Raw genomic sequence first — 72,089 nt, forward strand, 5'->3', positions numbered from 1 at the left:
TATCGTTGAGACACCACAATAATAAATTTTGATAGATAAAAGTTGATAGATAAAAGTAGTTCTTGCAGTAGTTTTCCCGTTCAGTGGTAAAAATGCGTTCCCATACTCCGAAATTTAGCAAGACTTGCACTTCTCTTTAAACAAAAAATAGCGCCGAATAACACCCTCTTCTCCTGTTTTCTGCCATACAATTTTGGCCTAGTAGGAGCTCGCAGCAAGCATGTTCATTGGCATCTAATATGATAGCTGATACGTTGATTTTGACATTTATGCTGGAGTTTTTGCAATTTCCGTAATTTTTCCGTTTCCGTATCTTTTAAGAAATTTGTATTGGGAAGCAATTTTTGACAATTTGTTCTAACATTACCATTAAAAAAGTACGGGAACGCAATGAAAAATAGCATTGTAACAAAGCTATTTAATATTGTTACGGAATTAGATTTAACTAATCTCCGTGTAGACGTTTTTTTATTTCCCAGTACGATTTGTACCAAATAAAACAGGGTTCGTTTTAGATTACGTTTCTACAATGCTTTATTTACTTTATTACACTTATTCAAAACCGACTTTAATTACTAAGCACACAGCAAGTCTCTGGTTAGCACGCAGCAATTCTTTAACCGATCTGTTCAGTTCAACGCTTAAAACACAACTACTCCTCCATTGCCATTTCCCCGGTAATTTATATCCCAAAGTCTCCCTGTTCGAGAAATATCTAGAGCATATGGCAACTGTTGTGTTACCCCCTTCACACCGTGACCGCCCTGGCTATTCTGGTATGGGTCGTGGTTTCTCAACCCTATGTCACCTGAGGGCACAACAAGTAAACTCAACGGATACATACAGGGACTAACAACACTGACAATGGGATTAAGTAACCAACACTTGATTCGGGGACTCCGGGATACCGGCCCCCTTCATTACCCTCCCATCCGTACGCTCCTGGGTCACCAGGAACCCCATTTGAAACACCACCAACAATTATAACCTTTTACATTCCCAACATATCCCCCTTATCCTTCTTCCCCTTCCCTCCAAATAATCTTAGCACAACATATTCATTTAACAACTTAACATTTATTACATATTATATAAAACACATAATTAAAATTATGATAAAAAAACTAATTAATATTTTAAATCTTTTTTTCTCTTCTCTTTTCAGCTTCTATAAAATTATTCCTTAAATACAATAAAAAAATTTTAACTTGTAAAAAAAACTAATAAATATAATAAAAAAAAAACTATTAAATTAACCCTTGTTACGTTTTACTTAAAATGGAAAACAAAAAAAATAGAAAAAATTATCAAAAGTGAAAATACTATTAGGATCTAGCCTCAGGGTATTATCTTTGGTACAACTATTGTCCTTAAAGATTAGAAACCCCTACCTAGATTGAGCTCTTTCTAGCAGGAATCCCTACCGGACTAATACCTTGGTGGTTTGCCAAGAATAGATCCCTAACAATTTAAAAAAAATATATATTCAAATATTGTATTAGAAATAGATCTAAAAAAACTTATTACTAAAACTAACTACGACACACACAGACAAACACAAAATTGAAATTTTGGCAGCTCCTTAGCGTATGCTATAACTTATCTTGATTTTTGCTCTGTTTCCACACGAGTTCCACAGAGTTGGATGTCAAGTGGGAATTGGATGGCGATTTGAGTCTTCACTAACGAAGTCCCACAAAAATTCCAGAACTACTGTACAGGCTGATCCGGTGTCGGTGGCTAAATGGCAAATGCGCCTTACGTAAATATTACGACACGTCGCCGACCACTTTTGCAAAACACCACGTACGATTTTCAAAATAGCCAAGTTAATTGGAAATCAAAGAGCACGATAATAAAGAAAACCATTACTACCACTTTTTTGTTAAAACACACACACGCACAAACTTACATTTGACCAGTATTGTACCAAATTTCAGCAAAAAGAATTTTTGAATTTCAGCAGTTTTTTATTAAAACTTATTTATCGGCAATTATTGTTCAAGGAGACAAAGCAATTAACTTAATTTTTTTATCACTTATATCCTTTCTTTTATAATCCGAAAAAACTTCGGTTATAAATTTTCAAATTATAAAGTCTGAACTTTGAGCTTTATTTTACTTAAAAAAAATACACTGTGTGTGAGACACTCTTTATCGCTGAAACACTTTTGATCATTCTAATACCATTCACATCAGAAATAAACGTCATGGCTCTCATAATATGTTCATCCACCAATCATTTCATTAGCCTACAGTTGTTCTCCGGTACCCTTAAACTTGTCTCTCTACTACCAACAAAATACCCATGCTTGAACAACGGTCAGGTTCATTGTACGTCTGGCCTTGAAAAATATTCATTTTACGCTCCTTTAACGAGCGTAAAACTCTCTTACTGTACACTCTTAAATACAACCCTGAACATACGATTACACTTTTCCAGCCCTGACTTGTCAACCAAACGAGTTCCACAAAACAGCTGATCTCATACCTTCACTTGGCACTGAAGGTATCAACACGTTTTGGAAATTTCTTCCCCATAAAAAAAAACAAAAACCCAATCAATTCAACAAAATCCTCTGGAGTCAACCAAAAAAATAGAATTGCTCACACTCCGACAAAATACAATTGTCACGGGCCATGAATAAAACGGCCCCTTAGTCAAAAGCCGGTGCATTAAACGCAAAAAAACAAGTCCATGTAATTAAACCACCATTAGCATGGCCATCTACAAAATACCAAGAGGCATCGCTTAAAATTAAATATTTTGGGAACAATTTGTCGACATCGACTGCTTTAACCAACCATATTGGGCCACTTCATACCAAAACGTTCGGTCGGAGTGCTAAAGCATGGGCACATTTTGGAGAAATTTTGCCATAATATGGCTTTTTACCCAACAAAATTTAGCTGCCCTACCAAGAGGCCCAGTTGCTACACATGAAAACGTCTGCCGCGATGCTAACCTTGGAGGCAATTGGGCAGCCACCCAAACAATCGAAGTCTTAATAGCCCTCACAGGTAACACAATCAAGCCCTTAATCGTCTAAATACCTTTTGTCATACAAATTACAGGCGCCCTTTTTAACTCCAGGCTAGCACCACTCTTTGGGGACGCTACAATGAATACGTCATCTCATGGAGTAGATCTTACGTTCCTACACTATTCTAAAAAAATATGAACAGTGGCAGGCCCAACATCTGCCCAGAGTATAATTCAAATAGTGTTCATCCCAAAACATCGCAATCTGGAAAGACCACCAACCACGAACAAACCTGGATTGGAGGCAAAATCAAGTGGGACATTTCCTAACGCGGCCTTGTCCAATAATATTTCTTACCGTAGATCCCAGTATCCTACACACATAGACTCTACCTATCCATGCAATTGTTTTTTTGGTATCACGGGGCAATTATATTTGCATTGCATCCTGCCCCCAATCACATAGCCGGTACCAATGCCATCTACTTTCCATCCTAGAAACTAACATTAAAGTCATAATTGCCCGATATATGCCAAATAGTTCTGGCCCTTTCTTTTGCCAGAGTCCACCGTGTCTGTATAAGACGCATGTTCCATGTACCCGAATACCAAACCTGTTATCTTCCCTGTTAGGATGTCTTTCTGCGCAACACCATTACGTGGATGTGTATTACAAGTTAGTATTAGTTCAAAGATTATACCACATCGAAACATTGGCTACTGACCAACATGAATATACCGACGAACTAAGTCGAACTGGGCGTCCGTCCGTCAAAATCAGCGCCATGTAAGTTGTTGATATTGGTCAAAAGTGCAAACAAAAATTACTATCCCTGTGGGTCTCTCCTTGGTCATTACATGGTATGCTAACTTCCGAAACGTCAGTTGCTTCGCCTGTGTAGCATCCCAAATTATTGCTGTTGCGCACTTGCAACTCAGAATACACTCGAAATAGGCATCAAGAAGAAAACTGTAGACTTTGCACCGGTGTACATTCTAAAATACTTTTATTAAGCACGAACCATAACTGAAACAAAGCATATTTTTGTCTTGCGGAAGTCAGCCTATAGCTGCATTTCCTCAATAGCAAAAAAAAACATCAACCAGGTGAATTTCGACTTTGGACAACATTTGGTTGTTTAGCCATAGACGTTCATCTTTAATGTAGTCCGGATTTTGGCCAAATTATTGATCCAGTTGCTAACGCCTTCTGCTGTCTATAGCTTTGATTCCGGTAACTATGTCATGCCTTCATTTCCATTGTTTGATTCAAATAGAGGTTGTAACACAAACAAGGTTAATTCTTAGGTGGTGACTTTCGAACCTATTTGAACCCGCTCGGAATATAACCAGCGCATATTTGTTCAATATGGTGAGGCTTCTTAAACTCTTCCTCCACTCCTTTACCGGCCACTCGAATGTCCAAATGTTCCATTCCCCACTGTGGCGACTTGGTAACGGAACTAGGCTGGTGCCTGTGTCTTTCCGTTTCCGCCCTCGTCCTACCCACCTATGAGCCACGTCCCTCAACAAAACTCTGGCGTTTCAAGGTTCACCGCTGAAACACCAGTGTGAGGGATCGATTTGTTGGTTCGTCAAATCGTTAGTATCAATAAAATACATGTTCTCTTTATACTCAATTCCTAAATTTTACACCTTGTACTGTTCCAAACCGTATTTTTTTTACATTTTAACACCAATCCATGACGGATTTTCCTCGATATAGGATTGACTAATAAAATTAGTTCCATTATTTTTTCTTTTATTATTATTTTTTTTTTTTTTAGACATTCCCCGTCTCTAGACCAGGAACATATAAAAAACGATAGCCCGATAGGGCAACAGCGGATTTCGCAAACAATTTCATTAACGTATCTTCAACTGGAAGTAACACTATCATTTAATAACAATTTTCTTTATTTTCCTTCTATCGTCATAAAGTCCCGACGTCTTCACTGTACTCTACACCGGTAGATTTACAAATCTATTAACTAATATCACAGTTAATTAATTCACTAAACTAAATCTAATCCTTAGTAAGGATATTCATATTATCAATGATTACGGTATTTGCAAGAACGTCCAAGGTCATCATGAGAATAATATGGCTATTTTGAGCTTATTAAAATAATAAGTTCCAAAATAACCTCTATCTTCCCTATCTAGAAATTGAGTAACAACTTTGATCTCTGTCATTTACTTGTTTTTAACGCGCCCAACGTAGGCTACACCCACCATTTATTTCTCATTTGAGTGGACATTTGTATCATGTACGACCGAGTTAGCCGGGCAATAAACTAAAGACTTAAGACCGCAACTTGTTCGTATATTACTTTGCTACTTCGAGTAAAGAAAAGATGGTAAATATCACAGATGTTCTTACCCTATATACGTAAACCTATATCACAGATGAGACATATAACATTGGACGCATATTATAAGGCAAATAATTCATATATAAAATAAATCAAGACCGAGACACTACCTTACTCTAATATTGCACCTAGTAAAAAACATATTGCACTATTGAGTAAGAACTCGATTACATGCCTTATTACGCCTTTATTGTTTTATGTCTTTTGAGTGATATACTCCAAGAGGGTCACCTTTCAAGGACTCTAGACGGTACATATTATTGCCAAGAACCTCTGCGACTCTACACTTAGTAAATTTCTTACAGAACTTAGCATTTCGATTATCTTGGAACTTACTAAGCACAAAATTCCTTTTGTAGACTTCTTGGCCAGGTGTGAAACGTACTACTCTGGCTCTTCTGTTGTACCTGAGAGCACTTCTCTCATACGCACTATGCAAATTATTCTTTACTAAGTCTCTAATAATACTGATTCTATCGTTTTTATCTAGTAGCATCAGTTCCCCATCGCTCAATGCCTTTAGCTTTCTAGCCAGCTTGTAGTCCTGTCCACAAGTGAACATATTATGTCCAAATAGGGCAAAAAATGGTGTCACCCCAATAGCTGTATGGACTGAAGTCCTCAATGCCTTTTCAATTTTGGACAAATTTATATCCCAGTTCGTATGGTCATTGTCCAAATAGGACCTGATGGCATTAAGGACACTCTGATTCACCCTTTCGGCAGCGTTTGATTGGGGCGAGTAAAAAGCTGTCTTTAAGTGGTCTATCTTATAAGCATTCATCATCTTCTGAAAATCTTTGGACACAAACTGCTTGCCGTTGTCCGTATGTACAGTTTCGGTGACCCCAAACTGCTGGAAAACATGTTCTACCAAAAACTTAATGACATTGTTGCTGGTTGCTTCCTTCATAGGCTTCAAAAATACTAATTTGGTAAGATGGTCTACCACAACCAAAACGTAGGCATTACCTTTACCCGATCGTGGATATTTACCCAAAAAATCTACGTAAAGTTTTTGAAATGGGCGGTCGGTAATAACTTCGTTTCCTATCTCCGGCATAAGGTGCTGATTAGAACTCTTACACTCTTTACAGGTGTTACAGTTTCGGATAAAATTACGGACCTGAACAGCCATATTTGGCCAATAATATTTGAGGCGTAAGTGTCCTAAGGTTTTTCTAATACCTCCGTGTGATTTATCCTCAGGTTCGTGAGCCATTTGTATGAGTGTGTTCGTCAAGCTGTCTGGAATCCATAGCTTCCATTCGAACTCTTCCAATTCCATATCAGCACAGGACGTAGTGCGTTTAAAAACCATGCCGTTTTCGATTTTAACGTCTGGAAATTTGTCTCGATTGTTTTCTATAGTTTTTATCAGATCTAAATATTCATCAGATTCAAATTCTATAGTCTCAAATCCCACTATATCTTCTGGCATTAAGATTTCCTCTACGGCTCTGGAAAAGGTGTCCGCGACGATGTTTTCAGACCCCTTTTTGTGTTCTATTTGAAAGTCAAACATTTGTAGCTGGAGTGCCCACCTCGCCAGTCTGCCATTGAGGTCCCGAAGAGACATCAGCCACTTCAGGCTCGCGTGGTCGGTGATGATTGTAAATGGCATCAGCTCCACGTACGGCCTGAAGCGCTTTACTGCCATTATCGCCGCCAAGCATTCTTTCTCAGTAACGTTATAGTTCATCTGAGCACTATTTAGCTTCTGAGAGAAGAATGCTATAGGCCTTTCGTTCCCCTCACTGTCCTTTTGGAACAACACGGCTCCTATGCCCACATTGGACGCATCACACTGGATGTAAAATCGTTTTTTGAAGTCCGGGTGAACTAATACTGGGGCATGTGTTAGGGCATGTTTGATTTTGTTGAATGCTTCTTGAGCCTCGTTATTTATAACAAACTTCCTGTCCTTTTTAATGAGATTTGTAAGCGGTGCCGTCAATTCGGAGAAGTTTTTGATGAATCGCCGGTACCAACCGGCAACTCCTATGAAACTTCGTACTTCCCTTACGTTCTTAGGCAGTGGAATCTTACGGATGGCTTCAACCTTTGCAGGATCTGGCCTCATTATTCCGCCTCCAACTATGAAACCTAAATAATGGAGTTCTTTGTGGCAAAACTTTGACTTTTTCAAGCCTATAGTTAGATTAGCCTGCTTCAAGCATTCGGCTACCTTTGCTAAGAGCTTCATGTGGGACTCGAAATCGGAAGAAATGACCAGTAAGTCGTCTAAATAGACAAAGACATTTGTCTTGAGTTCCTCTGGTATTACCCTATCCATGAGCCTACAAAGCCTTTGTGCCGCATTGCACAGCCCGAACGGCATCACCACGTACTGGTAAAGAGGCCGTCCAGGTACTGTGAATGCGGTGTAGGGTCTGGATTTCGGGTCTAATTCTATTTGCCAGAATGCGAACTTGAGGTCCACACTACTAATGAAGTAGGTGTCCTCAAGTCGGCTCAAGATACCCTCAATATTCTGGATGGGGTATGCGTCTTTTATGGTCCTCTCATTCAATTTCCTCGCATCCAGGCATAGACGATTTTTTCCCGGTTTCCTAACTAAAGTCGATCTATTGCTCCATGGGCTTGAACACTCCTCGATTACCCCTAACCTCAACATTTCATCTACTTCGGCATATATAAGCTCTTGAACTGCTGGGGACACGGGGTAGTACCGCTCCTTCACCGGCTGGGCACCATCCACCAGCTCTATGGTGTGTTTCTCTAAGTTAGTTCTACCTAACCCATGCTCTTCATAAGACTTAAATAACCCTTTCACCTGTTTTAGTTTCTGGCGCATTCCATCTGATAGCTCATGTTCTGAATTTTCGGTTAACAATGGTGGGAATTCTTCTAGTACCTCCTGACTTATCTCATCTATTCCAAATATTCTGGGAGCCAGCTGAAAAGCTTTGAAAAAGTCAACTCCTAAATAAGCCGTTTGGACCAAATCGGGGCACAGATAGAAAACCATATCTTTCTCCATGTCTTCATATTTTATGAAAACTTTTATTTTCCCAACAACCGAAAAGTGGTTTCCTCCAGCTGTCCCTATAGAGGTACAGAAAGGTTCCACTTTCGTCTGTAACTGGTTCACTACATGGTCACAATCCTTTCCCAATATACTGACCGAAGCTCCCGAATCTAGAAGGCCTTTCAAATTTATACCACCTATCAAGAAATTAACATACGCTCTATTATCTAAGGAATCTAACATTACAGTGGAACAACTTAAAACTGAACGCTTAACTAGATTACACAATTGCTTCTTATTTCTGAACTTATTTCTAACTTTCCTAATTCTATTTAATTTACCATTATTCCTACAAACAATTGTACCTTCATCTATCTTATTGACTATCTCTCCTAATTTTTCTTGAACTTTCCCCATACTATTGGCTTTTTCTTTATTCACTTTATCTTCCTTTTCATGCCTATACTCAACCTTCTCACCGATCGGAATATCCTCATTTTCTATACCACTATTTTCACTCCTAAAAATCCTGCTCCTAACTCTCTTATAGTTCTCCAGCCTTTCCTCATAACTTAATTTATTAACTGGTATTACCCTCCTAACAACCTGTTTACTTGTTTCCTTATTTCTTTTCAGTATCTTCACCTCACTTCCTGAGTCGATGGAACCTGATCCTGAAACATCGGTTACTGTTCGGGAGGTGGAGCAGAGCGTGCCTCTCCCGATTTCGACACACTCTTCCGGCCATTTCCCAGGCACTTCTGGCATGTGGGACAAGTCACTCCTGGACAGCCGCATCGGTAGCAGAACAAGGCCCGTTGTGGAACTGGGCATTCAATAAATGTGTGCCCGGAAGCTTGACAGTTTCAACATGTAAGTACTATTTGCTTCCTTTCATTATACCTTTTCTGATGCACTTCTTCTACTACCAATAGGTCTTCATCTATGGGATCATCAGGAGGAGGTTCTAGATAAGCCTCATGGACTGGATACTGACGACGAGTTGGCTGTGGAGGTCTAGCTGGCGGAAGTGAGTATTTTTCCTTCTTTAAGTAGTTTCTCTCCAGTTCTTTACACTCATCTCTTAACTGGTCAATGGTATATATCTTCATGGAATAAATTATGTGGGACAGGTCTGGCCTTAAATTCCTCTTAACTATTCTGATCATTTCTGGTTCGGGAAGTGGGGTTCTTAACTTGGCTCTTAGTTTTTTCATTGAGTGAAAATACTCATCTATAGATTCCCCATTTCGCTGTTTCCTCTCTTCCAGATCACGAAGGTATTCATATTCACTTCGGCTGGATCTATATTGCTGGATTAGAGCTTCTTTAAGATCTGTCCAATGATTAATTTGATGGGTTCCAATTAACACCCAAAACCACTCTTTGGCATCTCCCTTCAGAAGAAGTTGAAAGTCCCTAATGACCTCACTCCATGGACACCCATACATACGCTGAAGATGCTCAATTCTAAATACAAAATCTTCTACATCTAAACCATCTGATTTCCCATCGAAACATAGATTCCATTTGTCTACCACGATACGGTGGCTATTGGTATAATCGGGGAGAAAATTTGGTACTGGATGGGTATTTTCCTGAGTGGGTATACCAAAGTCCAACTTCTTCTGAGCTTTATTCTCAGACTTCGACTTGGATTTGGTTGGGGCTCCGTTAATGTTGTCTTTATCCCCCACTAAACCATCTAGTCTAGGGGAACCTAAACTAGAATTCTCCAAATCTGATTCCGGTTGTCTATTTCCAATATTTAGCCTGTTCAATTCCCTCATGATCTTTTCAAATCCTACCTGAATACTCTTTTCGATTTTCTTTTCCATCTTTTCTTCCAACTGAGACCTATATTCATTATTAGCATCTTTTATTAAGGCAGTTACCATTGAAGCATACTTCTCTGGACTACTTTTCTGTCGTTGTGATGCTGTGGAAAAAGATGGTGGTGGATGTGAAAAATCAAACTTTGGGCTATTTACGGATGATCGATTTTCCTCTGCAGAATGTCCTGATGCTGCATTAAAAGGACCGGACAAACTTGGTTTTTGAGCTAAGTTTTTTCCTGCCCCAGACGTGCCTGGGGGAGACCGGTCAAGTTGCATCTTGTTGGTAAAGAGAAATAACAATTCTAATTGACCTGATTCAAAATGGTTTTCAAAACTGTATAGCCAAATGAATGGATAATGTATATCGATTTAAAATGATCAAAAGCAATTTAATTTGGTGTAATATAGGAGAAATTGGTATGATTGGATACACAATATAGCCAAATGTATACACACTCTACACAATAAACATTGAGGAAGGTTTCAAAGAATAAGTTTTCTGAGGATATATCGTTTTGTTGGTGGCTAAGCGTTGGTTATTCATTCCCATTCTATACTACATACATACACAAATATCAACGAACATCCAAAACTAAAAACTATTTGGGCTTCATTTTACTGTTTCATGGACAGAAATCGAGCAACAGTCTCATTATGTATAAATGGGTCTCGATTTCTCTCACTGGATCATAATTTATAGTAGCTTTTGTAATTAACATGAACAAAACAATTATAAGATACCTTATAAGATCAGGTTTCATGTTATCTCGTCATAATTCTGATCATAATGACGGTTATTACAAAAACTTCTAATTTTCTATTATATTGCCAAAATCACATACTGATTAAGGCTCTGGATATATTTTTTTTTGGGCGCCATTACTGTTGTGTTACCCCCTTCACACCGTGACCGCCCTGGCTATTCTGGTATGGGTCGTGGTTTCTCAACCCTATGTCACCTGAGGGCACAACAAGTAAACTCAACGGATACATACAGGGACTAACAACACTGACAATGGGATTAAGTAACCAACACTTGATTCGGGGACTCCGGGATACCGGCCCCCTTCATTACCCTCCCATCCGTACGCTCCTGGGTCACCAGGAACCCCATTTGAAACACCACCAACAATTATAACCTTTTACATTCCCAACATATCCCCCTTATCCTTCTTCCCCTTCCCTCCAAATAATCTTAGCACAACATATTCATTTAACAACTTAACATTTATTACATATTATATAAAACACATAATTAAAATTATGATAAAAAAACTAATTAATATTTTAAATCTTTTTTTCTCTTCTCTTTTCAGCTTCTATAAAATTATTCCTTAAATACAATAAAAAAATTTTAACTTGTAAAAAAAACTAATAAATATAATAAAAAAAACTATTAAATTAACCCTTGTTACGTTTTACTTAAAATGGAAAACAAAAAAAAAATAGAAAAAATTATCAAAAGTGAAAATGCTATTAGGATCTAGCCTCAGGGTATTATCTTTGGTACAACTATTGTCCTTAAAGATCAGAAACCCCTACCTAGATTGAGCTCTTTCTAGCAGGAATCCCTACCGGACTAATACCTTGGTGGTTTGCCAAGAATAGATCCCTAACAATTTAAAAAAAATATATATTCAAATATTGTATTAGAAATAGATCTAAAAAAACTTATTACTAAAACTAACTACGACACACACAGACAAACACAAAATTGAAATTTTGGCAGCTCCTTAGCGTATGCTATAACTTAGCTTGATTTTTGCTCTGTTTCCACACGAGTTCCACAGAGTTGGATGTCAAGTGGGAATTGGATGGCGATTTGAGTCTTCACTAACGAAGTCCTACAAAAATTCCAGAACTACTGTACAGGCTGATCCGGTGTCGGTGGCTAAATGGCAAATGCGCCTTACGTAAATATTACGACACGTCGCCGACCACTTTTGCAAAACACCACGTACGATTTTCAAAATAGCCAAGTTAATTGGAAATCAAAGAGCACTATAATAAAGAAAACCATTACTACCACTTTTTTGTTAAAACACACACACTCACAAACTTACATTTGACCAGTATTGTACCAAATTTCAGCAAAAAGAATTTTTGAATTTCAGCAGTTTTTTATTAAAACTTATTTATCGGCAATTATTGTTCAAGGAGACAAAGCAATTAACTTAATTTTTTTATCACTTATATCCTTTCTTTTATAATCCGAAAAAACTTCGGTTATAAATTTTCAAATTATAAAGTCTGAACTTTGAGCTTTATTTTACTTAAAAAAAATACACTGTGTGTGAGACACTCTTTATCGCTGAAACACTTTTGATCATTCTAATACCATTCACATCAGAAATAAACGTCATGGCTCTCATAATATGTTCATCCACCAATCATTTCATTAGCCTACAGTTGTTCTCCGGTACCCTTAAACTTGTCTCTCTACTACCAACAAAATACCCATGCTTGAACAACGGTCAGGTTCATTGTACGTCTGGCCTTGAAAAATATTCATTTTACGCTCCTTTAACGAGCGTAAAACTCTCTTACTGTACACTCTTAAATACAACCCTGAACATACGATTACACTTTTCCAGCCCTGACTTGTCAACCAAACGAGTTCCACAAAACAGCTGATCTCATACCTTCACTTGGCACTGAAGGTATCAACACGTTTTGGAAATTTCTTCCCCATAAAAAAAACAAAAACCCAATCAATTCAACAAAATCCTCTGGAGTCAACCAAAAAAATAGAATTGCTCACACTCCGACAAAATACAATTGTCACGGGCCATGAATAAAACGGCCCCTTAGTCAAAAGCCGGTGCATTAAACGCAAAAAAACAAGTCCATGCAATTAAACCACCATTAGCATGGCCATCTACAAAATACCAAGAGGCATCGCTTAAAATTAAATATTTTGGGAACAATTTGTCGACATCGACTGCTTTAACCAACCATATTGGGCCACTTCATACCAAAACGTTCGGTCGGAGTGCTAAAGCATGGGCACATTTTGGAGAAATTTTGCCATAATATGGCTTTTTACCCAACAAAATTTAGCTGCCCTACCAAGAGGCCCAGTTGCTACACATGAAAACGTCTGCCGCGATGCTAACCTTGGAGGCAATTGGGCAGCCACCCAAACAATCGAAGTCTTAATAGCCCTCACAGGTAACACAATCAAGCCCTTAATCGTCTAAATACCTTTTGTCATACAAATTACAAGCGCCCTTTTTAACTCCAGGCTAGCACCACTCTCCTTCAGTTTTCCTTTGGGACGCTACAATGAATACGTCATCTCATGGAGTAGATCTTACGTTCCTACACTATTCTAAAAAAATATGAACAGTGGCAGGCCCAACATCTGCCCAGAGTATAATTCAAATAGTGTTCATCCCAAAACATCGCAATCTGGAAAGACCACCAACCACGAACAAACCTGGATTGGAGGCAAAATCAAGTGGGACATTTCCTAACGCGGCCTTGTCCAATAATATTTCTTACCGTAGATCCCAGTATCCTACACACATAGACTCTACCTATCCATGCAATTGTTTTTTTGGTATCACGGGGCAATTATATTTGCATTGCATCCTGCCCCCAATCACATAGCCGGTACCAATGCCATCTACTTTCCATCCTAGAAACTAACATTAAAGTCATAATTGCCCGATATATGCCAAATAGTTCTGGCCCTTTCTTTTGCCAGAGTCCACCGTGTCTGTATAAGACGCATGTTCCATGTACCCGAATACCAAACCTGTTATCTTCCCTGTTAGGATGTCTTTCTGCGCAACACCATTACGTGGATGTGTATTACAAGTTAGTATTAGTTCAAAGATTATACCACATCGAAACATTGGCTACTGACCAACATGAATATACCGACGAACTAAGTCGAACTGGGCGTCCGTCCGTCAAAATCAGCGCCATGTAAGTTGTTGATATTGGTCAAAAGTGCAAACAAAAATTACTATCCCTGTGGGTCTCTCCTTGGTCATTACATGGTATGCTAACTTCCGAAACGTCAGTTGCTTCGCCTGTGTAGCATCCCAAATTATTGCTGTTGCGCACTTGCAACTCAGAATACACTCGAAATAGGCATCAAGAAGAAAACTGTAGACTTTGCACCGGTGTACATTCTAAAATACTTTTATTAAGCACGAACCATAACTGAAACAAAGCATATTTTTGTCTTGCGGAAGTCAGCCTATAGCTGCATTTCCTCAATAGCAAAAAAAACATCAACCAGGTGAATTTCGACTTTGGACAACATTTGGTTGTTTAGCCATAGACGTTCATCTTTAATGTAGTCCGGATTTTGGCCAAATTATTGATCCAGTTGCTAACGCCTTCTGCTGTCTATAGCTTTGATTCCGGTAACTATGTCATGCCTTCATTTCCATTGTTTGATTCAAATAGAGGTTGTAACACAAACAAGGTTAATTCTTAGGTGGTGACTTTCGAACCTATTTGAACCCGCTCGGAATATAACCAGCGCATATTTGTTCAATATGGTGAGGCTTCTTAAACTCTTCCTCCACTCCTTTACCGGCCACTCGAATGTCCAAATGTTCCATTCCCCACTGTGGCGACTTGGTAACGGAACTAGGCTGGTGCCTGTGTCTTTCCGTTTCCGCCCTCGTCCTACCCACCTATGAGCCACGTCCCTCAACACAACACCTCGAATCTGTGCAGCGAACACACAGACACACATTCGCACTAAGCGAACAACCATACTCACATACATACATGGGGAAATACAATTGGACGACAAGCACAGTAATGACGTAACAACAACAAACAAGTGCAAAGAAATAAAGAGGTGACAAACTAAACAATAATTACATGACTATGGCAAAGCAAACAAAAGAACAATAACAAAAGGTAATGTAACGACTAGAATGATGAAGAGAGTGCTACATGGTAGTTGTTGTTGCTTAAATGAAGTAACTGCGTAATAAAAACTTTACGTTACAATTCAAATTTTTAAATTAACGGAAATTAAACTAAACTAACTTAAACCTATCAGTTACATTCGTAACATTGCCTCCCGCTTAAGCCTGTTCGTCCCGAATAGGCACAGTTCCCTCTCTGTGGTATGGGCATTGGTAACACTGCCTCCCGCTTAAGCCTGTTCCTCCAGACTAGACGCAGTTCTCGTTCCGTAGTGGTGGCAACTGATTTAGATGTACCCTCTACCGCGTCAGCTTTGGACTCTTGCTCTTCTGGACGACGTTGCTTTCTCTCCAGGAATCGCGATGCTATACCTTCTTTCTTCGTGGTCACCTTCCTATGTGCCACCTGGTCTTCCTCGGACTTGCCCTTCCTTGCTGTACGGCCGTTTTTCGATGGACCTTTCCTCGACGTACATCTTCGCTTTTTCCTCCTCGTTGCGAGATTTTTCCACTTTCCTGCGGGCCAACTGTCGGCGGCTTCCACCTTCAGCGTACGGACATCGACAGCGATCTCGCCGGATTCTGCTTTTGGGCGATGTTTGCTTTTCTCGTTGTAGCCCACATTTATCGGTATTTCCACATTGGACCAAGTCATCACACGGTGCTTTATGTCCAGATTGATATCGAAGGCAATCATGAAGTCTACACCAAGTATAACTTCGTCCATAATATCGGCCACTACAAAATCGAAATTTACCGATTTTCTACCCATGCTCAGTCTTTGGTAGGCCTTTCCATGCACCGTTGTAGTCTCGCCTGTGGCCGTCCGCAATTTAACTCCATTTAACGGCAATACCTTCCCTTTTACCAAATCCGGTCTAATAATGGACTTTGTTGCACCGGTGTCCAATGTCAAGGTACGCAATACACCATTGACGAAGCCTTTAACCGTCAAGTTGTGATTCTTCTGCTGGACTATGGCTATAGAAATTGTGGGACCATCGTTTTCATCCTCTGCCACCGGCGCCTCGTGATTAGCAGAACTTGCTGTATCTGATTCACCTGATGTCTCTCTTTGCGGATTCTTGGCCACCGGTTGGTCGTTACTTTTTGAAGGCGGTGAGGTGGATCTGGGCCTTGCTTGTCTCACTCTGCATTCTCGGGCCAAGTGTCCAGTTTTCCGACAGTTATAACAAGTCTTTTTCGTTCTAGGAGCCCCTCGTTTCACATGCATTAGTGCATCTTTCAGCAGGTCGACAACGGTCTGGGAATTGTTGTCCTCAACTTCCAGCCTCCGCACGTTGTAAGCTTTAGATTTCACCGGCATCTTCGCGGTTTCTTGGCCCAGGGCAAATGACACGGTTTCTGCAAATGTTCCTATCGGTGCCGCATACGTCGCAAATTTTATCTCTGGATCACGAATACCACTTGCAAATGTCTCAATCTTTATGCGGTCCATCAACGGATGTGTCTCTCCTGGATATGCCAGCTGCGCCAATCGCTCTATATCAGCCGCAAAGTCTTGTAAGGTCTCATTTGGCTTCTGGACTCTTCCCCTTAGTTCCATTCGGTAGATCTCTTGCTTGTGTTCACTACCGTACCTACGTTCAAGAGCAGCCATTATATCTCCATAGTTGTTCCTAGAAGCGGCGGGAATACTCTGTAATATGTCAGCAGCATCACCCTTCAATGACATCAGGAGTGATACCGCTTTGTCGTTGTCGTTCCAAGAATCTCTAGCAGCCATTGTCTCGAACTGTAATTTGAACACATTGAAAGAGGTAGAGCCGTCGAACACTGGAGGCTTAATTTTTAACACGTTATGGATAGCTCTCACTGGACCGCCTTTAATTTCCAGTTCCGACATTTTCTTTTCTATGCCCAGAATCTTCTCATCTTGAGCCAGAAATTTCTCGTCAACAGACAAAATCTTTTTATCCAACTCTTTAATTTGTACCTCCACGTTCTCTACTCTCTTTTCAATCACCATCGTGATGTTCTCGAGTTTCTCGTTAATTGTTCTAGAATTTACTTCTAATTTCTCTTCCAATTTTCTGGAATATTCTTCACTCTTTCTGGAATTTTCTTCAACCATTCTGCAATTTTCTGCTTTCATTTCGTCCATTTTAGCATCTAATTTCTCCATCATTTTGGAATTTTCTTCACTTTTCTTATTCATTTCCTGCATTATCATAGCCAGCATTGATTTCAAATCGTCACCCCTGGCAGCTACCGATGAAACTTCCTCAACAGTGGATTCGCCCTTTGCCGGTAACTCGACTTCCTCCTTATCGTCGAACTCATATTCATCGATGTTCATTCCACGGCGCTCGAACTCTTCCAACAAGCGTTTTTGTAGTTCGGCCTTGTTGCCAGTAGAACACAACTCCAACTTACTTAGCTCCTTCTTCAAGTCTTCCACTCGTAGATCCTTAAACTTCATTGTAGGATGATCGCAATCCCACTTCTGACACCAATTGTTACGGAATTAGATTTAACTAATCTCCGTGTAGACGTTGTTTTATTTCCCAGTACGATTTGTACCAAATAAAACAGGGTTCGTTTTAGATTACGTTTCTACAATGCTTTATTTACTTTATTACACTTATTCAAAACCGACTTTAATTACTAAGCACACAGCAAGTCTCTGGTTAGCACGCAGCAATTCTTTAACCGATCTGTTCAGTTCAACGCTTAAAACACAACTACTCCTCCATTGCCATTTCCCCGGTAATTTATATCCCAAAGTCTCCCTGTTCGAGAAATATCTAGAGCATATGGCAACACCTCGAATCTGTGCAGCGAACACACAGACACACATTCGCACTAAGCGAACAACCATACTCACATACATACATGGGGAAATACAATTGGACGACAAGCACAGTAATGACGTAACAACAACAAACAAGTGCAAAGAAATAAAGAGGTGACAAACTAAACAATAATTACATGACTATGGCAAAGCAAACAAAAGAACAATAACAAAAGGTAATGTAACGACTAGAATGATGAAGAGAGTGCTACATGGTAGTTGTTGTTGCTTAAATAAAGTAACTGCGTAATAAAAACTTTACGTTACAATTCAAATTTTTAAATTAACGGAAATTAAACTAAACTAACTTAAACCTATCAGTTACATTCGTAACAATATTTTTTCACATTGTTTACAAATTTTGATACTAAAATTTTTTGTTGCAGCAATTGACCGTCTACCTTGTTTATTGTGATACGTGAAAAGTGTTGCAACTTTTGGTACTTTTTTAGGCAAAACAGGGTTGTATATCATGTGTACTGTGATTTCGATGTTGATTTCACTGAAATCACGAAATGAGATGATTTCAATTTTGTATGCGAAATCATGATAAATTTTGCTGGATTTCGCGCGAAATCACGAAACGCCTTCGAAATCACGAAACGACGACGAATGTAAACCAAACATAAAAAGCATATATATTAACAATTTTTTATTGAAACGTGTTGAAAACAAAATAACATAAACAAAAGCAAAATATGTGAATGGAAAATAAAAAGAAAGAAACGAAAGAAGAAATCGATGATTTTTCATTCATAATTTTAAACTCCGTACACATTAGAGCTTTTTGCAGGGTTAACCTTCTTTGTGAGGATTTGTTTGACATATAAGCAATGGAATTGACATTTAAAACCCAGTGGATTTGTTAAATCCGATTATATGTAAACGTATTATTACAACTGTTTTTGCAGTTGTCGGGATTTTGACAATCAATACATGAAGTCAACTGTACTGGTATGTGTAAACGCAGTGTTATGGCATATGAAATCAAGTAAAATTTTTTTTATTGAGTCTTCTTCTTTTTCGATAACATATTGAAATGTAAATAAAATTGATAACATGGTATGTATGATGACATAGAACTGTAAAGTCTTATTCTATAAACAATAGTTTTTTTTTTTGATAGGAACGCCACTTGCTGGTATGACAAGAGTATACATTTGTGTAAAAAAAATATGTATATGGATAACAAGACTTGCTCGAGGTCTTAACGTCTGGATAACAGTGCATAATAGACTGTTAAAATAAATAACTAAAACTAAATAACATTAAAATAAATTAACAGAGTGCTGTTGATACCACTGTCGAACAGCTTAATATAAACAATAAACATATGATTTCTTGTAAACAGTGAACATATTGTATGTGTATATGTATGGATATCACAGATATGATAAGTATCAAATTAAGGTGTAGTGTTTACAAACAAACATCAAGTAAAGAATAAAGCGATAGAGCAAAGCTCGTATAAGAAATATAATCAAATATCTTATAATTGTTACATTAGCCCCTATGGGTGCCTTCTAAGGAATTTTTGTAAAAATCAGGTACATTTATTATGTCAGGATCACTGTTGATATTCTCGTTGATAACACCTACTGGCGAGAGGTAAGTTGAGTCGTTCCATGTTGTATATTTTTCAGCATCGTAAATTATGTTCATTAAGATATTATCATGGTTGGCAAGACCTTTTATAAAATGATCTAAATGACGGATTGCCAGGTTGCAGAATGGCTGTACCCGAGCGGTGTTGTATATGTGAGTATTTGAAAATTTCTTAGTAGGATTTTCATAATGTTGATTTGTACACTTCCTCAGGATTTTTCGTTCGAATATCTCGATTTCTTTGGCCACCACTGGGGAGATTGTAAACCAGATTGGAAAGCCGTATAGCAGCATCGATCGTATTGCCACTTTGTATAAAAGCAATTTTGTGCTCTGAGGGAGATGCCTATTGCCAAAAAGGTATGCAAATCTTCCAGCAACACGTTTGGCTTTTTGAAGAGTTGAACGAGCATGCGAGTTAAACTTCATTAAAGTAGTAAAGTTAACACCCAGATACCTGATGTTAGTTGCAAAAGGAATATCAGTACCATGCAGTGACAATTGCAGCCTCTTACTCAGGGGAACTACATATCTGGGGCACTTTCCTGAGGCGTTCCGGATGCATATAGCTGTACTTTTGGCTGCATTAATTTTTATTCCCCAAGTCTTGTAATACTCGTCTATGGAGAGTAGATGTAAATTTGCCTTGTTTAAAGCTGCTGTTGGCGATACATCGTGTGAATATATCAAACAATCGTCAGCATATAGTATGGCTTGAGAATCCAATCTAGTATGTGGAAAGTCGTAAAGATATAAATTGAATAGAAACGGCGCTAACACACTGCCTTGTGGAACCCCGCTACTAATTTGGCCAAGCGATGATGTAGCATCTTGTATTTGTACCGCAAATCTTCGATTATAAAAGAAACTTTGTATTATTTTGATGATATATGGATCAAGACCCAGATCAACCAACTTGTATAAAATTCCATTATGAGACACTGAGTCGAAGGCTTTTTCTATATCTAGAGAAATTGCTACAGTGCATATTTGATTTCGTAGATTGTTGGTAATATCACTGTGGAATTTTAACAGGGCATGTTGAGTTGAATGGTGTTTCTTGAATCCGAATTGATAATTGGAAATTGGTTCAATGACGAATTCTCTTTCAATTTTTTCTTTCAGCACGTGCTCGTATATTTTGCCAAGGTTGGACAAGAGAGATATGGGACGGAATTCTGCCACAACTTCGCTGTTCGGCTTCTTCTTAATTGGTATTATTTTGGCCGTCTTCCAATCGGATGGAAAATATCCATTGTTAATACAGTGGTTGAAAAGACAGGTGAGTAGTTGGATGGTGGATTCAGGAAATTTCCTAATTATGAAGTTGGAAATGCCGTCGAAGCCGCTTGATTTTTTGTTGTTAATCCTGACAATTATATCTTTAACATTTTCAGTGTTTGTGAAGTGGTGGAGATCTCTATTGTTTAAGGACGTGAATTCATCGTTAAAGGAGTATATATGGCGAGGAATAGAAACCATGAAATCTGTCACCTTCGTATCAAAGTCGGCAACGGGACTTTCTGGAGACTTTTCGACAAATATCGAGGAATAATAGTGTTGAAAATTATTGGCAATCATATTTGAATTTGTGATCTTTTCATCATCTTGAATAATGTGAGTACAAAATGGCGCTTTATTTTTACCCACAATTTTGAATACTTCCTTAAAAGCTGTTGGTCCAGGTTTAATATTTTGCAGCCTATTATTAAATTGCTGGGCTAACTCAATATTGACTGATTCTTTAATTAATACTTTTAATAGTTGGATTTGTTTAGATAAAATTCTGTACTCACTTCCAGATCTGCTTCCAGTACGATGAAATATAAGTTTAAGGTCCTTCTGCCAGCGATGTTTGATTTTGTACAGTCTTTTTGTCCTCTCAGAAAGCGGGTATTTATCGTCTTTGATGGTAAGAACTTGAGAATTTGATTCATGTATTGTTAAAAAGGAATTGTTGAAGTCTCTAATAACGTTATCTATTTCCTCATTTTCTAGATTTCTGTTGACTGGAGGGATAAGATTTTGAGAAAGAACATCAATTTCATTTCGGAATCTATCCCAGTTCGTGTTTTTGTATGATGTGAAGCACTTTGGAGATTTGATGGTGAAACCAGAACTATTCAATCGCAATGACATTTTAATGGGATAGTGGTCAGAGAATGATGGCAAAGTCTCCACTCTGTAATGTTGGTGATTTTCATTGATAAGTTGCGGGCTTATTAGATAATGGTCCAGATAGGATTGGCCATTGGGATATGATGGCGATGAGGCACAGATACGACTAACTTCCAACGAGTTATCGTGTAGCCAGCTTAATAGGACATTTCCATTTGAGTTGTTGGAAGAGTCTCCCCATACCGTATTTTTGGAATTGAGATCTCCGCCGAGGATAAAGAAATCAAAACTTCGACAGAATTGGATAATTTTGTCAAGGTCGGTTTTCATTTGATGCGAGGGATAATTACAAGGTATATAAATGGATCCTAGTAACCACTTCTTGTTAATACCATTTAATGATGAATCTATTTGGATAAAGGATGTACAAATTCCGATGTCATCCACTGTGACTCTGTTAAACTGGAAGTGACTCTTTATTACCACTGCAACACCGACAGATAAGTAGCTTGGAACAAAATTGTAGCCAGCCATTTTAATTCTTTTGTTTCTTCGTAGGTGGGTTTCCTGGACGAAGCAGATATCTATATTGTTATTCAAAAGAGTGTTTTGTAAGTCTATTTGTCGACTTGCATCGACAAGCGATCTGACGTTAAATGTTAATAAATGTAGATGTTGAGAATATCTATGATCCATAATTGTCTTTTACTTTATTTAATAGACGTAAAAACTCGGTTTTCGCGTCAGCTTTGGACATGGTTTGATAACGTTTAAGGAATAAGTTTATTTCCTGCTCCAACGTCATTTCCTCAGGCTCCAAGAAAAAGTTGGCCAGTTTCAAAAACTCCTCAATTATAGTGGGTTTTGAGCGTTGATTGTTTTGTTTACTTTGTTGTGGATGCTGTGTGTTGAAAAGACTTGAGAAAGTCTTCCCTGGCGAGATTTGAGACATGTTGATAGCTCTATTTACATTTGCTTTGGCGATGTTCTTTTCTTCTATAGCTTTGGCCACTTTCTGATGACGAGCAGCTACGAATTTTTTATATATTGGACATCCTTTATAATTGGCTGGATGCCCAGTTTCTTTGCAATTAGTGCAGTAAACTTCTGCTGCTTCTGAACGGACTCGTTGGCATTGACCAGGAGCATGCTCTTGATCACATTTGACACATTTGAAGGCAGAATTACAATTTCGTGCTATGTGGCCCCATTTTTGGCATCTGTGGCATTGTATGTCTCTTTCTTTTCGTTTGGGTTTCTCCCAATACATAGTTTGACCTTGTAATTCTTTAATGTGACTAACATCACCGAGTCTTTTTCCTGGAAGGAGAGAAACGGCATATAAACCAGTGTCGCTATTTCTTTTTATGGAATATGGCGTTTTAAACTTTGTCACCTTGTCTACCGTATTGGGGACTAGTTCATCAAGTTCCAGTTTGATTTTATCGGCGTCAGTGCGATTGAATAAACCACGGATCACCAGTGGCACTTGTCTTTGCTCTCTAGGAGTAAAAGAGTAGGAATGAATGTTTTTCTCCTTTAGGATTGCCATCATTGAGGCATGTACTGTAGGGTCCATAAAGTAGAGTTTGCTCTTACTTTTGTTTATGTTTTTTATTTTGTAAGAACCTGCCGGAATTGTAGTTTTTAAAGATTCTACAAGAGCTATAATGTCCATGTTGTAAACAAAAATTGGAGGGCACCAAGTTTTTGCAGTGGCTTTTTTTGTGGTGTCTTCTTCGGTGACGTTCCGAGTTACGTTGGCGGGTTGACTAGTTTTGAGGTTTACGTCGGCTAGGACTCCCAAGATGCCGAATTTATTTTGATCATTTGTGTTATAGTTCGCCAGTTTGTTTGCCAGATCAGAGGCGTTGACAGAAATGGGTGATAAAGCAGCTTCCAGCCTTTGTCGTTTGCGATCGTTAGCGATCTTTACATTTTTGATGTTTGTTTGAACATCACAACTGACTTGCGGAGTTGAAGTAACTTCCTCTTCAGCGACATCGAATTCGATGTCGTGAAGAGTTGGGCCAGACATCTTATATGCAAATATGCAAATAAGATTCTGGCAGATGTTATGAGTTTGTGTAAAACCAAAAAAATTGGAAAATAATAATTTGCGCTCAAAAAATTCGTGCTACCGAACAGGGGTTTGTAGATCGAATCCCATATGAAATCAACTGAATCCATGGTACAAATACACAGGTAGCCGCATCGGCAATTGTTGGCAACATAAGGTGTCAAAATTTGACATCAATTCAATGCAGTTGACACATTATGTTACCATCAGCTGGCATGATAATGCTACCTGTATTATTGTACCATGACTGAATCCCCTTTACTAGGCGTTTACACCAGACAGTTTGTCTTCAAATACAACTCTGATTTACTAACACATACATATATTTGTCGTTTGTCTCCCAGCTGTCCATCATTTTTTCACAGACAGAAAGGAAGACAAATTTTTGGCATTTTTGTAAAAATAAGTGAGATAATGATTGAAATGTGTTAAAAACAAAAGAACATGAACAAAAATAAAATATGTGAACGGAAAACAAAAAGGAGTCGATGATTTTCATTCAAAATGTTACAACTGTTTTTGCAGTTGTCGGGACGCCTACGTCACACAGGCAAGTTGTGGGATTTTGACAATCAATACATGAAGTCAACTGTCCTGTCATTTGTAAACGCAGGGTTAGCATCAAACACAAGTGAATGACGAATAAGAAGATGTCAAACGCGTGAGCAATCATATAGAACAGTTGTTTAATTGAGTATTTATGGATACATCATACTTAACAGGGTGTTTCATAGTAAATACATTTACAAAAAAATACAACTTTGCAAGAAACTTTAGCTTGTGAATTGTGGCCATTGTAAACAAATATATTTCTAAATTTCTAATTGTTTGACAAAAGAAATATCTATCACATTTGTTACTAGCTTCTTTCCAGCCATGGAAACTGAAGCAGCGGATAATCAGCCAGGTGCGAAGAGTGGGGAGCAACCAACACCAATGGAAACAGATGAACCGATGAATAGCGGTGAGGGATCTGCTAATAATGAGGCACAAGGTATGTTGGGCTTTGCTGTTTTGTAGCTGGAAAATAACACTTTATTGATTTTTAAGGTTCGATTGAAAACCCTGGTGAGGGACAAACTCAAAATATGATGCAAAATCAAATGAGTGGCAACAATGATCAAGCTGCTGGAGATGGAACAGCAGCCTCCAATCACTTGGCGGCAGATCAAATGGATTCGGGTCACGATAATTTGGCCACCTTGGCATCGATTGCAGGTGCTGAAGCTGCGCCCTTGGTGGCAACAAATTCGGGTTTGACATCCTCGCAAGCTTCAACGGGGGATTCCACAACGTCCAGCCAACCAGCTCAAGGAGCAGAGGCGGCAACTCAAAAACCTGCCGGTAGCTCCTCCAACTCTTCCAACCCCACCCAACCCACAACTCCAGCTGTAACAGCCCCAAATCCCCAACCTCCTCCACCACCCATAGATGAAGAAGATGCCAAGTGGCATACTGTGGGTATTTTCCAAAACCTATCCACCACGGTGACCAGTTACATCGATAACACCGTATGGACCTCGGCTGGTATGCACCTCAATTCGGATGAAATACCAGATCTATCACAATACGAACGGATAAATTTAGAACCTGGAACGGCATATCGTTTTCGCATTAGAGCCTTGAATTCAGTTGGTGCCAGTGATTGGAGTGAAATTAGTAGTTTTAAAACATGTCTGCCTGGCTTTCCAGGTGCCCCCTCGGCCATTAAGATATCTAAATCATCTGAGGGTGCCCATCTTACCTGGGAACCGCCACCAAGTTGTGTTAGTTCTAATGAGATTGTGGAATATTCAGTATATTTGGCCGTAAAGCCTGGTAAGGAGAAAGAAGCCAAGGCAGGACAAAGGGCCCCGGCCCAACTGGCATTTGTTCGAGTCTATGTGGGGGCAGCTAATCAATGTACCGTTTCGCACAACTCACTGTCGGCGGCCCATGTTGATTGTTCCAATAAACCGGCGATTATTTTCCGTATTGCCGCCCGTAACGAAAAGGGTTATGGCCCAGCTACTCAGGTTAGGTGGCTACAAGATCCAGTACAAAATTCTGCATCAAATCCTGGTTTAGGTGCCAATAGTTTACTATCTCCCACAAGAGTTAAACCGGAATTGGGTGGGGCATCGCCCAGTAAACGTTTTAAGGCTGCAGCTGGACGTTAAGGGGCGACTAGGGTGTGGAGACGACGTAGGCAGGGGATTTAACTCATGATATTGGGTATTCATTTATCTATCTATAATTTTAAAAAACGACTACAAACAGATTTTGTAAAAATTAAAAAAAAAGATGAAATTTTTTTGTTTTAAGATTTTCTTTTTTTTTTTTTCTAGAGATGACCAGCCGTAATATAATTTTACAAATAAGAAACAGAGCATAATTAAATAAATAACTACATACTATAAACTACAGATGAAATAGAGTGTTGTCTGTCCTTTATGTTGGTGTGGGAAAAACTTTTCAAGATCTCTTCCAAGGTTTCGATATTTGGTATGTGCTTTGTGGAAATTCAAGCTTTTGTCCAAGTTTTTCACCAAACGACAATGTGAAATGCATTTATTCCACCATATTGCCCATAATACAACCCAAAAAGAGGCGTTTTCAACAGGTGCTCTTCCAAAATGTTTCCACTTCTATATTGCATGAGTTTGATACAAACTCAAATTTCCTGCAAAAACAGAAAGTCAACAAACCCAATTTTTCATATACGAAACTCAAAATCATACCTTCTATTAGTTTTGCCTGCCCCTCCAAGTCCTCGTCCCTACTTTCATCCCTCAATGTTGGCATGGGTTTTATATTTAAGCAATAATCTGGCCCATATTTGAGGAAATTTTCATTATCTGCAGGTATATCATCTTCAAGGGTTTCATCGCATAATGCGGCTGTCAATTGGCACCAATAACGGCTTGAATTGGCCATATTATAGCCACCACCACCCAAGAATACACAGGGTGCGGGATATTTTAAAATAAACTGGACACATTCTATCAAATCTTGAGGTATCAAGTTGGAACCACCCAAAGGATCGCCAACAATGACATCTGCTCCACACTGGACCACACAGACATTGGGTTTAAAGGCCTTACAGACAGTTGAGAATATTCTGAAGCGAAAAAGGATGTCATTAAAAATGTTCATGTTCAAAAAAGTTGGGGGTTACCCTGAAGAAAAATTCCCCGTGAGTTTTGTTTTGCCGCCGTTTCATCTTTAAGGGGAGAGTAAGAGGACTCACGGGGAATTCTCGTTCAGATTAACCCCAGTCATTTTCAAGGACCACTAGCCCTACATTTGCCTAGCTGATGGTTTCCAAATAAATTTGTTTCAAAATTCCACTAAAAAGTGATACTAACAGCAGCTAATACTTGGAAAATTGTGCCCAAAGAGGTTTTCTTTAAAACATCGACGTTTTTAAGGTTGCCTGAAGCATGCGTTTCTTGATTCCAGAGGATAATTCTCACCTTTTGAAATATTTCTTATATTTATCACCCGTAATTCCCCGCTTATAGGGAAAGTTGACTGTATAACCCAGGCCATTATCAAAGCCTGCATCCTTGCAATCGCCCGAGCCTGGGTAATAACCACATTCCATTTGATGCAAAGAAAGGCAAAATACTCGGCGAGTAGATGCAAAGGCTTCCTCAACACCATCTCCTGCAAAAAAAAAAAAAAAAAATACAAATTCGTTTATAAAGAGATCCACCCTTTACAGCAAATTCTTACCATGATGATTATCCAAATCCACATAAAGTATTCTTCGAAATTTTGTGCTCAACACTAAAATACCCAAGACAATATCGTTTACATAACAAAATCCTGCAGCACGCCCTTTTTGGGCATGATGCCAACCGCCACACCAATTAATGATTATATCATTTGGATTTTTAGATTTACATAGGGCATCACAGGCTGTCATGGTTGCTCCAGCTATTGTATAAACATAATTTTTCACCCCCGGCCATGGTGGACAATCGTAACACAAGCCATGGCAATCAGAGAGTAGGCAATCTTCTAACTCTTCCTCCTCGTCATCGTCTTCTTTATAGAATTCACTTTCCACTGGTGTTTCCAGTTTGTTGAGGTCTTCATAATGATTCAATTGCTTAACATAGTCTGCATTGTGAAATGACTTTAGATCACCTGAATTTGCTACTACCGGTCGTATCCTTTCCATGTGCGTTAGTAGACCGTAAGATTTGATAAGATTGTGTGTCAGTGTGGCCTGAAAGAAAGTAATGTTTGAAGAACTGTTGATGCATATTTATGGGACATTTCTTACTCTTCCTTTGACAGCTGGATTCTTATCTGCTTGTGATAATAAATAATCACTGTAAACATATTTTATTTTTCTGGACATTGTTTAGATTACGTTGGCAAACTAGACAGTTATGGGGTCTTTGTTTAGTCTTTCTTCATTGTACGGTTCTATTAGATAAATAGCTCCCTTGAGAGGAGAGCATCATATAAACACATTGCAATATATGTATGTAAGTCGGCCGACTATTCCATTAAGACCGGGATATATCAAAACTAAGGCAAGAATAGGAATTAATTATCTAAAATGATAAATTCAATTAAATCAATCCTTAAACTTTTTTGGATTAACTATAAGCTTGGTCTATCCTTTAAACTAAGTAGAGGCTTGAGGCCCACGAGTACATACTTGGTCTGTTTATCTTAGAAATTTAAATTTTGTTTGTGAATAAATTTGGTCAAACCATGTAAGTGCTTCCACTTGTGTTTAATAATGAAATTCTCAACAGTGAGTATTCCATTCAATGCAGGGTATGCAGGGTAGATAGGTAGGTAGATGTGCATTCGAAAAGGATGTGTGAAACAATATCACTTTGTTACAAACATACATACCAGAAGCCAACGTGCTATTATTAAAATTTTGATTACTAAGAATACGATTTATAATTTTCTGGACATAAATTGATTATTGCACCAGCTTGGGGAAAAAATCTGAAATTGTCCGGATTACAAAAATATAAATATTTTTCAAGGGGAAGCCCATATTTCCCCAGATATGGGCGTATGAAGTTACAAAATTAAAAACAAAATATAAAATTATACATCCTATTGTATCTGATAGTGTATTCCGTAAGCTTTAGGTTCAAGAATCAAGTTTTACCTCTTTTTACTCGAAAAGCGTTCCTTTACTTCAGACATCATACAATTCATATGGTAGCATTTTACAACTTTTACCACTTTTGTCGGTTTTAAGAAGTAAAGCATAGTACACACGGTCCAACAAAACTGACAGTCATCGAGGTCTATTTCGTTAATATCAAAGTCTAGCTGAATAATTACTTTCCTAATCATTAAATTATACCTTAAATGTTGTATTTCAATCATTTTCAGCTAACAAAAAGTTTTTATTTGCCAGAAAATTGCCGAAAAAGTAAGTTTTGTTGGACCGTGTGTACTATGCTTAAAGCAGCGTCGGCCATAATATTTCCATCAATACTACAGCATATGTATGCATTGGTGAAAAAAACAACAACCACATGATATTCATCGTTTGTTTATTTACACGTACAATGTACGTGAGAGAGAGAAGCAAATGCAAAAACAACTCAGTGGGCGCCCTCACTATACTTCTTTGCAAAGACAGCGCGTCTCTGGCTTAAAGGAACAGGCCAATTGTCATTATCCGTTCAAAAATAACGAAGTTATAAACTACGTCCCGTCAAAGGCCCATATCTCGGGAAAATATTTTTGCAATTAGGATAATACCGCTATACCTGTGGTAAAAGATTCGAAATATGTATATAGAAACCTGGTCCAATCTTTTGTTTAAGGCGTCTTTAATTGGCCACAATCCTTATTTTTTTGTGAGATCCTTGACATAGATTTGCGCCTAACAAAAAATGAAACCAATTTCAGCTGTTCTCTTTTGTCAAAAACACCTGAAAATTACTGCCACAGTAACGTAACATAAAGTAACGTTGATTGACGGCATACAGTACGTTTACATCAGGGATGTCAGTTCAATATGTGTTACCATGGTACAACAAATAAAACTACAACAAATACATCTCAACAACAATTACATACAAATTTGTTTTTGTTTATAATGTTATGCTATGTTTACATTTACGAAATCCACTCGATTTCAACTGTCAATTCCTTTGCGTATACGTCAAATGAAAACCCATTTGAAATCGATTGGATTTCATTTGACGTTTGAGCTATGAAATTGACAGTTGAAATCGAGTGGATTTCGTAAATGTAAATATAGTATCAGTTAGAGTTGTTAAAATATAGTTCGTTTGAACGACTTATGCCAAGTTTACACTTGCGCTCTAAAATCCACTGGATTTCACGAAATCCTGAAATACATCCCGGTGTTTACACTTATTTTTTTGTTGATTTCATACATATCACAATGATCAAGGTAGATGCATACGCGCAGCTGATCGAACATGAATTTTCAAAACAAGTTGTTGCAAATTGAATTAGTCATCGAAAATATACGACAATATAGAACTTTACAACTTTATTTCGAAAATTATCGTAAAACTATCTATATATCGTATTAATTGTGTATAGAACCAGTCCTCGTACTCCGAAGTCTAGCAAGACTTAAGGTAAGGTCACATTAGGCAAATATTTGCTCAAAAGTGACAAATATTTGTTTGCCACAATTTGACCAGCAAATATTTTTCAAAGGCAAACAAGAAAACAGCTGATTTTGGGAAAACAAAACTATTTGGAAGCAAACAAAAATTTAACCAAATTGCTTTTAATGTGAACACCGTTCAGCAAATATTTTCCTCCTTTTTTGACAAACATTTATTTGGTCTTACAATTTGTTTGTAAGAGCAAACAAGAGCAAACATCTGCTGAAACACATTGTTGTCACATATTAAAAAGCGGCATATGACCATAAAATGACGAAATTTCTTGTAAATATATAATACGAAGTCAATAATTAGTGAATAAAGAAATAAATAAATGGGAGGGGAGGGATTTAAAAAACCAAAAATGTTTATTGAAAATCTATATCCATAAGGTCGACCATAAAAATTAATTTACGTGGAAGCTGTGTTGGCATCAATGTAGAAAAATAGCTAAAAATGGGTTGAAGCCAACAAGTTTTTTTATGCTCCCTTCTGATTTCTGGCTTAACCTTACATTTTATAGACATATGCTCAAAGAAAGACTCAAAGAATACTACATGGGTAATGTGATACTAGTGCATCATTTTTCGATATATCCACTGCATCCACCTAAAATTGATGCTGACATTTTAAAGCCGGAATTTCGGGGTTTTTCAAAAAAACCTTTTTTTGAGTTTAAAATTTACAAGTGTTATTCAATTTCCTTTGTACTCCGCGTGAATTTAGTTTTTTTACGCGACAGATCTAATGAGACCTTCCGCGATCGAATCCATCGACTAAAACCGCGGATATAGATACCTTGAAAATACGAAAATCGGCAAAAATGTATTTTTGACGAATCGGCGTATTAAACCGCAATTTTCTTTAACATTTCTTACATAAATGGAATCCTTTATACGCGATTTTACCAAAAATAGAATGTGGAGGCACATCCGCGGTTCGTGAAGAATCTGTTTGAAATAGGTGTATATAGACATATTTTTGATAGGTGCTACTGAAACCGGATGCGCATCAAAAATGGTGGGTTTTAGAAAAACGCAAAATCTCAGAAATTATTAGACGTATTGGCATACATTACAATAGTAATTGTGACGTAATTATTGGTAGTGGTTATAATTGTACTGCTACGCGGATTTAGTTTTGTTATTTATACATCCAATACTGTCTTGAAAACAACAACCGACGTTTTGCAGGGTGTTTTTGTAAAAATGCTTGCCTGTCACACGAACCGTTCGTAATAAAACCTATACGTTCAAAATTTGGTTCTTGTAAAATTTTACGAACCATTCGTTTTTATCTGAAAGCTTTCGTCTATTTGATAAAAGCTTTTATATTTCAGGGTTTCCATGATACTTATTTTGTGAATTTTGCACAGGCATCTGCACGTAAAATGTGTTACTTGATGGCAACCCCGATAAACAGATGAAAAACAAAAAAATAAGAAAAAAAATGTATCAAATTTGTCCAAAAATAATTGGGATAATATGAAGAAACGGATGTACATATACGCGTGTGCTTCTATGGAAATAAATAAAATTGCATTCCCTTCCAGTTTTCGTGTATTTTGTGCCATTTATTATTCAAATTATTTAATTTTCATTCAAAACGATGGGTCTTTTCCATTCGTTTATTTTTGACGTATTCGTTCGTCTGATTTTGTTACGAAAACTAAAAAAAATACGAAAATAAAAAGCTTTCATTTGTTTGTCACACGAATACAAACGTCAACCGCTATGAAAACCAAATTGTGTCTTCGTTCATGAAATCGACGAACGAATGGGCAAAAACTTTTTACAAAAACACGCTGTTAATCCCGATTATCTGTCAACTTTAATAAATCAGTACAAAAAATCTTCTTTCTTTTAAAAATATTACCATGGCAAGCTGTAAATCATGGCATAATAATATAGGTAAAGTCATTAGAATAATGACAATACAACTCTGTAAATCTGTAACTCATCAATCAAAAAAAAAAAAAATACAAATACAGCCATGCGTATATGCGTCATCGTTTTCAGATATAACAAGAAATGACAAAAACAACATCCAATTGTAAATAAACAAAATACTGGCAGAAATAATTTGTAATGTAATCATGTATGAAATTGGCTCCAATTACTTCAATGGTGTGTAATAATAAAAATTGTTGGAGCTCAAGTCATATAACGTTGAAAGTAAAATTTTTTTGCAACAAACAATAATACAAACATTAGTATGACATGTGATATATGCATGTAAAAAAGTGATGGTGTGCAATTAATCGCCTTTAAAGCATCTAAAATATGTATTTGGTGGTTTCAGCAATTAAAAACCCAGTAGATATGTTTGCACCGAATAAGTTTGGCGATAAAAAATGAGCAATGTGTGGTATTCTGCCTATTTAGGTTTGTAATTGAAGTCAATCTAGTGCATTTAAGTCTGAATTTTTAATAATTTCGTTTGTAGCTCTATTGGGTTGATAACTGCGACAATGAAACAATAAAAAACTCCATCCATACGTCCCGAGATATGTGCCTCTGAAGTTCCGAAAATTCCGTTATTTACTTGGAATAGAAAAGTTTGTTCTCATGTCCCAGATTTGCACCTGTCCATAGGAGAAATTCTTACATCCCGGACCGAAGCCCGACAATATAGATATACATACTGTGTATGATATTCCTTAAAGTTTACGATGGTAATCATATTATCATGATCCATTGAAAAATTGCGAAGTTATAAACAAGAGAATTTTCTGAACTTGAAAGGCCCATATCCCGGGAAGCATGGGATTATTTCATTCGACGAACTTTATATTTTTGTAATTAGGATGAAAAGCTCCAGCTGGAGAGTATTGAATATGCTCAATTACCGTAATTATAAGCGTTTAATTTTACCAGTTTATGTCGGTAACGTGAAAACGAGCTAGAAAGAGTATTTTGTTATAGTTTTAATGTACACAACAACTTCGCTTTTATAAACTCAGGCCATCAATGGCATACAACTAAATAGACATGAGTGCTAAATATATAGAAGATTAAGAAACTCACTGAGTGAATGAGCGATACGGTGAAAATTTAAATAACATTTGAAACAAGGTATTGTCATGGATATGCTGTTATATGAGACTTCAATAAAAATATTTTCGTAGAACTAGTTTAATTCAATGGTGGGGGTATAGAACGTCTGTAGGCCATATGTCCGAACATTGGATGGTGTAAATGGAAGTCTGAATATTTCGTGGTAGATGAAAATTCGACAAAATACATGTATTTAAAATTAATACCGCGTGACACAATTATCAAACGCACGTACCTCTTCTTAGATTATTTTAAAATGAATACCAACAGAAAAATTTTTGTTTTTTATATACATATAACATTTTAGAACAATATATTTTTATTTAATTTTCAACAGTATTTCATATCGGATATTTGTATAGTTTATTCGTTAGATGACAACTTAAAATCCTAAACCGTACATTTGAAAAGTTTTAGTAGTTTGAAGATAAATTTAATAACGATTATAGTTTCACTATTCCTAAATTGTTATTTAAATGTCTAATTCTAAAATGCATTCGGCATTTAAAAAAGAATTTTTTTACCTTCTCTGGTAAATTTACTTGATTGCTAAGATGCAAAAGTCTACGCTGTAAATTGTTATTATGATCTATTTTTGAGCCATTAACAGATGCAAAAACGTATTCAAGACTTGTAATATATTTTAAGAACTCTTGATTAGGTTTTTTAGGGAAGCCCAAAGAAATTTGATCCACCCATGAGCCGGTTTTCTCGTGATCTTCGTACTCATTCAAATTCAGTTTCCAAATAACGTACCCAGCCATTTTTTCGAGAGCGTCTCCCTGGAGTTGCCCGACATCTTCAACTGGTTCTCTTTGTACATCTTCAAACCCCAACATTTCGTTTTCAATACCTTCGAAAATAAATGGATCAACTGCACTGGGATTGATCTGAACATTGGATTCTAAAGCCACCAGCTCGTTTTCAGACTTTCACAAAGCAAGGGATCAATTTCACTAGTATTCATCTGATCATTGAAACATACAGCAACATCTTCATTTTCAGCCTCTTCGAAATTCAAGGGATCAATTGCAATTGGATTGACCTGATTATTTGAAGATAAAACCACGCCTTCGTTTTCAGGCTCTTTGAAATTAGAGGAATTCATTATATTCTGGTTGATCTGATCATTGGATCCTAAAACCATAAATTCAGTGGGGTCATTTTTAACATTTTTAGTTTCTTGAAGAATTTCTGTATTTCGGGCTGGAATTATAAATGACGAATTATGTATTATAATAAACAAGTGTAATGGTACACAAATAAATAAATAAATAAATTAAATAAATATTTACCCATTTTCAATTGAGTCAACGGTATCATTATTTTCCAAGAATTCACGTTCCCCATTCATACCCATAAAACATTCCGTATTTTCCAAGAATTCAAGTTCATCATCTGAGCCCATAAAATTTTCAGTACTTTCCAAGATTTCACGTTCTTCATCTACGGCCATAAGACATTCACTAATACCAAAAAATTATCGTTTAATTATTTCTTTTCTTGAAATATTTGTAATCTTACTCAAGCTCGTCATATCCGGATGTAACAACAAATGGTACGGCAGTTGGTAAACAATAACATCCTCTGGAAATCTTTAAAATATCAGATGGCAAAAAGTGGTCTCCGCATATAAATTCTTTACCACTGAAATTAATCCCACATGCTTCTGACCACTTCAAGAAGAAACTTTTTCTTCCACAGTCCTTTTTTTTCACACAGAAAGCAGGATCTCATTTTGAACAATTGAAAATATTTCGTTTGAAATCACAATTTCTAAATTCAAATTAATTTTAAAGGTAACTGTCATAAAAGTATGTATACATAAATACTATTTGCCACAATTGACAATTGCGTGTTTTCATTTCATTGTTGTCAAAGACAAATTTTTAAAAAAATTGTAATCATATGTTTGCCTGACTTTACCTCTCTTATTATGCCATGGCTGTAAATAGCTGCGGTAAAATGTCAATTTTTTCGAAAAATTTTGAAGAAGCCAAACAAAGTGCCGCATATTGAATTTGACACTGTTTTTCATTTGGTTATTATTGTTATACATAGATTTTTATTTATACGCCCAATATTATCTTCACAAACTTCACCAACTAATTTTACAAAAAGCGCGATTTTTTTTATAAAAAAAATTTAATTTTCATAAGTCAATACAAAAAAACTTCGTTTTGTATGTTTAAAAACATTATCTTGATAACCTGTATATTATTTTCATTAAAGAAAACGTTTTCATGGTAAACTGTCTTCACCCTTTTGGTTGAAATACTACGTTGACAACATTTAAATACAAATATGAATTCATAATAAACAAAATTGAAAGCTGTTTATAAAAATAATTTTCCAAGGCACAATGTGCCATAATTCACATACATTCGCAACAATACACAAATGAACTGATTCCGACAAGGCACTCATTGCCAAACATGTGGTCTTTGATTTGCCTTCTCCACAACAAACAATAAACACAACGCCATTTTTATTATTTCTCTCTTTTTCTCTCTCTCTCTGTTTTTCGTTATTTGTCTCTGTTTGAACAAACAAAATGTAATGTGAACACAAATAAAATTTTGTATGAAATTCACATTTGTTTGGGCAAATATGGGAAAACGAATTTGTACCAAATATTTGCCTAATGTGACCTTACCTTTATTCTACTCGTCGTGGGATACATAAAACATTTTGATGAATGAAAATGAGATGACAACACATATGTATGAGCGAGCCATGGTGGATTCCACCATGGAGCGAGCTCTATTCTTCTGTAAACATAAAGGGAGGAGCTGTTTTGTTTGTTTGGCAAAACTGTTGTTTGCATTTTTATACCCTACACCCATGGTAGAACAAATACAAGGTAAAGTTAATACTACAACAAATAGAACTCGAACAACAACCACAAAGGAATTTGTTTTTGTTTGTAAACCTTAGTGTCAACGTAAATGTAAACAAAACAAGGAAATGTCTATAAATTATTGGAATTTAAAAAACTAATAATTTTTCACATTTGATTGAATATTTTGGAAAACATGAATGAAAACTCGTTAGATTTTCAATTTGAATGTTTCCATATCATTCCACTAAATGCATAATTTCTCGCAGAAAGTAGAATACTTGCAAAAATGTTTCGGGTCGCTGGTAATTCATTGAAAAAAGAGAAGATGTTTCAATCATTTGCTTTTGAAAACAAAAAAGCACATGTTTATTAGGGCTTTATTCTTTTCAAGTTTAAGAAAATACCACACATATTAACAAATATTGTACCGCCTCTATAAGCGGTGTTTTAGTGTGCGGCATGTCGTTCGGACCTGGAGGAGGTTACATGTCAATGATATGAAGCCGTCTATAGTTTTTTTTCTGATGAATAAATTTGTTCTTCAAAAATATATATCCCTAATATACATCGAACATAGAAATAAATACATAAAATGTCGAATGGAATTTGACACTAACACTACAACCCAGTTCAGTCAGCTGGGTATTGCTGCTACCTTTTCTTGTTCTACCATGCCCTACACCACTATGTGGAAAGGGTATTATAAGTTTGTTTTGGGAAAAATTCATGTAACACCGCGAAATATTCGTCGGAGACCCCCAATGTGGTATACCAATCTTCATATCTCGGCGAGATAAACCGATTTTGAGATGTGTGTCCGTCCGTCCGTCCGTGTGTCCGTCTGTCCATTATAAATTGTAATCAAACTCCAGGGCGCAATTGTGGACCGATCGTCCCGAAATTTGGTATGGAGGTCGGCTTCACATTAGAATAGATCGCTATTTTAATTGGTGATGATCGTGAAATATATAGCGGGTGAAATGGACCAAAAACAAAATTTTTATCCGATTTTGTAGCTGCTCTGTAGGTCGCAATAATAGTCAGATCGCCTAGAAATTTTAAATAAGGTAAGAGTATACGACGAAGAAGAAGTTTGCAATTTGAGATGGCGATCAGATAATATTTAGAGGGTTAAATGGACCATATCTTTTTTGTGAAAATTGTGAAAATTTTTAATAAACAGCTTATATCTTTGTTCCTGAAAGACACATTCCCCACTCGTAAGTTATATTTGGAAGAGGATCTCTTGACCTTTCAATTGATGTCAATTATGTTGATGTACGTGCTCAGATAACAGAGTTACAGCCTAATATATCCAGTTTTTTGTTTGTAGTGTATTAATTAACACCCTAGAGGTCGCATTTATAGTTCAATAGTCTAGAAATTTAGCACGAGGTAAGAGTTTAGGTTGAAGAAAATGCCTATAATTTTGATATTGATATTATTTAGCGGTTGAAATAGACCATTCATTTTGTATGAAAAATATACAAATTTTATTTTTGGTTAATATATTCATTCCTGGAGGGCATATACCGGCAAAGTAGCCTACATATGGAATAATAACTACCGACCTTTCCGCTGATGCAAATTGCAATAATGTGTCTGCTAGATAACTGGCCTACTGCCTAGAATATAATGGGTTTTGTGTAGAGAACCACAATTTCCTCCCATGCTACAAATTGTCTCTATCATGAAAGAGAAATTTTAGTTAAGTTGTCAAATTGGATTTTTTATACAAATATTGCAACATGGGGTCGCCTTGCCACCTATTTTATACCTTAGGATTTAGGGTAAAGAGGATATAAACAAAATACGACCAAAGATGTGTCTCATCGAAATATTGGTTTTAGACCCCAAGTATGTTTGGACGAAATTCGTTTCAGAAATTTGGAGTCTATTTAGCCCTATCCGTTCATCTGTCTCTCTTAATGTCTAGATGCCTGGTGCGCGTCTCGAACGAAAAATTGTGTGAACGAAAACTGGCGAAGTGAGCAATCGATTTGCTCCAAACTTTCCATATATTATTATTCCTTCCAGATATAGATCGGATAAGACTATATCGGTCCGCACTTTAGGGTACCTCCCATGCAAAATTCGGAAAAGGGAAATTTAAGAGTCCTCTCGAATCGTTTTGAATTTTTTTCAGCGGTTTGTACTTGCGCCGCAAATCCGCAAGATAACTCTCAAGGGGTTTTTTCTGATTGGGCGAAACTTTACACATCGTATTATTTCATCCAGTCATGTGTCAGGTAGGAATATGGACTATGTCGGTCCGTCCTTCGAGTACCTCCCACACAAAATTTGAAGAAAGTGCAGTTTGAGGACCCGAATGGGATCTATTTGATTATTATTATTATTTTTTTTTTTGAGGAAGGTGTAGCGTGACAATATGATCACGTACATAATACAACAACTACTACCAAGAAACCCCTTTACAGCAATTGGTAAACAGCGCTTTGACAACACTACACCATACATTGTCTCTACGTGACACTAGTGGTATAACAGGCCACACCCTGGAAAATTTAATTCCAGTGTATTTTTGCAACCATCGTAGTCAGTGCTTAGGGCGAATAATTCGCATTCACTTCATGCCTCGAGTCACTCATATATTTCAGAGTTGGTTGCTGATGGCGAGCTGGCTAGTGCAGGGAGTTAGCTACACGGGTTGGAACTAAAGGTTGTTCTACATCCGCCAACGTACACCTTGGTGCTACCGAGTTGGGAATAATTTTGGAAGCTACCCATTAAATTGTGGTGGCTAATAAATTGCACTGGACCTTCGGGTTTTTCAGTTCTACAGGGCCTTCGGGTCATCTGTTCCATTCGGCACTGGACCTTCGGGTTTTTCAGTTCTACCGGGCTTTCGGGTCATCTGTTCCATTCAGCACTGGACCTTCGGGTTTCTCAGTTCTACAGGGCCTTCGGGTCATCTGTTCCATTCGGCACTGGACCTTCGGGTTTTTTCAGTTCTACAGGGCTCTTGAGCCATCTGTTCCATTCGGCACTGGACCTTCGGGTTTCTCAGTTCTACAGGGCCTTCGGGTCATCTGTTCCATTCGTCACTGGACCATCGGGTTTTTCAGTTCTACAGGGCCTTCGGGTTATCTGTTCCATTCGGCACTGGACCTTTGGGTATTCAGTTCTACTGGGCCTTCTGGTCATCTGTTTCACTGTTTGGGTAGTAGTAGTACATCATAGAAACTAGACCGTAGTCTTAGACTAATACTCGACAAAGCCATCGTCTTCCCGAACATCAACAACCAAACGCCGAATCCATCATCTTCCCGATCATCTGTAGCCGAACACCGAATTCATCGTCTCCCGATCATCTGCATCCGAAAACCGAATTCAACGTCTTTCCGATCATCTGTAGCCGAACACCGAATACATTGTCTTCCCGATCATCTACAGCCGAACACCGAATACATCATTCACACCCGAACACACAAAGCTAATTCAACACGAACTCATCAACTGGCAAACCCCAGCGAGTCTGCAAAATACTTACGCAAACTATTAATCCAAATATATTCCCATTGAATTCATTCTTATCGCATTTAAACACAAGTAGATTGTAAATTAGTATTTAATCAATAAATCCCCGATTTAGCCCCCAGGAAAGGGAGAATACTAGTTTTTTCATTTCGTAAGGTTTAGTGGGTCCTTATGGAGACCCTGGACGCGACTGAAGTTACCCCAGCCGACGAGAAAACCACGTTACAAAGGTTCTTTTCACGGTCCCTATTCTGGTCCCTTTTCGGTGTAAGTCATACATAAGTCCAGAAGTTACAAAAACCCCTGCCGGCTCCAACTGAAATTACAAATCTGAAAAAATAATTCTCAAACTTTTCCAAAACTCAGAAGTTATACCCCGTTTATATATAACCGGATTTAACAAACCGACTGGGTTTTAAATGTCAATTCCATTGCTTATATTTCAAACAAATCCTCATAAAGAAGGTTAACCCCTTCAAAAAGCTCTAATATAAACAGCATATTAGCTTACTAAAATTGATTTGGTATAGCCCCATATTATAATACCTACAGATTCCACGTATTTTGAAACAAACTTCTGTTACAAAATAAATATATTTTTATACGGCAGAGGCTGAGGGTATATCACCGTTAGCGCAGCTGACTTATACTATATTCTTTGGTGTGTAATTGAATATAAATAATTTTGGGATTTATAAATATGTTTGCATGCAAAATTTGAATTTGAATTTCTATTCATTGTTAGTTATTTCTGACGGCATAAAATATATTTTTGATATCACAATCAACTATTTTCGAAGCATATGTGAGGTACAAGTGCACAATTTTTCGGCGATATATCTTTAATAAACTCGCAATTTTCCCAATTATCAAATATACCAAATTTCATGGTATGTATATTTATTTATTTATTTTAGGTGTATTCCAAAAAGGAACCTGATGTTCAAAGACTATTTGAAGATGTAGCAGGAGGGGCTCATCAATGTGAATCTTCCAATTTTTGAATATTTTTTAGAAATGTATAATTTATATATTTTTCCACAAACATCCCAGTAAAGACAAGAGAGGTTCTCTTATATCAATGGATTCATATTAAGTTATTGATATGTGACCTAGTTTTTATCGCCAAGTCCGAACGGCGTGTCCTAAGTTGCCACTTGTAGAGACGTTTTTCATGGCTGAAATACTCAGGAAATATCGCCAACATTACTAAGGGGTATTTTGCCACCGTTGACAATTTGATGGGAATCGAACCCGGACAGTCATCATGCAAAGCGGTTGCACATAGCTAATTCCTTCAGGTTGTGGTGTATGGTATCACATGGTCGGCCCCGTCCGACTATAGCCTTTGCTTACTTGTTAGGTTATGTCATACAAAAAACATAAACTGGGGCTCAATTCTGTTTCTATGTAAATGTGAAATCAAAACTTTTATAAAGGAGAAAACTGTCAAATGAAGAAAATTATAAAGGAAATATTTTTCATTTCAAAATTTCATACAACAGGAATCCAGCCCAGTGTTGCCGAATTTGACGATTTATCGTCATTTTGACGATTTTTTGGCCTAAAATTGAAATATGACGATTTGACGATTTTATGGTCCAAAATGACGATTTTTCACGTAAGCCAGAAATGCATGAAATAAAAGACCACAGCTACATTTTGACCAAAATTCCATGAAACATTTTAAGGAAAAAAATGTTCCAAACTCGATTATTGAGCTATTTTAATGTTTTATAGCAATTTCTATACGGATTGGCTATATTTAGGCACATATCTGGAATACAGGTATTTTCATAGTTTCTGTTGCCCCATATTCAAATTACATCAGCTGAAAAGTTTCGTTTAGTTTTGTTAATGCAGGAAATTTTCCTTAAAAAGTTTTCTAGATAAAATACTAATAATTTAATTATTTAACTAATTAATTATTAGCTTTAATAACTTCCTACTAATCCCCTCTTTAAGCTGTCAGCCAGTTTTGAATGAAAAATGTTATCGATTTACGACTACCCAACAACCAAAATGTACGTGTACCGACAAACATGGACGGTCACACTGTCAAGCAAGCGATATTTGAGCTAAGCTGTCATTCAAAATGATGCGTACCCAGCTTTCCATGCTGCATTACTGCAAACTCGATAACCATAGGAAAACTATCATCTTCTGAGAGCTCTTTTTATAGCGGTATTTAGGTGATATCGGGTTAGATTTATTGCTCAGTGTTGTATATCTTATGTTGTCAGTCGCACACACAAAAATATCAGCGAGAAATCGCATTAAACTGTAACCAACCGAGTTTTGGACCCTGTTGACGGTTTTTTTGACGATTTTCCAAATTTTGTTGACGATTTGACGATTTTTTTGACGATTTCCGATCAAAAACTGTCGGCAACGTTGATCCAGCCCCAGTTATGACAGCAAAAACCATAAACTGTATTAAAATGACAATTTTGTTGTACATATGAATTTGCATGTGAATATACAAGCTACATAACATACCTAAAAAAGCATATGGTCTGGGGGCACCTTAAATGTCAAATATATTCGACAATTGGACTGGGAGGGTTAAAGACCATTGCAGCAACGTTATTTCAGTATTGTCATAGAAGCGTTTTAAAACGCTTTTACTCAAAATTCTCATTTTTCATTTGTTTTAACCCTGGAATAATGAAAAAAATCCAGTTTTAAGTACTTTTATGATTTTCTTTTATTTGGTTTTTGAAAATTCTTTCTTTATAACCTTATTTATACATTTACACAATTTTTGTATTAGGTTTGGTTTTATGTTTTTTTTTGTTGGATTTGCTATGGAAATTCTTTAGAATTATTTATCTTTATTTATTTATATTTTATTTAATGGAAATGTTTCAACAATTTTTTTTTGTGTAAGTGTTTTGTTTCCTATGAAATATTTTATTTGTTTTTAAGTTTTACATTATTTTAGAAATAATTTATTTATTGATTAATTGTTTAAAACTACAATCGTGTGTATGTGTATTTGTGTTTGCATTACATCAACTAAACATTTATCTATAATTATTTAAAACATAAAAAGTACAAAATACCTTAATGATGATAACTTTTGGTTTGGAGAATATTTTTTTGTTTTAATTTTTTACAATAAAAAAGTTGTCTTTTTGGTTTTGTTTTATTTCACGTTTTCTTACAGAATGCTGATGATAAGTTGTTTATTTTTTAATTTTTTTTATAAATAGTTTATATGAGCTTTATATGTTAGGTTGCAGTTGTCAGTCACAATATTTTTTTTTAATTTTTTTATATTTAAAAATTATTACTAAATTTATCATTAACACTAACTAAATAATTTTTTATTTTATTTTTTATATACAAAAAATTCCTTGCTATCCTTAAATACGATCTATTTGTGTTTCCTGGGCCTCCAGTTCAGGTTCTTCGGCCAGAGTGTAGACCCCCTTCAGGCCCATATTACCACCATTTGAGTCCAAGGATGATTGTGTGGTAGGTGTTAAGTTATCCATCATAGGACTGCCCATATTGTTGAGCACCGTACAGGAGTTGGGTGGTGAGGTGGCCGAGCCTCCACCTCCACCACATGATGATGAGGGTGGTGGTGGTAAGTTACTTAGGGGTAAACTTACATTCGATTTTAAAAGATTTGTGGAAGTTGAAGCCGTTGAATTTGGATCCATGGTCAGTATTGGTACCAGCTCATGATTAACATAATCCTTTAGCTGGTGAATATTTGACAAATCCGAGTCATTGTGGGTGCCAAAAACCAATGATGTGGGTGTGCCTAAAACAAGTAACAAAATAAAATAAGTTTTTGGAAATCACTTAAGCTAAATTCTTCTTGTCTACTCACCCGTTACCAAAGTCTCTTCGGTGGGATTTCGTTGATAGAGATTCTGCTTCTTTTCGTATGGTTGTCAGGGTGGCATATAATAGCTTGTGGCATCATCATTCGTTGTATCCAAATTTGAGGACTTCTTAAATTCCACCACAAATTTAATGCGATTCACAATTTCCTCATGGATGACATTGAAGCACATGGCCGTCAGGGCCATACCCGACATAATGTATATGGAACAAAACCATATTGTGGTATTGGAATCTCTACGAAATCCCGGCATCATGTCACCAAATCCAATAGTGGACAGACTCATAAAGCAAAAATAAATACCATCCAATAGAGGCCAATCTTCCAGGCGATAAAGGACCACAGCTCCAAACAGAATATAGATTATCATCATACAAAAACACAATAAAATGGGAGCCAATATGGCCAGACCATGCATACTGCCACGTGATTCACTGGCACTCAACGAATCCAAATCGGGCATTTGTATGCTACTTTGGCCCAGAGATTGTTTTTCCGGTGTTTGAAAGGTATCTGGCATGGACCCCGAGCGCACATAATAGGGTTCCTGCAATGCTTGCTGCTGTTTGCGTAACTCTTCCTGTTGTCTTTTTCGTTTCATACGTCTCTCCTTTTCCGCCATACGTTTTTCATCGTAACAGCAATAGCCACAATTGGAGCAGAGACAACAACACAGCGCCTTGGAGAAAACTTCTCTTGCCACTTTTGCCAATATGCCACCAGTACTGGAGAGATATACCAGCGTTAGGGGTATGCCAAAGAAGGCATAGGCCAAGGTAACCAATCGTCCCAAGGTTGTGCGAGGTGCAATGTTGCCATAACCTAGAAAAGAAATATAAGAGGGGGGTAATTAATATGTATGGGTCCTGTAGAAATTTCTGTTTAATGATTGCTTAATTGGAAGGATCACAAATTCCAAATAAGCTATAAAAATAACACAGATTATGTTCTCAATATTGTGGAGCTTATGATTGCTGTCATCTATTGGAAAACCACTAAAGTCTGTAGATTTTCAGCCTTTTGCCAGATTTTCAAAAACTGCCAACAAACAAAGTAGAGACTTGGAAGAATAAAAACATTTCCTATAAAAAATTCTTGGAATTGGAAAGGTTCCAATTTTCTTAAGAAAATCAAAGATCCTAAACTTTGGATCGTAAACTGTTATATCAAAAATCTGTAGCCCTCAAAAAGGAGTCAAATAATCCAAGTTAGGTTGTCGACACAATGGAGCGTATAACTGCCGACAGCACGTATACGTCACCGATTGGGGAATGACGAAGATCCATAGGTTAGCAACATGGAAGGAACTTAAAGACCTAAAGGTAAGGGTAGATTTTAGAAAAAAACATTTTGGAGGCCTTAGCAATGAGCGTGGATTTTTTAAAAATATTTTAAAATGGTCGGCAATGAGGTTGGATTTTTTTAAAAACATTTAAAGGCTTAGCAATGAGCGTGGATTTCTTAAAAATATTTGGAAATGGTCGGCAATGATGTTGGATTTTTTTTTAAATTTAATGGCTTAGCAATGAGCGTGGATTAAAAAAAAAATATTTTTAAATTTTAGGACAGTATTTTTATAAAATATTTTTAAGTTTAAAAGATTAGTCATAAAATATTTTTAAATTTTAGAAAATATTTTCATATAATATTTAAAATTTTTAAAAAATATTTTTAAATTAAAAAAGGATTAAACCAATTTTTGAAATTTGAAACAAAAAAATATACTTATGTATATAAACTTTGTCGAAAACATATATTTAAAAATATTAAAAAAAATGTTTAAATTTAAAACAAAAAATATACATATATAAATAATAAAAATATTTTTTAAAAACATTTAAAAAATATTAAAAAAAATGTTTTTGGAAAAAAATGTTTTTAAATTTTTTTATAATTTTTTTATTATTTTTTATAAATTTTAACAATATTTATCAAAAAACAAAAATTATAAAAAATATAAATTAAAAATATTTTTGGATTTTATTTTATTTATTTTTGTAAAATATTTCTAAGTTATAACAAAATGTATAGCATATTTTCATAAAATCAATTTAAAAAATTGTCTTTGAAAACATTTTTGAAAAATATTCTTTTAAAATAGTTAGAAAAATATCCTTTTAAAAGATTAAGATAAAATATTTTTTTTAAATATTTCAATAATATTAATGAAAAATATTTTTAATTTCTTTATGTACTGTTTTCATATAAACAATTTCCTCAGCTAGCATAGGTCGCCTTTTTCTATAGAAGAAAGTCTCAATTTAATGATGAAATTTCTAAGTTTGAAAAATATTTTTTTGATTTAAAAAGGGAATATTTCATAAAATATTTTTAATTTTTAAAAAATATGTTTGAATTTAAGAAATATGTTTAACAAAATATTTTTAAATTTAAAAACAAACATGTATTTTATATTTTTACTTTGCAAAAAAATTATACAAATATTAAAAACAAAATTATTTAATGTTAAAAAAATATTTTATAAAATTATGTTTAAATTTAAAAAACTAAATATTATTGTTAAATATTTTTAAATTTTAAACATTCTTAAACATACTTCTCAAGAAAGCAAAATTATTAAGAAAAGAAAATGTTATAAAAATATTTTTTGTAAATATTTTATATATTTTTTTAAATTTAAAAATATTTTAAAAGAATAAGAATATTTTTCAATTTTATTTGATTTAATTCTAATTTTTTTTAATTATTTTTATAAAGTATTTCTGAATTATAACAAAATCTATAAAATATTTTCAAAAAATGTTTTTATAAATTAATTTAAAAAATATTATTTAAAATTATTATAAAAATATTTTAATTTAATATTATTGAAAAATATTTTTAATTTATGTGTGGACTGCGTTTATTTAAAACAATTTCCTCAGCTTGCTTGGGACACGTTTTTATATAAAAAACATTTCTCAATTCACTGGGGTAATATTTAATAAAATATTTGTTAAAAAAGAAATATTTTCGTAAAATATTCTAAAATTTTAAAAATTCTTAAACGTTTTTCCCATTAAAGACAAATTATTAAAAAAATATTTTATTTTTTTTAAATTTAAAAATATTTTCAAAAAATTGTTTTATAAATCAATTTAAAAAATATCTTTAAAAACATTTTTGAAAAATATTCATTTAAAATATTTAGGAAAAATATTTTTGCATATATCATTTTATATATATTTAACAAAAAAAAAAAAAAAAATAAATAAATAAATAAATAAAAAAAATACTTTTATAACATATTTAAAAAATATATTTTTATAAAATATTTTAAAAAATTTTAGTTTAATATTATTGAAAAATATTTTGAATTTTTGTATAGACTATTTTTTATATGTATAAGCAATTTCCTCAGCTAACTTAGGAAAAGCTTTTCTATAAAAAATCTCAATTCACTATTTCTAAGTTTGAAAAATATTTTTGAATTAAAAAAGAGCATTTTATACAATATTTTCAAATTAAAAAATATTTTTAAATTTAAAAATGTATAAGACAATTTTTTGTTGAAAAAATATAGACATTTTTATAAAAAATGTATAAAATAATTTAAAAAATATTTTTTAAAATAATAAAAAACAGTTAATTTTAATTTTAGAAAAATATTTTATAAAAAATTTTTACATTTAAAAAAGACACATTTTCGTTTTTTGTTTAAATTAGCAAAATTATTAAGAAAAAAATGTTATAAAAATATTTTTGTGACTATTTTATATTTATTTTTAAATTTATTCTTATTTTTATTTTTATAGTTGACCTTTGGTCTGTTTAAACTGTTGCTTTTTGTTTGGCTTTAGGTCAGAATGATTAAAACACAGTGGGTTAGTTTTTTTTTATTTATATTGTACCAAAAAAAAAAATAAATATTGTATAAAAAAAATAAAAATATTCCAAAAAAAAATTTTATAGCAAAATGTATAAAGTATTCTCAAAAAATATTTTTATAAATTAATCAATTTTTAATAAAAAAAATTATAATCAATTTAAAAAATATCTTTAAAAACATTTTTGAAAAATATTATTTTAAAATATTTAGGAAAAATATCTTTATATATATTATTTTATATAAATTTTTTTAAAATATTTACAACAAATAAATTTATTATAAAATATTTAAAAAAATATTTTTATAAAATATTTAAAAAACATTTTTATAAAACATTTAAAAAATTTTTAGTTTAATATTATTGAAAAATATTTTTAATTTTTTATGGACTGCTTTTTATATGCATGTACATATGAGCAATTTCCTCAGCTAGCTTAGGACAAGCTTTTCTATAAAAAAAATTCAATACACTGAGGAAGTTTCTAAGTTTGAAAAATATTTTTGAATTAAAAAAAAAAAACATTTCATACAATAACTTAAAATTAAAAAATATTTTTAATTTAAAACAAACAGTTTATAAAACAATTTTTTGTTGCAAAAAAATTATAGACATTTTTATAAAAAAATTATAAAATAATTTAAAAAATATTTTTTAATAAGAAAAAAAAGAAAATTTTTATTTTAGAAAAATATTTTATAAAATATTTTTTAATTTGAAAAAGAAATATTTTCTTTTTTTTTTAATTTTCCTAAAAAAGAGAAATTATTAAAAAAAAATATTTTATACAAATATTTGTTGAAAATACTATTTAATATTTTTTAAATTAAAAATATTTTATAAAATTATGATTTAATTTTATTTCTTTTTATTGTAAACTTTTTAATTTATTTTTTATAACATATTTCTGAGTTATCACAGTTATAAAATATTTTGAAAATATATCTTTAAAAAATATTAAAAAAAATATTTTCATAAAATATTTGAAAATATCGTTTAGTTAAATATTATTGAAAAATATTTTTAAAAACTAATTTTGTAGAATACGTTATAAAATAATTTCAAAAAATAATTTTTAAAAAAAAATTTTAGACATTTTTTTTTGAAAAATATTTTTAAAATATATTTAAAAATGTATAAGATAATTTTATGTTGCAAACAAATTTATAGACATTTTTATAAACAAATTTATAAAATAATTTAAAAAATATATTTTTTAAATAATAAAAAACAGTTAATTTAAATTTTATAAAAATATTTTATAAAATATTTTTAAAATTAAAAAAGAAACATTTTCGAATTTTAAAATTTTATTAAAAAAATTGTTTAAAAAAATACTTTATACAAATATTTGTTGAAAATATTATTAAATATTTTTTTAAATTAAAAATATTTTATAAAATTATTTTTTAATTTTATTTCATTTTATTGTAAACTTTTTAATTTATTTTTTATAAAATATTTCTGAGTTATCGCAGTTATAAAATAATTTAAAAATATATCCTTAAAAATATTAAAAAAAAAATATTTTCATAAAATATTTGAAAATAACGTTTAATATTATTGAAAAATATTTTTAAAACCAAATTTTGTAGAATATGTTATAAAACAATTTCAAAAAATATTTTTTAAAAAACATTTTTTAAATATTTTTTCGAAAAATATATTTAAAAATTTATAAAATAATTTTATGTTGCAAAAAATTTATAGACATTTTTATAAAAAAAAATTATAAAATAATTAAAAAAATATTTTTTTTAAATAATAAAAAAACAGTTAATTTTCATTTTAGAAAAATATTTTATAAAATATTTTTAAATTTAAAAAAAAAACATTTTCGATTTTTTTTTTATTTTTAAGAGAAATTATTAAAATAAATATTTTATACAAATATTTGTTGAAAATACTATTTAATATTTTATAAATTAAAAATATTTTAAAAAATAAGAACAATTTAATTTAAAAATTAATTTAATTTTAATTTAACTTCTGTGATTTTAGCATTAAGACTACTGTGATATTTACATCTATATTTTAATTATTTTTGCATTTATTTATTTTATTTGTTGTGTCGTTTTTTTATAACCTACAATTAATTTAAATTTGATGTAAAACTGACGAGAGATTATTTATTAATAAAATTATCCCTGAAGATGTTGGAAAATCCCAACGAAACGTCGGATAGAAAAATGAAATAAATAGTCTTTATTTTCATTGATTACGAAGACCTTATAGCCCGATAAGACTAAGTCTTAAAAATCATAAATATTAATTTAAAAATATTTTATAAAATATTTTAACAATATATTATAAAATTATGTTTTATAAATTTTTTTAACATTATATAATATTATTTTATAAAATATCTTTAAATTTTCAAAAAAAAAAAATATTTTCGTAAAAAGTTTTTAAATCTGAAATATATTTCTAAAAAATATTTTATTAAATTATTTTTGAAAATATTTTATAAATTTAAAAATATTTTATAAAAAAATATTTTTTAATTTTAACAAAATGTATAATATAATTAATTTTTTTTTGAAAATGTTTTATAAATTTTTAAATTTAAAAATATTTTATAAAAAAATATTTTTTAATTTTAACAAAATGTATAATATAATTTTGTAAAATAATTTAAAAAAGATATCTTAAAAAAATATTTTTAAAAAACTTATTTAGAAAAAATAGTTTAAAACATATTTTAGTTCAATATTCTTTAATATTCTTAAATTAAAAATAATTTAATATTTTTAATTTATTTAAGGACTGTGTTTTATATAATCTATTTCCTCAGTTTATGTAGCACGCGTTTTGTATAGAAAACAATTTTTCAATTCACGCTGGAAATTTCTAAGTTTGAAAAATATTTTTCATACATATACAATTTAAATTAAAAAAAATACAAAATAATTTTAAGTTGCAATTTTTTTTCGAAATATATGTTTAAAAAAATATTTTTATAAATTTTTTATTCAAAAACTAACATTAAAGATATATCATAATATTATTTATAATAATTTTTAACTTTATAAAAATATTTTATAAATTATTTTTAAGTTTAAAAATAAATATTTTCGAAAAATATATTTTCAAAAATTTTAAACATATTTTTCAACAAGTTAAATTTGTTTTTAAAAAAGATGCTTTATAAACATATTTTTTGTAAATAATTTATAAAAATGTTTTTCAAAAATATTTTATAAAAAAAACTTTAATATTTTATAATATGAAGGACAAAAATATTTTTTATGGTCTTACGGAAAGCAAAAGCTTTTCTTTCGATAATTTAAAGCCCTACCGATTGCCAAAAAAAAAAAATATATATAGGAAGTCTGTGGCCCAAAGAAGGGCCTAAAATGGAAAACTCGGTGGTCCCAAAATTGTCTTAGAAAATCTATGTCTCAAAAAGGGTCCAAAAATTCTATAGCTATTCTATGATGCAATGAAAGAGTCAACATTATTTTAAAGATTATTTGTGAGCAAAGGATTGGTTAACATTCTTTTGTAAATTATTTAAGGAACAAAGATGTGGATAAAAAATTTCTAAACAAGGAGCTAAACATTCTTGTGCTCCATTCATTGAAGAGGTCTGAGATCCTGAAAATAGTAATTATTAATTTTTCTGAGAACTATTTTCTGATACCCTAAGTAAGGGTAAAAAAATTGTCATTCGAAAATCTATAACATCGAACATCAATAACATCTCTAACAAGAGTAATTTCTCATTTTTCCTGAGAATAATTATTCTATAGCCACTTTTCGTTCCACATTGCTTATGATTGGTGTCACTACGTATACGCCATCGATACCAAAATGTATTTATGTACACATGTACGTTAATGCATTGTCTTTTATGCGCCCATTTCCACTCTATTGAATTTAATACCCATGAAATGTTTGCCTCTTTCTATTGCCTATTTTGCCCATTCTCCATTAGCTGGGAATAGGCGTTACGTTTCCATTTCATTTGAATGACATTTAATATGACTAAATTCCGATGAGGCATATCATCAATATGCTTATTGCCACGCTTTAGAGTTCTTTTGTTTTTTTTTTGTGTTGTGCATTGAGCACTTGTCACTTATTTGCGCGAATTTCGCTTTTGTTTGTACTTCTTTTATGGGATTCATATTCGTGATAGATTCTCTCCCTGGAGCAGACAGCATCGACATCATTGTCGAGTACATTTGTGTCAATTTTATGTTAATAATATAAATAAAATTGACACAATTTCGAGTGGGCTGCTCTTTTGTATTTTTTTGCCAGTTATTGAAATGAATGAGAGATGGAGGGTGTAGAGGGATGGTGAGAGGAGAGGTAAGCAAGAGGTTATAAACAGAAGGCGTTGACTTTATATGTATGTATAGCTATCTTATTTATTTTGTATATAAATAACAATCTATATTTTGAATGATATCAACGAGATCAAGGCTAACATTGCTGTTCCGTTTTCTTTCCTTCTTTGTGCTGATTCAGGAAATTGAATGAAAATGACAGTCTGACATTTGCCAGAAAAAAATAAATAGCAATAAGCATCTTTGTCATGCTAAATGATATTCAACATAAATTTTAGCTCCATCCATAATGGCTGTCAATGTATATGTATTTGAGGTAGTTAACTTTAATACAAATCATATTTTTGTATTAATAATGAGCAGAAAATTGAATTTTCTGTGAAGGTGTCAAAAATTGGAAATAGATTGATGCCTTATGACAGGAAACTTATTGAAGAGGTTAAGTGAAATATAAAAAGCAAGAGAAGAAATGTCTAAAAGTTTCGTTCCTATTCTAAATATTTAATAAAATTACGTATGATTGAGATTTATTGACGTAATTTAATCAAAATCAACTATGTGGCGTATGACTACCGACATCACTCATACGCCACATGTTTAAATTTTTGTTTTGATGCCTTATGACAGGAAACTTATTGAAAAGGTTAAGTGAAATATAAAAAAAAAACAAGAGAAGAAATGTCTAAAAGTTTCGTCCATATTCTAAATATTTAATAAAATTACGTATGATTGAGATTTATTGAGGTAATTTAATCAACATCAACTATGTGGCGTAAGACTACTGACAACACTCATACGCCACCTTTTTAATTTTTTTTTATTCAGAATATTCTTTCCAGAACTTGAGAAAAACTTCAATATTTAATATAAATGCCTGCTAAGGGTTACAAAAATTTTAATAATTGGGTTTCTAGAGAAAATGACTCTGTTGGCCTCGATGGATCTAAAGTGTCCTCTTCAAGAAAAAAAAACAGTTTAGATTTTTTTTCATTCGTAAGGTAATATTTTGCCTATAGACAAATTTTGGTGCTGTAGGCCATTAGATTTTCTATTGGCCTCGTTGGATCTAAATTGTCTTCTTCAAGAAAAACCACTTTAGACTTTTGCTCATTCGTAAGGTAATATTTTGCCTGTAGACAAATTTTGGTCCTGTAGGCCAGTAGATTTTGAATAGAAAATGGTTTCGACCTTCATATGGCTAGATATTGGCTATAGACAACATATTAATACTCTGTTTTCTACCATTGTAGGACCAAAAGATGTTCAGACATCCATACGGCCATAAATTGCCAATAGACAGCCTCACTGAGGCCTTAGATAGTCCATAAACAATTCCTTAGGGCTTTAAATTATCCATAGATAGCTTTTTCGGCCCTCATAAGATCATAGATTGTCTATAGGCATGTTTTAAAGCCTACGAAGGCCCAATGACTTTCTGTAGAAAATTTTTTGGACCCCCATAGATTATCTATGGAGCAATAGTTTGTCTATAGATAGTCTATGGACCGGTAGATAGTCTATAGACAATTTTTTGGGCCTCCGTATGGCCAAATATTGTCTTTAGACAACATGCTGGTCCTCTGTAAAACACAAATTGTTTGTTTTTTTTTCAATCCCACGGCAGCGGGTTCTTTCTACCGGATTTACCCGGAACTACACAACATCATTGTTCCGGCCAGCGGCTGCCACCTCAGTGTACATATGTCTGTATTTGTTTCGTTTTTCTGTGTTGGGAGCAGCATATCCCGGAATGCCTGCTCCGAATCCTTTCCGTGAGATGTTCCGTGAGATGAAATAGATGTCAGGAGTGGGTGCATCTAAGGGGTTGCTCTGGACTTGTCCACGTGAGGGACTAAGACAGGGACTATGTTGCGACATGCTGTGAGAATACAGTCCTCAGTGAGTCGTCATCGGATTACGAAACTCCCTCGTCGTCTGATTATGAGACTCTCCCGCAGTCCCCTCGACAACAACCGCACATGCAGCCTTTAACACCAGCCGTTGTTGTCCCAATCCCGGAAATGCATCCTTTTAGCAATTTAATTGCAATGGACTCCGAGGTAAGATCGGGGAAATAGTAGATTTCATGAGTCGGAGGAATATCAAGGTCGCTGCGGTGCAAGAAACCAAGCTCAACAACAACTGTAGCTTACAACGTTGCGATGATTACAACGCGCTAAGGAAGGATCGCACCAGAAGTGGAGGTGGGAGATTAGCTTTCCTATTGCACCAGTCTGTCCAATACAGACCTGTCTCGCTTGAGCCTGTCTCTAATGACCCGTACATGGAATGTATGGGGTCGCAGTCAGGTGTGGAACTGCCGAGATAGAGTTGCTGAACATCCCGCCGAGAAATAGCTGTATCTCAGATTACGTTTCAGAGGAGTTCACCAATCACCGCTTTAGAGAACTGCCCAATCCTTCTGATGTTCGGGTAGCGGAAAGGACGTTCCGAGACATCATGACTGCTAACACTGGATGTTAACAGGCTGGTCGGCGAGCATAAGCGGAACAAGTGGTTAAATCATCTGAAGAGTTGCAACATTGGAGCCGGTATAGGAGAATTGTGGGCAACGGTTAAGTCACTCTCGAACCCTGGAAGAAGGGAAGATAGGACCTCAGTCACGTTTGGCGACGTTACGTTGACTGACTCGAAGACGTGCGCAAGTTATTTCAATCGACAGTTTGTCGAGCACCCAGAGAGTGACAGGGCGAAGAGAAGAGTATTATGTCGCATCAGATCTCTTCCTGCCGGGGAGGAACCACCACAGTTTACAATGGATGATGTTGCCATTCCCATCAGGAACGCTAAATCATCCAAAGCGTTAGACCATGATGGAATCTCCATGGTAATGCTGAAGCAGCTGGATGAGCCGGGTGTGGAGTATCTCACTAAAGTTCTCAACTTGTCGCTATCCACCCTCAAGTCTGGAAAATGGGCAAGGTGGTCCCGCTACGGAAGCCCGGCAATGATGCCAGCAAAAGTGAATCGTACAGGCCGATTTCGCTTTTGTCGCCCGTAGCAAAGACCCTTGAGGCCTTAGTCCTCCCCAGTATCAGAAATAGCTGTAAAGTTGCTGATCATCAGCATGGATTCCGTAAGCAGCACAGCACATATTTGTCGAGGACTCAACAAGAGACGGCCATGCGATAAAACAGTGATGGTGGCGCTTGACTTATCAAAAGCATTTGATACAGTCAGGCACTCCACGCTGTTTGAGGACATTGAGCAGACAACCCTCCTGCCTAGCTTGAAACGTTGGATAGTCAATTATATGTGTGCACGCCAGTGGTACGTGGAATTCAGGAACAAGAAGTCCGAACCCCATAGAGTGAAACAGGGAGTTCCCCAAGGTGGGGTGATATCTCCGGAACTGTTTAATGGACAGAGCAGTTTGGAAGAGAATTGAATGTCGTGGTCGACGGTAGCAGAGTTCCGACCACAAACTGCCCCAAAATGTTAGGGGTCACAATCGACACTACTTTCACGTCATGCGCGCACGTCACAGCTATCTGCGACAAACTGAAAAGTAGGAACAAGGTCCTCAAGTCCCTAGCCGGCAGCACTTGGGGAGCAGATAAAGAAACCTTGTTGACCACATATAACGCGATAGGTCGGTCTGTGGTAAGCTATGCGGCGCCAGTCTAGTCCCCGAGATTATGTGATACGAATTGGAAAATATTCAAACTTGCCAGAATGCCGCCCTGAGAACAGCAACAGGGTGCCTCCTCAAATCTTGAGTGGGCCATCTACATGAAGAGGCAAAGATTCTTCCAGTTAAGCAAAACAATGAGATGCTTTCGTTGCAGTACCTGCTTGGATGTTACCATGTGAGCCATCCCAATCACCATATTGTGGGTAGGCCCGACACATTTAGGCAGATCAGCAAGGATATCCATGCTCTAGAGGGAGAGGTCCAACGATACAGGAGAGAACCCCTAGATCAACAAGCATATCAAGCAGGTTTAAATAGTATTCACACTGATGCAGTTGCCAAGGCCTTAAGCAATTATAGTGTGAATAAAGTCCTCGAAATACATCTCCCATCTATTGCAGCTGAGGAGCGTCAGCGCCCACGACAAACTAGAGTAGTTTTGGCTCAACTACGCTCGGGATATTGCAGTCGCCTAAATTCTTATTGAGCGGAAATCGACCGCGCCGCACAAGACATCTGCCCAGTATGTGGCATGGGCCCGTACGACACACAACACCTTTTCAACTGCCCAGCCAAACCTACTCATCTAACTCCACTGGATCTGTGGTTACATCCCATCGAAGCAGCCACTTTCCTGGAACTGGAGATAGACCCAGAGCCAGATTTAACAGAAGAACGAACATACAAACATAATAACAAACACTGTTACAACAAAAACAGCAACTAGCTACTTTTTGGTGCCTCCACAGGGCCACAGATAATCTATATACCCATCGATTGGCCGCCGTAAGACCACATATTGCTTTTAGATATGTAGCTGGTTCGCCGTAGGATACATAAGTTTTCTATGGACAATTTATGGCCGTATGGAGCAACTTTATATACAACATCTGTTGGCCTACTGGGACCTAGCAAGCTGTTTTTGGGTAATATATGACCAAACGAAGAAACACAGATATTTTGGGCCCCGCAAAAATTGCTTCTAGACAGTTCGTATGGCCTCCATAGGGCCATAAGCCGTTATTAGGCAATTATGAAGTCGTTAGCTCTAGAGAGACAATAACTATAGAGCCAACTATTTCCTACAAGCTCGTGCAATCAATCTGATTTATTTATTGACACTATGGGACGTATGATTGGTGTCGGCACGTATACGCAACCTATTGTTAAACTTAGAAATAACAATGTGGCGTATAACTACTGACAACACTCATACGCCACCTTTTTCAATTATTATTATTGAGAATATTCTTTCCAGAACTTGTGAAAAAACTTCAAAATTTAAAATAAACGCATACATGGGGTTAAAAAATTGTAAATTTTTTTCTTCAGGAAAAAACCCCATTAGACTTATGTATAATTTTTTTCCGTTTAACAAGAAGCCAATGCAGAAGCCTTATAGAAATAATTCTCAGGTCATAATTAATAGCATTGGGAGAAAAATATAGCAAATCTTCAGCTTCAGGTAAGTTTTCTTATCTTAAGGCCTTTTCTCAGCATCTACACAGCGAATAATTTTAGTTATAGGTGATGCATAAGCGCTGTCAATAGTTATACGCAACATGATACCAACAGAAAGACAACCTTCTTTGTGGTTTTCAAGAAATTCGAATATTTATAATTTGTTTACGGTCACATGGGTGTAGCATATCTTCAATTGAGGTTAAGGAAAATTTGTCAAAATACAAATATTTCACAGGCCATAATTAATAACTTTTTTTTAGAAAAGTATAGCAAATCCTCAACCTCAAGTTTCTGGTTTTATTTTGAAGTCTTTGCTCAATTCCAAAACAGCGAATTCATAGAAAAAAATTTGTATAGGTGACGTATAAGTTTTGCCAATAGTCATATGCAACATATGCCCAACCGCAAAATAAACCTTTTCTCTACAAATAAATTTCAACTTTTTCCACCAAACGAAACGAAAGTGAAGCTTTTAAAATCATTTGACATAGACACATTTTTCTACTTGAAACATTAAAGCGAAGTACGGCTGCTATATGTGTATAAGACACTAAAATGCCATGACAGTCATGCTCTTGATGGCGATGAGTTCAATGACGATGGTGAGGGTGGTGGTGGTGGCAATGGCAAATGACGATGCTAAGAATGACAATGACAACCAGCGAGTATATTTACAATTTTAAACATACAAACGTGCTTCTGACGCTACTCACTCTGATGATGATGGTGGTGGTGGCTGGGTATGATAATGATTAGCATTCAAGTCAATCGAATTGTTACCACTTAGCTTTAGATTTAAGTGTACTTGTGTGTGCCAGTGTATTTGCGTTTCTGTTTTAGACTCTATGGAGAGAGCAAGGAAGAAGATGGTGGAAGTGTGTTGGAAAATCCGCTTTGAAGGGAAGCCAAATAAAGTGGTTTGTTTGCGTTGCAATTGATTTGTCAGTAACATTTTCAAGAAGCCATTATCCTAGGCTTCAATATCGCATCGCATCACATCACATCATGGCTGGTAGATTGTTTGCAAACAAGTTGTATGTAAAAAAACGGAAACAAATAAAACCCCATTGTCAATAGACAGAAATATGACTTTCGCTCTAACCGTTCCCGACGAATTGTTGGGACAAAGCTGTTTCACGGGTTTTCGTTGTATTTCCAAGGAAGTTATTTTTGTTTTAAAGATTATCAGAAAGGGACTTGGATTTGTGGGGCCAGCAGAGGAGGCCAGAGGTGTAAATAAATTATTTCTTTCTGGATACCATGAAACGTATGATTGACAACAGCACGTATACGTTGGCATTATAAAAATCTAAAAGATATCTATAGCTTAATTATAGACGACTTTTTGGCTCTCCGTAGTGCCACAGCATTTCCACACTGTCAATAGACAATATGATTTTCGTTTTTCCAGTTCCACATGAATTGTTGGGACAAAAATGTGTCTCGGGTCTTCGATGAGTTTTTATGTTTGGAGGATTTTTTGTGTTTCAAAGTTTATAAGAAAGGGAATTGGATGTGTGAGGGTAGCGTAGGAGGCAAGACGTGTGAATAAAGAAACGATTTCTTTCCGGATACCCTGAGGAGTATGATTGACGACAGATCATGACATTATAGAATTTCTTTCTTTCCAGATACAATGAGGCGTATGATTGACGACAGCACGTATACGTCGGCATTATAAAAATCAAAAAGAGATCCATAGCTTACTCTCCGTAGTGCCGTACATAACTTGTTGTCATTTTTTAGGCTCACAGGATGTTTAAAGACAAGATTTACAAAGATGTAAAAGTGGTCCATGGCCTACTTATAGACGATAGTGCCACAACATTTTAATAGACACATATTTGGTATTCCTTAGGCTCATGATGTGTTTAGAGATAACTTGTTGGCCCTCCGTATTATATTTTGGCCCTCCGTAGGGTAATAGATTGTCCACAGACACATTTTTTACACTCCGTTGTCCCTTAGATTTTCTATAGAAGCTTTTTGGCCATCTTATTGGTCATACATTACCTATACTACATTTTGTTAGCCCTCTGTAGGATCATAGATTGTCTAAAAATAGTCCTTGGCCCTCAGTAGAGGCATTGATAGCCATAAATAAAATTTTGGCCTTTCGTAGGGCGACAGATCGTCTGTGGGTACATTTTTGGTCTTCTGTGGGGGGTATAGTTTGTCTATAGTCAACTTTATTGCCCTACGTAGGGCTAAGATTTTCTATAGACATCTTCCTGACCCTCCGTATGACCTAGGTTATTTATAAACAAGTTTTTGGTCTTCCGTAGGGCCCACGTTTTCTATAAACACATTTTTAGGCCTTTCTAGGGCCATGAATTTGTTATAGCAAATTGTTTCGCCCCCTGTAGGGCTATATATAGTATACCGAATATTTCACAGTAGGTTAATATATTGCCCAAAAACAACTTTGGTCTGTAGATAAATTTATGAAATTCTATGGGGGTGTAGTTTGTCAGTTTTTCTATTGGCCTTCCATAGGGCCGTATAACGTCTGCAGATAAGTTTCTGAAATTCTACGGGGTATAGTTTTTCTATTGACGACTTTATGGCTTCCTATTAGGACAAGATTTTTTATAGGCAGCTTCTTGGCCCTCCCTTGGAGCATACATTCTGTACAAACAAGTTATTGGTCCTCCGTAGGCCCATAGATTATCTGCAGAAAACTTTTTAACTTCAGACCATTTTTAGGGGCTCCGTAAGTCCACAGGTTTTATGTTTCCTTTACACAACTTGTAGATCCTTATTTATTTTGTCTATAGCCAACTTCTAAGGTCCCCGTAGGCCAATTGATTTGGTACAGAAAATTGTTCGGATCTCAAAATGACCATTATTTGTTTAAAGACAACTTTTTTTTGGTCACCGTAGGTCTATGGCTTGTCTATGGAACACTAGTTGTTCATCCGTAAGGTAATATTTTGTCTATAGACAAATTTTGGTCCTGTAGGCCAGTAGATTTGAAATAGAAAATTGTTTCGCCCTTCATTGGCTATAGACAACATATTGAAACTTTGTTTTCTACCATTGTAGGGCCAAAAGTTGCTCGGACATCCATACGGCCATAAATTGCCAGCAATACAGCTTTTTTGGCCTCCCTAAGGCCATAGATAGTCTATAACAACACTTAAGGGACTTAAATTGTCCATAGACAGCTTTTTCGGTCTCCATAAGGCCATAGATTGCCTATAGACAATTTTTAGAGCACCGTAGGCCCAATGACTTTCTATAGAAACTTGGTTGGACCTCCATAGATTATCTATGGAGCAATAGTTTGTCTATTGATAGTCTGTGGTAGAATAGATAGTCTACAGATAACCTTTTGGGCCTCCGTACGGCCTTGGATTGTTTTTAGACAACATGCTGGTCCCTCGTACTACTTTTCGGACTACAACTTGTCTAGTGGCTTATTTTTGGGCCCTCCACAGGGCCACAGATAATCTATATACCCATCGATTGACCATAGACAACTCGATAGGCCGTCGTAAAACCACATATTGCCTTTTGACGTGTAGCTGGTTTGCCGTAGGGTAAATAAGTTTTCTATCGGCAATTTATGGTCGTATGGGCGACCGAGCAACTTCATATACAAAATTTGTTGGCCTACTGGGACCTAGAAAGTTGTTTCAAGGCAATTTATGACCACACGGTGGAACACAGATCATTTGTTGGGCCCCGTAAGACCGTAAATTGTTTGTATACCGTTTGTATGGCTTCCATAGGGCCATAGGTCGTCATTGGGCAATTATGAAGTCGTTGGTTCTAGAGAGACTACATCTATAGAGTCAACTATTTCCTACATGCTCATAAAATCAATCTAATGTCATTGTTGATACAACGGGACGTATGATTGCTGACGCCAAGTATACGCAACCTATTGTAAAACGTTAAAAATTCGTTTTAATCCCGAAATTTTTAACGTTGAAAAATTTGTTTGTACTCCTTAGGATCATGGATTGCCGTAGGTCGGATTGCTTCTAGACAGTTTGTATGGCCTCCATAGGGCCATAGGTCGTCAATAGGCAATTATGAAGTCCTTCGTTCCAGAGAGACCACAGCTATAGAGTCAACTATTTCCTACATGCTCATGAAATCAATAAAATTTCTTTGTTGGTACCACGGAACGTATGAGTGGTGACGGCACGTATACGCAACCTTATATAAAATGTTAAAAACTCGTTTAAATTCCGAAATTTTTAACGTTGAAAAATTCTTTTGTACTCCTTAGGATCATGCATTGCCGTAGGTCCTATGAATATAATATTTTTTGCTTTTCTGGGGTTATGGATTTCCTGTAGAAAACTTTTTTGGGCTCCATAAGGCAAAGTATTGTCTATAGAAAATTGTTTAGCCCTCGGTACTGTCGTTTGCAGACAACTTTCTCAAACTCCGCATTACGATAGATTTTTATAGCAAGTTTTCAAACTTCCGTGGGAATATATATGTTTAATGGGGAATATATTTAAACTCTACATGGCCCTGTATTCTGTATTACTTCATTAGCCTCCGTAAGGTCAAAGACTTTTTATGTTCCACTTTTTGTCCCTCTGTACGGCACTAGCTTGTCCATAAATAACTTTATAGGTCTCCACAGGGCCAGAGATTGTCCAAAGAAAACTTTTTGTCCCTCTATAGACCATAGCTTGTTTAATGGCATCTTCTTGGCCCTCCATAGTGCTATAAATTGTCTATAGACAACCTTTTTGTACTTTAGGAGCCTATTGTAGGGCCAAACATTGTTTTGAGACATTTATATGGCCTCCATAGAGCGATAGGCTGTCTTTAGACAAATTTGCGTCCTCTTTGGTACCATCAATCTCACAAAAGCTCCTGAAATCAATGTAGTTTCCTTGTGGACACCATGGTGCGTATGATTGGCGACAGTATGTGTACACAACCTATTATAAAAGGTAAAAACTTGTTTAACTCTTTATATTTTTAATTAAGAAAAATTTTGGGTACTCTGTAGGGCTATGGATTGCCTATAAACTTGTTTTTTAATGGTCGTATATCGCATGAAGATAAAATTTTGGCCAGAGTTGGCCAATTTTTGGTACTACTTGGGCCCTAATATTTATAGAAAATTGTTTGGCGCTCAATAGGCTTGTATATTGTCCATATACAACATATAGACCCTCCGGAGGGCCTATGGAGAATATTTTTGGACTCCACAAGGACATATATTCCCTATAGACTTCGTATGGCCATGTATTGTCTAAAAACTCTCCACGGATGATATATTTTTTAAGAAAAACTTCTTGACCTCTGTAGGGCCATAAATTCACTATAGACAAACTTTTGTTACTTCAGGACCCCTTGTAGCGCGATAATTTTTTTAGACATGTTTTATACAATTTTGCGGACTCCTTAGAGCCAACAATCCCACAAAAGCTTTTGAAGTCAACGACGTTTCCTTATGGGTGACATGGGGCGTATAATTGGTGACAGCACATATACGCCACCTATTGGACAAACGCAAAAAACTTTCTTAATTACTGAAAATGTTAACTTTTCTTCGTAATAGAAACCTCCAAGGGGCATATGAATAAAATAAAATGTTTTAACAAATAAAATTCCACATACTCCTGTAACATTTTTTACAATTCAAATAAAAATATAACCCCAATTATCGAGTTCTCAGTTACAGATAACTTTTACTCATTTCCCCCCAATTTTATTGTTGTCCCATAAAGGACTTCATGATTGCATCCTTTAAATCCCTTAGCCAAAAAAACGAAGAAATTGGGAATGATAGGCCACTGCCACCATCATTATTGCTATCATGACTTTATGGTTGTTACTTATTCTTGTCAGGGACCGGGAATGTTGTGTAAACATAACCAAGATATGTTTCCAAGTTGTTTTTTTCTATCTTAGCTTTTTAGGCCTTTCTAGGGCCATGAATTTGTTATAGCAAATTGTTTCGCCCCCTGTAGGGCTATATATAGTATACCGAATATTTCACAGTAGGTTAATATATTGCCCAAAAACAACTTTGGTCTGTAGATAAATTTATGAAATTCTATGGGGGTGTAGTTTGTCAGTTTTTCTATTGGCCTTCCATAGGGCCGTATAACGTCTGCAGATAAGTTTCTGAAATTCTACGGGGCATAGTTTTTCTATTGACGACTTTATGGCTTCCTATTAGGACAAGATTTTTTATAGGCAGCTTCTTGGCCCTCCCTTGGAGCATACATTCTGTACAAACAAGTTATTGGTCCTCCGTAGGCCCATAGATTATCTGCAGAAAACTTTTTAACTTCAGACCATTTTTAGGGGCTCCGTAAGTCCACAGGTTTTATGTTTCCTTTACACAACTTGTAGATCCTTATTTATTTTGTCTATAGCCAACTTCTAAGGTCCCCGTAGGCCAATTGATTTGGTACAGAAAATTGTTCGGATCTCAAAATGACCATTATTTGTTTAAAGACAACTTTTTTTGGTCACCGTAGGTCTATGGCTTGTCTATGGAACACTAGTTGTTCATCCGTAAGGTAATATTTTGTCTATAGACAAATTTTGGTCCTGTAGGCCAGTAGATTTGAAATAGAAAATTGTTTCGCCCTTCATTGGCTATAGACAACATATTGAAACTTTGTTTTCTACCATTGTAGGGCCAAAAGTTGCTCGGACATCCATACGGCCATAAATTGCCAGCAATACAGCTTTTTTGGCCTCCCTAAGGCCATAGATAGTCTATAACAACACTTAAGGGACTTAAATTGTCCATAGACAGCTTTTTCGGTCTCCATAAGGCCATAGATTGCCTATAGACAATTTTTAGAGCACCGTAGGCCCAATGACTTTCTATAGAAACTTGGTTGGACCTCCATAGATTATCTATGGAGCAATAGTTTGTCTATTGATAGTCTGTGGTAGAATAGATAGTCTACAGATAACCTTTTGGGCCTCCGTACGGCCTTGGATTGTTTTTAGACAACATGCTGGTCCCTCGTACTACTTTTCGGACTACAACTTGTCTAGTGGCTTATTTTTGGGCCCTCCACAGGGCCACAGATAATCTATATACCCATCGATTGACCATAGACAACTCGATAGGCCGTCGTAAAACCACATATTGCCTTTTGACGTGTAGCTGGTTTGCCGTAGGGTAAATAAGTTTTCTATCGGCAATTTATGGTCGTATGGGCGACCGAGCAACTTCATATACAAAATTTGTTGGCCTACTGGGACCTAGAAAGTTGTTTCAAGGCAATTTATGACCACACGGTGGAACACAGATCATTTGTTGGGCCCCGTAAGACCGTAAATTGTTTGTATACCGTTTGTATGGCTTCCATAGGGCCATAGGTCGTCATTGGGCAATTATGAAGTCGTTGGTTCTAGAGAGACTACATCTATAGAGTCAACTATTTCCTACATGCTCATAAAATCAATCTAATGTCATTGTTGATACAACGGGACGTATGATTGCTGACGCCAAGTATACGCAACCTATTGTAAAACGTTAAAAATTCGTTTTAATCCCGAAATTTTTAACGTTGAAAAATTTGTTTGTACTCCTTAGGATCATGGATTGCCGTAGGTCGGATTGCTTCTAGACAGTTTGTATGGCCTCCATAGGGCCATAGGTCGTCAATAGGCAATTATGAAGTCCTTCGTTCCAGAGAGACCACAGCTATAGAGTCAACTATTTCCTACATGCTCATGAAATCAATAAAATTTCTTTGTTGGTACCACGGAACGTATGAGTGGTGACGGCACGTATACGCAACCTTATATAAAATGTTAAAAACTCGTTTAAATTCCGAAATTTTTAACGTTGAAAAATTCTTTTGTACTCCTTAGGATCATGCATTGCCGTAGGTCCTATGAATATAATATTTTTTGCTTTTCTGGGGTTATGGATTTCCTGTAGAAAACTTTTTTGGGCTCCATAAGGCAAAGTATTGTCTATAGAAAATTGTTTAGCCCTCGGTACTGTCGTTTGCAGACAACTTTCTCAAACTCCGCATTACGATAGATTTTTATAGCAAGTTTTCAAACTTCCGTGGGAATATATATGTTTAATGGGGAATATATTTAAACTCTACATGGCCCTGTATTCTGTATTACTTCATTAGCCTCCGTAAGGTCAAAGACTTTTTATGTTCCACTTTTTGTCCCTCTGTACGGCACTAGCTTGTCCATAAATAACTTTATAGGTCTCCACAGGGCCAGAGATTGTCCAAAGAAAACTTTTTGTCCCTCTATAGACCATAGCTTGTTTAATGGCATCTTCTTGGCCCTCCATAGTGCTATAAATTGTCTATAGACAACCTTTTTGTACTTTAGGAGCCTATTGTAGGGCCAAACATTGTTTTGAGACATTTATATGGCCTCCATAGAGCGATAGGCTGTCTTTAGACAAATTTGCGTCCTCTTTGGTACCATCAATCTCACAAAAGCTCCTGAAATCAATGTAGTTTCCTTGTGGACACCATGGTGCGTATGATTGGCGACAGTATGTGTACACAACCTATTATAAAAGGTAAAAACTTGTTTAACTCTTTATATTTTTAATTAAGAAAAATTTTGGGTACTCTGTAGGGCTATGGATTGCCTATAAACTTGTTTTTTAATGGTCGTATATCGCATGAAGATAAAATTTTGGCCAGAGTTGGCCAATTTTTGGTACTACTTGGGCCCTAATATTTATAGAAAATTGTTTGGCGCTCAATAGGCTTGTATATTGTCCATATACAACATATAGACCCTCCGGAGGGCCTATGGAGAATATTTTTGGACTCCACAAGGACATATATTCCCTATAGACTTCGTATGGCCATGTATTGTCTAAAAACTCTCCACGGATGATATATTTTTTAAGAAAAACTTCTTGACCTCTGTAGGGCCATAAATTCACTATAGACAAACTTTTGTTACTTCAGGACCCCTTGTAGCGCGATAATTTTTTTAGACATGTTTTATACAATTTTGCGGACTCCTTAGAGCCAACAATCCCACAAAAGCTTTTGAAGTCAACGACGTTTCCTTATGGGTGACATGGGGCGTATAATTGGTGACAGCACATATACGCCACCTATTGGACAAACGCAAAAAACTTTCTTAATTACTGAAAATGTTAACTTTTCTTCGTAATAGAAACCTCCAAGGGGCATATGAATAAAATAAAATGTTTTAACAAATAAAATTCCACATACTCCTGTAACATTTTTTACAATTCAAATAAAAATATAACCCCAATTATCGAGTTCTCAGTTACAGATAACTTTTACTCATTTCCCCCCAATTTTATTGTTGTCCCATAAAGGACTTCATGATTGCATCCTTTAAATCCCTTAGCCAAAAAAACGAAGAAATTGGGAATGATAGGCCACTGCCACCATCATTATTGCTATCATGACTTTATGGTTGTTACTTATTCTTGTCAGGGACCGGAAATGTTGTGTAAACATAACCAAGATATGTTTCCAAGTTGTTTTTTCTATCTTAGCTTTCCTGCTGCTACTCCCAACAATATGGGAATATTTGCTTGAAATCGAAAATGTAAATTTGTTTCCCCGCACCTCTCTAGTTCTTTTTAAATTGCTGATCTTGGCAGAAAAATAAAAATGCTTTCAGTGATTTTAACAACAGTGCCTCCACCTCCAACCAAATGGGAATGGCAGGCGCATACAAATAGACTTCCTTAAAATAGTATCGAACAAAAGACATCAATGATGTTTGGAAAATGCTTTCGTTTATTTTTTCGTTCTTTATTGAATTCCAAAGAAGGCAACGATTTCATTTTGGGTTGAAAGTGTTTCTGTGTGGGGCAGAGTGGTACTAGAAAACAGCCTACAAACAGCCACTATATACTCTCACATTGATATAGACACAATTGAGTCTGGTAGCTTTACAATAACTGCACATTGTAAAGGACATATTTGAACGCGTGTTGTATCAGGAGCTTCACTCACAGACCCTAAGCCTATTGTGTCCAAACGAATGGTAGATTTCATTTCATAAGAAGGAAACGGAAGTTGATAGCTATTGATAAGACGTTTTGTATTTGAGAATGTATTTGTGTAAGAGCTATTGACAAATTTGTATTGCTTCAGTGGAAGTGGGTGGCAAATCACAGCAGCCTTTTACAAATATTATCTCAATTCTTGCCCTCTCCCCCGAGCTTTGGGATAGAATGCTTATTAAAACGCTTTCCCATTGTGTTTGATTTCATTTGGGGGATTTCCTTTCGTTTGTCCCATTTTTCCATTTCACCAAAAAAATGAGAAGAATAAAAGAGAAAAAATTTGAATGTAAAATTGTGCAAAGGACTTGCTGTGATTGCTATTGTCACAGAAGGTGCCCAGGTTAGGGGTGGTGGTGGTTTTACAGCTTAGCAACACAAATTTGCAATGTTCCACATGTTTCTTTGCTTATTTTTCTTTATTTAATCTTCTGCTGATTTCTGCCATTATTGACCGGGTTATCATCATGAAAGGGATTTGGCCATTATTGCCCTACTAAATATAAAACGAAACGAAAGACTCAATAAATAGGCATGGTTATTAAGTTTCTGGGTCTATAGTTATGGGATTTAATTTAATAGTTACTTATTTCCAATCATCTTTAAACAATTTACTCGGGGAGCGTAGAATATGTAATAATAGCCGTGCAATGGAGCGTATGATTATTAATAATTGGGCCAAAATAGTATTTCACATAAATGTGGTTTGAAAGGAGAGAGACAAATGCCAGTGGAAAGGAAGAACAAAGGATGTGAGGATTTTGGGATGTGAAAATTTGCTTTGAAGAATAGATTTTGTGTAGACAATTGTATGCCCCTACATTGGGTCTTAGATGATCTATAAACACACATAGATGACCAATCTGTTGGTCATCCATAGGGCCATAGACTGACGAAACGAAAAATTCAATAAATAGGCATGGTTATTAAGTTTTTGGGTCTATAGTTATGGGATTTAAGTTATAGTTACTTATTTCCAATCATGTTTAAGCAATTTATTCGGGAAGCGTATGATTATTAATAATTTAATAAAAATAGTATTTCACATACATTTGGTTTGAAAGGAGAGATACAAAAGGAAATGAAGAACAAAGATTCTAAAGACTTTGGGATGTGAGAATTTGTTTTCAGGGTATTAGATGATCACATCGATGACCAATCTGTTGGTCCTCCATAGGGCCATAGACCGTCTTTAGACAACAAATTCATAAACGAACCAGAAAGAAATCAGATTTTCGTTATATACTGCTGGCACCAATCATACGCAATCTATTAGAAAACGTAAAGTCTCGTTAAATACCCAAATTATTAACATAGACATTTTTTTGTCCTCCGTAGGCATTGTGTGGGGTCACATATTGTTTATACATGACCCTCCGTAGGACCATATATAGTATATTACCCACGTTTTGGGTCTTTGTAAGTCCATAAATTGTCTATAGACAATTTATTGACTCATCGTAGGGCCAAAGATTGCCTACAGTCTACTCCATAAGGCCATAGATTGTTTGCAGACACTTTGTAGCCCTTAATGGGACCACAACTTGTCAACAGACACCTTGTTGTCCCTTTGTAAGGCCATATATAGCCTGCAAAGAAATAATTGGGTCCACGCTGGGTTAAACAATATTTACAGACTATTTGTAGGTACTCCCTAGAGCCATAGCCTGTCTTTACAAAATTTTCTGGTTTCCATAAAGCCAAAAAATTCATATAAGAACCGGAAATAAATCAGAATTGCTAATAGATAACACGTGGCGTATGATTGGTGACAGCGATCATACTCAACCTATTAGAAAACGTAAAATCTCGTTAAGTACCCAATTTATTAACATAGAAAAGTCCGTAGGTTCGACATAGGCCCACATATTGTTTATAGATGATTTAATGATCATCCGTAGGTCATATAGAGTATATGACCAATGCTTTTGGGTCTTTGTAAGGCCATAGATTGAGTATAGACAATTTATTGACTCATTGTAGGACCACCGATTGCCTCCAGTCTACTCCTTAAGGCCATAGATTATCTACAGATACTTTGTGGTCCTTCGTGATTTGTTTACAGACACCTTCTTGTCCCTTTATATGGCCATATAGCCTGCAACGAACTTATTGGACCGACGCAGGGTTAAAAAATTATTTACAGACTATTTTTTTATACACCATAGAGCCAAAGATTGTCTATAGAAATTTTTCTGCCATCCATAAAGCTAACAAATTCACATAAGAACCCGAAATAAATCAGAATTTCTAATAGACACCACGTGGCGTATGATTGGTGACAGTAAGCATACGCAACCTATTAGAAAACCTGATATCTCGTTAAATACACAATTTATAAACATAGAAAATTTTGCTTGTTCTCCGTAGGCAATACGTGGGGGCGCATACTGTTTATAGATTATTTTATGATCCTCCGCGGGGCCTATGAACAACGTTTTGGTTCTTTGTAAGGCAATAGATTGTCTGTAGATAATTTTTTTTACTCATAGGACAGTCTATAGACAACATATCGTAAAGCCAAGGATTTTTGGACTTACACAGGGGTATAGATTGTCAACGGACAATTTTTGGCCTTAGATTGTGTATATAAAATTTTTTGGCCCTCCGTGGGGCTACAGATTGTCTATAGACAACTTGCTAGGCTTCCGTAGACCTATAGATTACGTATAGAAAATTGTTTGACTACCATAGGGCCATTGAATGTCTAGGTACAACCTTTTGGGTCTCTGTAGGGCTATATATTTTGTCTGAAATATTGGTTGGACCTCTATAGGGCCATAAATGGTCTACAGATCAAAGTTTGTCTACAGACAAAGTTTTTTGCGTTTGTAAGGCCAACGATTGTCTATAGAAAATTTTTCATAAAGCCATTGATTTTTTTGAGAAACGTCTTTTCCGCAAGAAAAAGAGAGAAATGGAAAAACGGGAGTGTGAAAAAATCGAGATGTACAGGAGCCAGAATGAAGTCCGAAAATTTTACCAAAGAGTGAAACATCAAACAGATGGCTTTGGTACAGGCACATCCTCCTGCAGAGACCAGCAAGGTAATCTGGTAACAGATACAGATAGCGTGCTCAGGATATGGAAGGAACATTTCTCCAATCTGCTGGTATCCAATAGTAACGAAGACGATGATGCCACAGATCCAATCCCAGAAGATGGTATAGAATGTATACCGCCCGGTCAAGATGAGGTAAAAGCAGCAATCAACCGGCTGAAGAATAATAAAGCAGCAGGAGCCGATGGCTTACCAGCCGAGCTGTTTAAAACCGTAGGCGATGCGCTGATAAGGTGTATGCATCAGCTAGTCAGCACTATCTGGCAGGAAGAACGCGTACCCGACGATTGGAACCTGAGCATCCTATGTCCCGTCCACAAGAAAGGAGATAAGACTGTATGCTCCAACTATAGGGGCATAAGTCTTCTCCCTATTGCCTATAAGATAGTGTCAGGGATATTGTGCGAACGACTAAAGCCCATGGTCAACGAAATAATTGGACCATACCAATGTGGCTTTAGACCTGGCAAGTCCACCATTGACCAGATATTTAGCCTGCTGCAAATCCTAGAGAAGACCCAAGAGATGCAGATCGACACATATCACCTTTTTGTCGATTATAAAGCAGCATTCGACAGTCCACTCCGATCAAAGGTATTCCATGCAATGTCTGAATTTGGTATCCCCGCAAAGCTCATCCGGCTTTGTAAGATGACTTTAACTGATACTAGGTCCTCAGTTAAAATTGGAAAGAACCTCTCCGAAGAATTTTGTACCAAAAGAGGTTTCAGACAAGGTGACAGCCTTTCGTGTGACCTATTCAACATTTTGCTGGAAAAGGTAATACGAGATGCAAATGTCAAAATAAATGGCACAATTTACACCAATAGCCACATGTTACTTGCTTATGCTGATGACATAGACATCATGGGACGATCAGTAAAGGAAGTAACTGATACCTTTATGAAGGTCGAAGCAGAATCTGCGAAAGTGGGTCTGGCGGTAAACGGCGAAAAGACCAAATTGATGGTGTCGACGCGCAAAGCGTCCATAGAGCTCGGACCAACAGTGGAAGTTGGTACCTACAATTTTGAGGTAGTTAAAGACTTCGTCTACCTCGGCACTGGCATAAACACAACAAACAACATCAGTTGTGAAATAAGAAGAAGAATTGTATTGGCCAACAGATGCTACTATGGATTAAGTAAGCAATTTAAAAACAAAGCCACATCTCGTCAAACAAAAATAACACTATACAAAACGCTGATACTACCCGTGCTAATGTATTGCTCCGAAGCATAGGTACTTGCGCAAGCAGATAAGGCAGTGCTTGGTGTGTTCGAGAGGAAAATTCTTCGAAAGATCTACGGGCCGATTTGCGTTGACGGTGAATATCGACGTCGTATGAACCACGAGCTATATAAGCTATACAAAGACATGCATATAGTTAAACGTATCGAGATGCAACGATTGCGTTGGCTAGGCCATATCATGAGAATGAGCGATGATGAACCCGCTAAAAAGGCGTATGAATACATACCACATGGCGGTGCACGCAGAATCGGCAGGCCTAAGCTTCGATGGAGCGTACAAGTGGATGAAGAAATGGAAAGGCGCGGTATTCCAAAAAGTCAAGCGAAAAACAGAGAGGAATGGAGATCTTTTCTTAGTTCGGTCTATGGAACAAATGTTCTGTAATGGCCAACTAAGTAAGTAAGTATTGATTTTTTTGTACCTGCATGAAGGCCATAAATTGTCTGTAATGCGATAGATTTTCTATAGATACATTTTCATAGAGCCATCGATTTTTTTTGACCCGAATGACGGTATAGACTGTCTGTAGGCCAACAGATTTTGTATAGAAAATTACTTGACCTGCCATAGTGCCACTGAATATCTATGTAAATTTTTTTGGTCTCTGTAGGGCAATGGATTGTCTAAAAAAGATTATTCGACCTTCTATACAGCCATAGATTGTCTATAGACAAATATTTGAACTATTTGGGCCATGTAGGTCCATAGATTTTCAAAAGAAATATGGTTTGGACCTCTATAGGGCCATAGATGGTTTACAGATCCATGGGTTGTATCCAGGAAACTTTTCGGACCTCCGTAAGACCATAGATTGTTCTTAGACAACTATAGACTCTATAGATTTTCAAAAGAAATATGGATTGGACCTCTATAGGGCCATAGATGGTTTACAGATCCATGGGTTGTAAAAAGGAAACTTTTCGGACCTCCGTAAGACCATAGATTGTCTTTAGACAACTATACATATAT

At 35.6% G+C, this 72,089-nt stretch overlaps 5 protein-coding genes across 14 annotated transcripts in view; 3 read left to right on the top strand and 2 right to left on the bottom strand.

Annotated features, from left to right (window-relative positions):
• The first annotated feature begins 2,487 nt into the window (after positions 1-2,487).
• LOC141400154 (uncharacterized) lies at positions 2,488-11,593 on the top strand. Of its 4 annotated transcripts, none has more exons than XR_012412093.1 (5): positions 2,488-3,021; positions 3,076-4,217; positions 8,987-9,223; positions 9,286-9,380; positions 11,505-11,593. XR_012412093.1 is itself a non-coding variant. In XM_073979603.1 (4 exons), the coding sequence occupies exons 1-3, from the start codon at positions 2,853-2,855 to the stop codon at positions 9,369-9,371; spliced, it is 492 nt and encodes a 163-aa protein (XP_073835704.1). In that variant the 5' UTR covers positions 2,488-2,852; the 3' UTR covers positions 9,372-9,380; positions 11,505-11,593. The 4 variants fall into 4 exon arrangements, 1 of the variants encoding a protein (XP_073835704.1); XR_012412091.1 differs by having other exon boundaries at positions 3,076-3,297; XR_012412092.1 differs by having other exon boundaries at positions 3,095-3,297.
• Positions 11,594-18,974: 7,381 nt separating this feature from the next.
• Positions 18,975-22,319, top strand: LOC141400155 (uncharacterized). The gene is made up of 8 exons (XM_073979604.1): positions 18,975-19,509; positions 19,568-19,659; positions 19,720-19,866; positions 20,632-20,788; positions 20,904-21,123; positions 21,309-21,418; positions 21,505-21,977; positions 22,046-22,319. Exons 3-5 carry the CDS (start codon positions 19,849-19,851, stop codon positions 21,059-21,061), a joined length of 333 nt encoding a protein of 110 aa, XP_073835705.1. The 5' UTR covers positions 18,975-19,509; positions 19,568-19,659; positions 19,720-19,848; the 3' UTR covers positions 21,062-21,123; positions 21,309-21,418; positions 21,505-21,977; positions 22,046-22,319.
• A 2,065-nt stretch (positions 22,320-24,384) lies between these two features.
• LOC141396544 (host cell factor-like) lies at positions 24,385-26,116 on the top strand. The gene is made up of 2 exons (XM_073972097.1): positions 24,385-24,698; positions 24,755-26,116. The coding sequence occupies exons 1-2, from the start codon at positions 24,581-24,583 to the stop codon at positions 25,861-25,863; spliced, it is 1,227 nt and encodes a 408-aa protein (XP_073828198.1). The 5' UTR covers positions 24,385-24,580; the 3' UTR covers positions 25,864-26,116.
• On the bottom strand, positions 25,994-29,625 carry LOC141396545 (histone deacetylase 8-like). Of its 7 annotated transcripts, none has more exons than XM_073972098.1 (7): positions 29,446-29,612; positions 28,565-28,663; positions 27,978-28,228; positions 27,422-27,920; positions 27,160-27,352; positions 26,425-26,804; positions 25,994-26,366 (listed from the first exon to the last, which is right to left on the bottom strand). In XM_073972098.1, exons 3-7 carry the CDS (start codon positions 28,053-28,055, stop codon positions 26,332-26,334), a joined length of 1,185 nt encoding a protein of 394 aa, XP_073828199.1. In that variant the 5' UTR covers positions 28,056-28,228; positions 28,565-28,663; positions 29,446-29,612; the 3' UTR covers positions 25,994-26,331. The 7 variants fall into 7 exon arrangements, with proteins under 7 accessions (XP_073828199.1, XP_073828201.1, XP_073828205.1 ...); XM_073972100.1 differs by having other exon boundaries at positions 27,978-28,254; positions 29,446-29,608; XM_073972104.1 differs by lacking the exons at positions 28,565-28,663; positions 29,446-29,612 and adding exons at positions 28,833-28,908; positions 29,034-29,171.
• A 13,730-nt stretch (positions 29,626-43,355) lies between these two features.
• The window catches only part of LOC141400124 (uncharacterized), a 227,186-nt gene continuing 198,452 nt past the window's right edge, over positions 43,356-72,089 (bottom strand). The window contains exons 5-6 of the mRNA XM_073979569.1: positions 43,565-44,401; positions 43,356-43,495 (exon numbers count right to left, since the gene is read on the bottom strand). Coding sequence (XP_073835670.1) covers positions 43,629-44,401 — 773 coding nt within the window. The 3' untranslated portion in view covers positions 43,356-43,495; positions 43,565-43,628. The remainder of the gene's footprint in view (positions 43,496-43,564; positions 44,402-72,089) is intronic.

Source organism: Musca autumnalis, unplaced genomic scaffold (genome assembly GCF_047663935.1).
Source record: "Musca autumnalis isolate F117 unplaced genomic scaffold, ASM4766393v1 scaffold_3, whole genome shotgun sequence".
In the NCBI taxonomy this organism is placed as follows: Eukaryota; Metazoa; Arthropoda; class Insecta; order Diptera; family Muscidae; genus Musca; species Musca autumnalis.

Coding starts and splice junctions, on each gene's coding strand:
- LOC141400154 (XM_073979603.1), top strand. CDS start 2,853: ATGGGCACATTTTGGAGAAATTTTGCCATAATATGGCTTTTTACCCAA. Junction 3,022..8,986: donor AGTCTTAATAGCCCTCACAG/GTAACACAATCA, acceptor ATTTCTTTTCAG/TATCTTCACCTCACTTCCTG. Junction 9,224..9,285: donor AAGCTTGACAGTTTCAACAT/GTAAGTACTATT, acceptor TACTACCAATAG/GTCTTCATCTATGGGATCAT.
- LOC141400155 (XM_073979604.1), top strand. Junction 20,789..20,903: donor TACAGTGGTTGAAAAGACAG/GTGAGTAGTTGG, acceptor TAACATTTTCAG/TGTTTGTGAAGTGGTGGAGA.
- LOC141396544 (XM_073972097.1), top strand. CDS start 24,581: ATGGAAACTGAAGCAGCGGATAATCAGCCAGGTGCGAAGAGTGGGGAG. Junction 24,699..24,754: donor TGCTAATAATGAGGCACAAG/GTATGTTGGGCT, acceptor TTGATTTTTAAG/GTTCGATTGAAAACCCTGGT.
- LOC141396545 (XM_073972099.1), bottom strand. CDS start 28,055: ATGTCCAGAAAAATAAAATATGTTTACAGTGATTATTTATTATCACAA. Junction 27,921..27,977: donor ATCCAGCTGTCAAAGGAAGA/GTAAGAAATGTC, acceptor ACTTTCTTTCAG/GCCACACTGACACACAATCT. Junction 26,805..27,159: donor TATAAGAAATATTTCAAAAG/GTGAGAATTATC, acceptor TTTTCGCTTCAG/AATATTCTCAACTGTCTGTA.